General features: G+C 39.9%; 4 protein-coding genes across 7 annotated transcripts; 2 read left to right on the forward strand and 2 right to left on the reverse strand.

The window, feature by feature from the left end:
* Positions 1-2388: 2388 nt before the first annotated feature.
* mplkip (M-phase specific PLK1 interacting protein) lies at positions 2389-6461 on the reverse strand. The gene is made up of 2 exons (XM_056391608.1): positions 5989-6461; positions 2389-4757 (listed from the first exon to the last, which is right to left on the reverse strand). The coding sequence occupies exons 1-2, from the start codon at positions 6313-6315 to the stop codon at positions 4644-4646; spliced, it is 441 nt and encodes a 146-aa protein (XP_056247583.1). The 5' UTR covers positions 6316-6461; the 3' UTR covers positions 2389-4643.
* Positions 6462-15721: 9260 nt separating this feature from the next.
* inhbab (inhibin subunit beta Ab) lies at positions 15722-20433 on the reverse strand. Its single transcript, XM_056391535.1, has 2 exons — positions 19572-20433; positions 15722-17254 (listed from the first exon to the last, which is right to left on the reverse strand). Exons 1-2 carry the CDS (start codon positions 19987-19989, stop codon positions 16470-16472), a joined length of 1203 nt encoding a protein of 400 aa, XP_056247510.1. The 5' UTR covers positions 19990-20433; the 3' UTR covers positions 15722-16469.
* Positions 20434-25157: 4724 nt separating this feature from the next.
* amph (amphiphysin) lies at positions 25158-42227 on the forward strand. Of its 4 annotated transcripts, none has more exons than XM_056391486.1 (22): positions 25158-25313; positions 27034-27114; positions 27595-27649; positions 28245-28339; positions 28707-28802; positions 28883-28990; positions 29138-29223; positions 29480-29555; positions 29865-29947; positions 30069-30207; positions 34210-34329; positions 34435-34518; positions 34768-34794; positions 35062-35085; positions 35697-35924; positions 37583-37612; positions 38111-38152; positions 38618-39031; positions 39921-39965; positions 40492-40680; positions 40806-40907; positions 41038-42227. In XM_056391486.1, exons 1-22 carry the CDS (start codon positions 25245-25247, stop codon positions 41140-41142), a joined length of 2298 nt encoding a protein of 765 aa, XP_056247461.1. In that variant the 5' UTR covers positions 25158-25244; the 3' UTR covers positions 41143-42227. The 4 variants fall into 4 exon arrangements, with proteins under 4 accessions (XP_056247461.1, XP_056247462.1, XP_056247463.1 ...); XM_056391487.1 differs by having other exon boundaries at positions 35700-35924; XM_056391488.1 differs by having other exon boundaries at positions 34219-34329.
* Positions 42228-45119: 2892 nt separating this feature from the next.
* Positions 45120-48638, forward strand: LOC130178767 (gamma-crystallin M1-like). The gene is made up of 3 exons (XM_056391226.1): positions 45120-45262; positions 46301-46361; positions 48324-48638. The coding sequence occupies exons 1-3, from the start codon at positions 45120-45122 to the stop codon at positions 48636-48638; spliced, it is 519 nt and encodes a 172-aa protein (XP_056247201.1).
* Positions 48639-72089: the final 23451 nt, after the last annotated feature.

Consider the following 72089-nt stretch of genomic DNA (forward strand, 5'->3'; position numbering starts at 1 on the left):
TCATCATCATCATCACTATCATTATCACCATCATCACCATCATCATCATCATCATCATCATCATCATCATCATCACTATCATTATCACCATCATCACTATCATCACCATTATCACTATCATCATCATCACTATCATTATCACCATCATCACTATCATCATCATTATCACCATTATCATCATCATCTTCATGATCACCATGATTATCATCATCATCATCACCATCATTATCATCATCATCATCACTATCATCATCATTATCACCATCATCTTCATGATCACCATGATCACCATCATTATCATCATCATCATCAGTATCATCATCATTATCACCATCATTATCATCATCGCTATCATCATCATCATCATCACTATCATCATCATCATCTTCATCACTATCATCATCATCATTTTTAACACTATCATCATCATTATTACTATCATCACTATCATCATCATTATCACCATTATGATCATCATCTTCATGATCACCATCATTATCATCATCATCATTATCACCATCATCATCACTATCATCACTATTATCATCATCATCATCATCATTGTGACTGACTGACCCCCCACACCATCAGCCTGGACTGTTGACACTGTCTCTGAGAGAGTCAGAGAGTGACAGAGAGCGCAGGGAAAAAGACCACCATGCAATAGTGAAAGCTAGCGGATCAGTGAAAGTCACCAAAAACAGCAGAAAGCTCTGGGTACTGGAGCAGAACTCGTGTAAGGTTAAATATACAGCAGGTAGTTAGACACTGATGAAGAAAACAGCAACATTAACTGCGTTCAGACTGAGCACAAATAAACTACCAGAAACAGAAACTGACTGGAGATGAGACACCACAGTGACTGCTGCACGTCACTTACTACTGTTACTGAAAACACATTTTACTACAGTCAAAGTAAAATCACTGTTATAATGTTCTCAGATAAGTCAATTAAAATGTCTCCGAGTAAAACATGTTGTATGGTGATAATAACAATATATGATAAAACGATTAAACTATTGAAGAACATGTTTAATACATAGACACCATCTCTGATGAAGACAGCACTAGAAAACAACCAGTCAGGCTCGTTACAGCCTGTATACAACTGATAATTACTAAAATACGCTAAGTTTATAGTAAACACCTCATTTAAACCGTAATAAATCCTCTTTCATAAAGGTTATAATGTTTATTTTCATTAAAATGGTTTGAGACAGTTTCATTCATCTGTTTGATAGTTTTACCTGAGGAGCTGTATCACATTATACACAGGTGTTTCTGTTGTTCAACCTACCTTTAGATTCATATGTAGGGTGGACAAAATAATAGAACACCTGGACATCATGGTGGGTGTCCATAGACTATAGCAGTAGGTAAACACCTTCAGACTGTTATTACTGGTGTTTCCCAACATTTGAATAACTTTAGTAACAACAATTTTTCTATAAACTGATCATCACAGATGTTAAAGTACAAGTACCTCACGGTTTCTGTGTGGTATTACTGCAGTATGTTTGTCCTGCAGGGTGGAGTCAAAGTGACACCTGCTGGTGACATCAGATCACTGCACCATTGTTTTATTTTTGACACTGAAATCGTGGATGATTGAATTCTTTAATTAAACCAAGTTTCCTGCATTATTCATGCTTCTTTAATGTGCATTAATGTGATCAGTGTTTTGAACAGATGAATATCAGATGTGTTGTCTATAACCAACATGATGTTACTGTTCATGTTAAACACGAGGATCAACCTCATCACACCACAGACGCCGTGTCTCAGGTTTGTGTGTGAATATGTGTATGTGTTACCATTAATGGCAAATAACGATTCATTTTTAGATAATAATCTATATAAGATATAATTTCTATAATTTCTGATATAATGTTCACAGTGACAGTAGATTCCTGAGTCTGTGCTGCTTATGTTTATTGTTGTTATGTTAGAGCCAATCACCTGTCCTGGGTTTCCATGACAACCTCCAAAGACAAATGGTTTAAATTCACTTAAATAAGATTTTAAAGTACAACTGCAGACCTGAGACAGGGCATGCTGCGATGTCTGAGTTGTGATGGTGTTGATCCAACCTTGAAGCAAAGTGAAGTGAGGTGTTTCTTTGACTGAATGATAATAATAATAATAAAATAAAGATAATGAAAACAAATCTGTGACTTAAATATCAAAGAACTTTTTTCCTCATACATTTACCACTTTAATCCAAGAGAATGTCAGAGTTTTGTTTTCTTGGCCCTAAAATGTCCTGAAGCCCTTAAAACTTTTTAGTTTTACAAAGTAAAGGACAAATAAAAGATCTGACCTCTTTCTGTTCCTTTCAAATTAAAACACACAAGATTAAGGAACAAATGATGGACTCCAGCTTAAAACTAAAGTTTTATGTTTTTTTTTTATTGTAACAAACGTAAGTTTTTTTTTTTTTAAACAAACTGAATAAAACACATGAAGAAGAATCTGATTTAGGTTAAAAACAGTAAGAAAACATTTTGTTAAAAACATTCATCTGTGTATCATCATCAGTTCATCATGTAGAAACTCATCAAGGTGACTGATCCCTGAAATCACTGAAATCTGATCCTGAAACTGCTGGTGACTGAAGATGCTCACAGACCTCTGGTCTGTTTACTGCTGATGTTGTTTCCTGTCAGGACGTCTGTTTGGTTGTTTGTTTACTGCTGATGCTGTTGTTTGTCTGTTTTTTCCTGTGAACCATCTTGTTTCTTGTCAGGATGTCAACTTAGCTGAGATTGAATTGGTTTGTTTTCTGTCAAGATGCAGCCATTTCCTGTCATGTTGTGTCTGGTTGCAGTTGTTGTTGTTTCCTGTCATGTTGTGTCTGGTTGCAGTTGTTGTTGTTTCCTGTCATGTTGTGTCTGGTTGCAGTTGTTGTTGTTTCCTGTCATGTTGTGTCTGGTTGCAGCTGTTGTTTCCTGTCATGTTGTGTCTGGTTGCAGCTGTTGTTGTTTCCTGTCATGTTGTGTCGTTGTTGTTTCCTGTCATGTTGTGTCTGGTTGCAGCTGTTGTTGTTTCCTGTCATGTTGTGTCTGGTTGCAGTTGTTGTTGTTTCCTGTCATGTTGTGTCTGGTTGCAGCTGTTGTTTCCTGTCATGTTGTGTCTGGTTGCAGCTGTTGTTGTTCCTGTCATGTTGTGTCGTTGTTGTTTCCTGTCATGTTGTGTCTGGTTGCAGCTGTTGTTGTTTCCTGTCATGTTGTGTCTGGTTGCAGCTGTTGTTGTTTCCTGTCACGTTGTGTCTGGTTGCAGCTGTTGTCGTTTCCTGTCATGTTGTGTCGTTGTTGTTTCCTGTCATGTTGTGTCTGGTTGCAGCTGTTGTTTCCTGTCATGTTGTGTCTGGTTGCAGCTGTTGTTGTTTCCTGTCACGTTGTGTCTGGTTGCAGCTGTTGTTGTTTCCTGTCATGTTGTGTCTGGTTGCAGCTGTTGTTGTTTCCTGTCATGTTGTGTCTAGTTGCAGCTGTTGTTTCCTGTCATGTTGTGTCTGGTTGCAGTTGTTGTTGTTTACTGTCATGTTGTGTCTGGTTGCAGCTGTTGTTGTTTCCTGTCATGTTGTGTCTGGTTGCAGTTGTTGTTGTTTACTGTCATGTTGCGTGTCTTGCTGCAGCTGTTGTTGTTTCCTGTCATGTTGTGTCTGGTTGCAGCTGTTGTTGTTTCCTGTCATGTTGTGTCTGGTTGCAGTTGTTGTTGTTTACTGTCATGTTGTGTCTGGTTGCAGCTGTTGTTGTTTCCTGTCATGTTGTGTCTGGTTGCAGCTGTTGTTGTTTACTGTCATGTTGTGTCTGGTTGCAGCTGTTGTTGTTTCCTGTCATGTTGTGTCTGGTTGCAGTTGTTGTTGTTTACTGTCATGTTGTGTCTGGTTGCAGCTGTTGTTGTTTCCTGTCATGTTGTGTCTGGTTGCAGCTGTTGTTGTTTACTGTCATGTTGTGTCTGGTTGCAGCTGTTGTTGTTTCCTGTCATGTTGTGTCTGGTTGCAGCTGTTGTTGTTTCCTGTCATGTTGTGTCTGGTTGCAGCTGTTGTTGTTTCCTGTCATGTTGTGTCTGGTTGCAGCTGTTGTTGTTTCCTGTCATGTTGTGTCTGGTTGCAGCTGTTGTTGTTTCCTGTCATGTTTTGTCTGGTTGCAGCTGTTGTTTCCTCTGATGTTGTGTCTGGCTGCAGCTGTAGTTGTTTCCTGTCATGTTGTGTCTGGTTGCAGTTGTTGTTGTTTCCTGTCATGTTGTGTCTAGTTGCAGCTGTTGTTTCCTGTCATGTTGTGTCTGGTTGCAGTTGTTGTTGTTTCCTGTCATGTTGTGTCTGGTTGCAGCTGTTGTTGTTTCCTGTCATGTTGTGTCTGGTTGCAGCTGTTGTTGTTTCCTGTCATGTTGTGTCTGGTTGCAGCTGTTGTTGTTTCCTGTCATGTTGTGTCTGGTTGCAGCTGTAGTTGTTTCCTGTCATGTTGTGTCTGGTTGCAGCTGTAGTTGTTTCCTGTCATGTTGTGTCTGGTTGCAGCTGTTGTTGTTTCCTGTCATGTTGTGTCTGGCTGCAGCTGTAGTTGTTTCCTGTCATGTTGTGTCTGGTTGCAGCTGTTGTTGTTTCCTGTCATGTTGTGTCTGGTTGCAGTTGTTGTTGTTTACTGTCATGTTGCGTGTCTTGCTGCAGCTGCGTCTGCTGCTCTGATCGGCTGCAGAGCTGCCCAGGGATCCTGCAGCATCGATGGACTGAAGTATTTCTCCACTGAAGAGTCTGAGGACTGGAAACACACAAACACACAACATTTATCTAACGACTGAAGCTAAAACAAACAGATGATTTGATCAGACAAACAGTTTGACTCCACCGACATCAACAGTTCAGACGGTTTCTAGTGTTTTCATCAATTACAGGAAACATGAGAAGAGCCATGAAGAAAACTGAGGTTCACAACCTGCTCTGTCTGTTATGATGAAAAATACAATAAAATGAATATTTTATAAAGGGCAGAAACTGTATCTCATTCAATACAATCATCACTAATGACCACACTGTGTTTCAGTCTTTTCTGGCTGTTCTGTCACTGATGATGCTCAGGCTAGAAACACAGTATCCCCCAAACCTCTGATTCACCTTCAGTCATCCCCCATGGCCACCACCCCGCCCCACCCCCGAGGACACGTGGTCAACCCAGAAACCAAGCACCCTGAAGACTGTGACCCCCCCTCCCCCCACTGAAACTCTTTACATCTAACAACGAATGAATCACGAGTCACACTGTGTTACACTTCTACTACTACTATTACTGCTATTACTATTGTTACTACTACTTCTACTATCAATACTGCTGCTACTTCAAGTTTTATTAATAATGATGATACAGGAGCATGACTTCTTGTTTGGCTCTCAGTTGATCCACATCAACAGAAACTGATCTGGATCCATGTTTCGACCGGATCAGGTCCTGACTTAATAATCTTTCTCCTCTCAGTATAATTGTAACAACAATAATAACAATAAAACGTAACTTTACTTGTATAACAACTTTCATAAAAGAAATGCTGCACAAAGGGCTTTACAACAAAGAAATGACCTGCACCTAGTCCTTCACATGAAAAGACATCAAATTAATATAAAAACATGTCATCAATTATCTTACATTGATCTAAAATGAAAAAATATTAAAAAACATTCACATAAAACTATATAAAGTAATGAATAAAATACTAAATCATTAAATAAGAAGACATTTAAAAGAAGTGCTGAGCACTGCATAAATGTGGCGCAAAGTAAAGAATTTCTGAGCCAGTTAAAGGCTAAAGTGAAGAAATAAGTTTTGAGTTTTCTTTTAAAAATACTTAGTGAGCTGCGTCTCTGATATCTACATCTATAGACATTTATACCTGATATCTATAGAGTGTGTTGCACAGTTTTGGACCGGAACTGACAAAGGCTGCATTCCCAGTTTTCCTAGAGCTGTTGCTAGTGTAAATAAACACCTGAAACTTTACCTGGAACTTCTGAGCTGAACCGGGACTGAAGGACTGCGGCCGCCGGAAACCGTCCCCTCTGCGCCGCATCTGTCCTCCGAAGCCCCGGGACCCGCTGCCAAACCTGGCCGCAGAACCGTCCCAGCATCCTCGGTTAGAACCCGGAGAATAAATCGGGGAACCCGGAGAGTAAGTGGGGCAGCCCCGGGGAGAACCTCCGCGATAGCCGGACCCTCCATACGGGGAGCGAGCTCCGGGAAAACCCCAGCAGGAGACCGGGGAGGGAAACCTTCCCGCCGGACGCGGAGCTCCGGGACTCCGCTGGGGTCTGACCGGAGCACGGTACATCTGAGCGGCTAAAAAAATGAAGGGAGATCCGAAGTACCGAAAGAGATGTCGTGGACTAGAATAGCGCCAGAAGACCACAACAAACCCAGAAGAAGCCCGGAGTATTCTGTTTCTGGAAGATCACTACAACAACAACACACTGCGACTCAACCGGAACCGGAATTACACAGAGTTCTCCTCCCGGTCATACAGCTGCAGCGCCACCCAGCGGCCAACAGGATCACTGCAGCAGAGGAAGCCTGTCTTGTACGCACGCGCGCGCGCGTAAACACACACACACACACACACACACACACACAAAGTAAGATAGAGTGTTTCTAATCTGTGTTTGAGTTGTTGACATCGAGTGAAGAACAGACAGAGTTGTTTCATCTTAAATACAGACTCACATAATAATCAATAAATAAATCATTGTATATTAGCTCATTGATAAAAAAAATCTGGTAGGCAGAACTTCCCTCACGGATCGCCCTCATGTTCTCCATCATCTAAGCCAGGGGTGTCCAAACTTTTTGCAAAGAGGGCTTTGGTAAGGTGAAAATGTGTGGGGGCCAACCATTCAGCCTGACGTTCTTTGAACCATTAACATTTAATACAAATGAACTATTTTATGAAATTTTTTATTGCAAAGCGCATACTTCATTTTTTTTTCATTTTCAAGTTTTTGCCAAAATCACTCTGCCTTTCATATTTGAAGACCACATAAAATGAAGAAAAGGTCTGTCTAGAAAAAAAACTTTTGGGAAGATGAAACATATCTAGGTTCATTTGAAACATTACATATTATTCACTATTAAATGCTCACTTTAAACTTCTAAATTCAAAACAGTGGTCCGTGCATATTGAAACTGTGGTTTTGATCATCACAAAAAAATCAATTCACTGAGATTTTAGAATTTATCCACCTCAGAGGACTATACACATATCTTGCCTGCACTAATGTGAAGGGTGATACTGAGATCTGGACTGCAGTATGTAGGCCTAGTCCAGGTCTGGCTCAAAAACAGTGGTTTTGATGCGCAAGACGTCACGCAGGTGAGAGTCACTTAGTCTCGTCCTCACGCGGCTCTTGTTAATGTTCATAACCGAGAATGTCTTCTGGCACAAGTATGTCGAGCCAAACAAGCTCAGCATTTTCTTAGCAAATGTTCGAATCTCTTGGAACCTGCCTTCATCCAGCTGGCGGTAGAAGTTGACAAGAGGGAGCTGTTGGTGCCGACTGCTTCGTAATTCAGCGAAAAAATACTCCAATTTCCACTTGTCCTGGAAGCGGCGGCCCTCGCTGTCAACTTTTCTTTTTTAGTTACAGTCGCCATGTAAGAAATGGGCCGGGCTGAAAGTATCACACAAGGGTCACGGCGGCGAGAGTGCGGCCACAGGTCTACTGCCATCTTCTGGTGAAATGTAAAATAGCTTTTTTTGTACCTGTGTATTTTATACTGTGGTCAACAGAGCTGGCGGGCCGCATATTATTGATTTTATGACAGAGGCTGCGGGCCGGTGAAAATTTGAACACGGGCCGCAATTGGCCCCCAGCCGGACTTTGGACATGCCTGATCTAAACTTTGACTGGATTGTTTAATGACCTCATCATCATCTTCGTATTCTGTGGTTTAATGGCAGCGACTCTAGAATCAGCTGCATCATCAGCTGTTTATCTCCAGTCGACTCATGTTGACACAGAGGAGGAAACAAGACTTCATTTAGAATCAACAGGTCACACACACACACACACACACACACAGAGTGACTAATTAAAACTGATCAGTGTGTTCTTGTTCAGAACATCGACCTGAATCTGCTGCACATGTGCAGACAGTGTGTCAGTTTGTGTTTCTGTCCTGTGTCTTTTCATTGTGTTTTCCTGGTGTGTATACATTGTGTAGTTGCTCCTGTTTGTGTCTCATTGCTGTGGAGTTGTTTGTGTTTTCAAGTTGTTCCCTGTAATTAAAGGAGCGTTCTGCTTATTTCTCCCCCTCCTGATGAAGATGAGTCATCTGTCACTCTGTTCGGTGGGTGTCTGAACAAACTGACTCGCTTCTGTAGCCAAAACAAAGTGAGAAAAAAGATCCTGACCATCTGAACAAAAATACTGATCTGAGATCCAAGAGGAGAGAGCTCTGCAGCTAGTCACTGTTAATGTATAACTAGTCCCTCTGAATCTGCAACTAGTCCCTGTAAAGTCCCTCAACAACTAGTCCTCAGACCTTTACAACTAGTCTGCAGACCTCTACAACTAGTCCTCAGACTTCTACAACTAGTCCGCAGACCTTTACAACTAGTCCTCAGATCTCAACAACTAGTCCTCAGATCTCAACAACTAGTCCGCAGACCTCTACAACTAGTCCTCAGACTTCTACAACTAGTCCGCAGACCTTTACAACTAGTCCTCAGATCTCAACAACTAGTCCACATACCTTTACAACTAGTCCGTAGACCTTTACAACTAGTCCATAGACCTCAACAACTAGTCTGTAGATGTCAACAACTAGTCCTCAGACCTCAGCAACTAGTCAGTAGACAGTGTTGGGCCAGTTCACACTTAAAGAGAACTAGTTCACAGTTCAGTTCATACAGATGAAAATGAACTAGTTCACGTTCATTTGTTCCGTTTTTAAAAAATAAATAGGCTTGGATAGCTATTCTTTTTCAATAGAACCTCTTTCTACCCATCCATCACCAGCCACAAATCACTGTCACTCCCAAACTAAATGAATTACTGTATACCACTGATGAATCACAGGCATTAGTTACATTTAAAACAAACAAAAAAAATAATGTTTAGATTGAGAATATATTTTACCAGTTGAGCAATATGACATATTATGCTGAAATTGAGAAAATGAGGTGCAGTTAAGGCATACTGTATATGGAAATTTTATTCAGACAGTATGAACTTATGCAGGGGTTCAAAAACACAAATTTTAATAAATATATAAATAAAATTAATAATAATAATTCTGATCAATGGAAAAAACAGGCTCTGCATTGAACAAAAAACCTTGTGAATATTCTGTACTGCTGTTACTGTGACAACACCAGACAAAAATTGTAATGTATTGTAATGGAAACAAAGGTTGTGCATAGCCTGCTCAAAGTGCAATATTCAGCCAACATCTTTTAATGTCCACATAACTTAAAGTAAACAGTCAGTAAAAAACGAGTTAGTCATTGTCTTATAGTCAGATTTTTTTCATCTTCCTGACTTGATGTTTGTCCACAGAAAATTTACAGCTCTAAAAACTCAAAAACATACAGCATTTTGCTGTACTACACATAAATATTTTCCCTATATAAAAATAACATGAATATTTTCCTTTTATAAGCTAATTTCCCCTGTGTATTTCGGTAGTTTGAGCCTGAGGCCTTAGCCAAAGCTTAGTGCAATATTCAGGCAAATATTCCTCATCTTAAAAGAAAATAACTAAATGTAAACATTTGGTTAACAATGAGCATTCTCATTAAATTTGACTGTCTGACTTCCTGGTTTATGTGTCCAGAGAAAAAGTAAAGCTCTGAAACCTCAGAAACACAAAGCATTTAGCTTTAACAAACATAAATAGCTTTCACATTTTCATTTTAGAAGCTGGGTTCGCCTTTATAGAGGGGAGTTAGAGGTAGAGTCAGAAGCTTCACTGCAATATTCAGCAAACATATTTTAACAACATTTTAACAACTAAAAAAATAAACACAGTAAACAAACATAAAAGTTGACTCCTTCTCTGTTGTCCTTATGCAACATTGTTTACCACTATCATAGCACCACAAAAAGTCACAATGGATACTACTAGTCCAATCCACCAACAAAATAAGTTAAATATCCTTCATTCTTTTAGTTTTTTGTTGGCATTCAAGAGCAGTTGTTTCCTCGAAGTTGGCATCACCAAGCCTGTTTCTCCTGGGCCTAAGTATTTGACCACCAATGCTGAGAAGCCTCTCCACTGGGGCGCTTGAGGGGAGTGCGGTGTTGTATTTTATGAACAGCTTTTTGAGCTTGGGCAGCAGCATGTAGTCACCAAACCCTTCTGTGGTTGGCCAATTCAAATAAGTGTCCACTTCAGTTTTTGTGACGTTCTGTGGGTTTTGGTTAAACTTGAAGAAAGATGCTGCTGTGTCTTTGTTGCCAGTGTCACCACTGGACTGGCAATTGATTAGAGCTTTGTACTTAAGAGTTATCAAAGTTAACAGTTTGAAATTCTTGTTTCAACATCGCTCTGTACTGTAGCTGTTTCTCCTCATCTTCCACCCAGTCAAGCTTGACTGTTGGCAGCAGCATAGCTGCCAATATGTGTTCCTTCTTCTCAAGCAAGCCTTACAGTCTCATTCTCAGTGACTGCATGATGTTCATTATGAGGGGACAGCATGTAATCAGACCGTGTGTAGCAGTGGGCTTTGCGCACTCATCCAACAGGCCATTCAAATCAGTTTTCAGTTGCCCAGTGGTTGGAGCCAAATACCCAAGGAAGAGGTTCCTCTCTCCCTGAAGGATATTCAGTGCAAATGCTAAGGGCCTCATTACATCCACAAACTTGTGTATGAAGCTGATTTCCTGTTGAGAAAAATAACAAAAGCCAAACTCATCACGGACAGTGTGTGCATCACAAGGTCGACATACACAGGAATGGTAGCGTCAGCAGCCTCGTTGGTATCTGCCTTGGGAATTAATGTCGCTATGTGAGACAGTCGCTGCATAGCGAGATACACATCCAGTTCCATCGTGTATCATTTGGAAAAACAAAGCTTGTTTTTCAATTACATTTTCTGTGTCTTTGGCAATGAGATTTAAGGTGTGAGCCATGCACCTTCTGTGAGGGGGAAGACGGGGAACTTTCAATGCTGAGAAAGGCTCAGGTTCCATGTAATCATCTTTGTCCAAGCTCTCACTAGTCCTCAGACCTCAACAACTAGTCCGCAGACCTCTACAACTAGTCCGTAGACCTCAACAATTAGTCCTCAGACCTCTACAACTAGTCCGTAGACCTCAACCACTAGTCTGCAGACCTCTACAACTAGTCCCCAGACCTCAACAACTAGTCTGCAGACCTCTACAACTAGTCCTCAGACCTCAACAACTAGTCCGCAGACCTCTACAACTAGTCCGTAGACCTCAACAACTAGTCTGCAGACCTCTACAACTAGTCCTCAGACCTCTACAACTAGTCCGTAGACCTCAACCACTAGTCTGCAGACCTCTACAACTAGTCCTCAGACCTCAACAACTAGTCCGCAGACCTCTACAACTAGTCCGCAGACCTCAACAACTAGTCCGCAGACCTCTACAACTAGTCCGCAGAACTCTACAACTAATCCTCAGACCTCAACAACTAGTCCGCAGACCTCTACAACTAGTCCTCAGACCTCAACAACTAGTCCGCAGACCTCTAAAACTAGTCCGCAGACCTCAACAACCAGTCCGCAGACCTCAACAACTAGTCTGCAGACCTCAACAACTAGTCCTCAGATGTTTATAACTAGTCCTTAGACCTCAACAACTAGTCTGCAGACCTCAGCAACTAGTCCTCAGACCTCAACAGATAGTCTGCAGACCTCTAGAACTAGTCTGCAGACCTCAACAACTAGTCTGCAGACTTCAACAGCTAGTCCTCAGATGTTTATAACTAGTCCTTAGACCTCAACAACTAGTCCTTGGACCTTGACAACTAGTCCGTGTACCTCTACAACTAGTCTTAAACTAGCTCGGTTAGGATCAAGTGGTTTTTGGACTGTGTGTGAGGACCTGTTCTCTCAGGTTTACTTTGTCTTTACGCAGAGCAGGTTCGGCAGCAGGTAGGAAACCAGTGTGGACCACTATGTGGAACAGGAAACCAGGAACTAACAAAGAACAGGTAACAGAGGTAAAAAGTCAGTTGAGACTGTTATGGCAGGTAAATTTACTGCGGAGCTGATCAAGTGATGAATGTCAGTTGCATGGACAGGTGAGGTCAGGTGACTTTGCTGATTTGGGGGTGAAGCTATTACCTCACCTGATCAGTATAAATACACCTGATGTCCAGAGTGTTCACCTGAACATGAACATGATAAATGTATTTCATCATTTCACAGAATCACATTTGTTCTGTTTATTTAAAGAGTCAGTTATATGTTAATGTGATTTGTTTTTAAAGAAATTACCATGATGTTGATGAGGACCGGAGACAGAATTTCTTCTTCATCTTTAATGTTTCCTTCGATGAATCCTCAGGTGTTCTGGCAACTGAACTCTGGACTCATGAGCAGCACAATATCAGTGAAGCTGTGGGGGTGAATGTCTTTGAATAGCAGCAGTGAGTCTGTGCTTGGTGATGGAGTAGCAGTTTGTGGTGGAGGTGGTGTCGAGGTTATCAGGCCTTCCCTCAGCTCACAGCACTGACGTGTCCTGCAGCCTGCCCACACAAAAAATAAATCCTTCACTTTGACTCACATGACGATCCTCCACCTCTCAGCACGTTCCTCTGGACGTCTTCCCTCCTCGCAGTCCGTCTGCACGTTGACACCATCACAGCCTCCATTCAGCACTCGTTTCATCAAAAACACCTCACCTGTAAAAATAAACCAGTTCTCCAGAGTGATGTCACTGGAAATGATGGCATCTCACTGGTGCTGTGGATGAAGGGCTATTACACAAAAACACAGGAAAACATACCCCGAAGGGGTAGAACACCTCTAAAGTTGTGCCAGTTTATTGATATTATAATGATTATTATTGTTATTATTTTTATTATTATATGTCTTACAGCATGGTTCAAATTGCTGTGAGCTGGAATAAGATAGAAACGTCAATTTTGGCCCAGTAACTGGAAATGATGTGCATGTGTTCCCAAGAATTATGAGCCCAATTGGCCAGATGGTGGTGCTATAATTAAAAAAATTTCACACCACAAGGCTGATTGACTTGAAATCTGACATACAAGTCCAGGTCAATGTGCTCAACAAAAAAGCCTCTTGGACCTTCAAAGTCCATCATATTGAATTTCTTGATAAAATGCATTATGTGAAAAACTTAAGAATATAACCTTTTGGATTTGGATCTTAGCAAGAACAAATTTGTTATACTGCCTCCATTTTAATGTTACACAGTTGCTGCCATGAATGAAGTGTAGTCAGTTCAGGCAGAGCACTGATGTGGTGCTTGTATTGGCTGGTTGGCTCCAACTGAATATGCTTTACAACGACTGGCTCAGTAACAGCATCTTCATTCAGATGAACAGACATTATGACCTGATGTCAGTGAACACTGTTTATTCTGCTGATCCACCTCAGTTCTTCAAACTGCTTCACTGTCCACAGTGCTGTCAACACTCTGCACAGAGTGAAGGTTTACTGGGAGCACTGGGTTAAACCAGTGTAGTGTAAAGACATAAGACCAGTGCCTCAGTCTCTCCTCCAGTTAAACCAGCTCACTGTGAAAACATTGCCTCAGTGTCTGAATGTTTCCTGCTGCTGTGACGGTGAATGAACTCTGACTGTTTGTTCAGTCTCTTCCTGTCTGACTGATTATCAGTCGGTCACTGTCTCTTTGTCCTCTGAACACACTGATGTGGTTTAACTCAGACCTACAATGAACTCTGGGTGTTTGTGGAGACGATCTGTGGTCAGGTTCATCTCCGTTCACACAGACAGACAGGGTTAGGGTTAGAAGCTGACTGCTGGGGGAACTCCCATGATGCACTGAGCTCCTCCGTTCTCATTCATACACATTACTACATGTTACTAACTCGGCTTCTTCTCTCTGTAGCTCTGTTCTTTCTCTCCTCTCCTGTCACTCTCTGCAGGTCTTTCTGCCTCTGGACCTGTACATCTGGATCTGTACCTGCAGAACACCTCCTGCCCCATGATCCTGCTCAATTCCCACTGCTTCTATTATTATCATTAGTCTCATTTTTTATCATTATTAGTTTTCTGATTAGTCATATTACCTGTTATATCATAGCCTTTTTATTACATCCTAATGTGGAACCTGCTATGTTCTCTTTCCTCCTGTAGACCTCTGGCCTACCTGATGTACTACAGTACATCATGGAGACTGACAGCAGTGACAGGAGAGGACACTCAATGTGTTCGTGTGACAGGCTGTGAGGCTGAAGTCTGGTGGAAGTTTGAGGAAGTCGTGGTCTGTTTTGGTCTGGATTCAGGTCCTGATAAACCTCCAACTGACTGACGGGTATACTCTTCTTCCTGAGGAAGACCACATCTGAGAACAAAAGAGTATTTTTATGCTGTGTTGACATTTATTCTTCATATGATCATCTATTTGGCTCTGTGAGCTCATCACTATCCACAGAGATCATCATTGCTTTATGTTTTAGTGACCCCAGTTGCTACTGGAGTTTGTCCCAGCATGCACTGGGTGAGACGGAGAGTACACCTAGCAGGTTAGCAGCCAATCACAGGTGAAAATCACACACAGACCTCAGAATTTAAGGTTTCTAAACATGGACCATGTGACTGAAGTAAACAGCAGGTGTTTCTCTTCAGACTGCAGCTCTGAGATAATTTTGACTGAATGTGCTCCAGCACTCATCTTTGTGTTTCTTAAATCGACTTGTCAATTCAGCAATGAGTTTGTAGGTCAGCGAACAAACAGCGTCACCATGCCAGCCGGCTCTGGCTGTCCCGCTTCTCCTCGGTCTGCAAAGGTTTAACTTTACTAACATCACTAGGCACTGGGGCCAGCTCCAGCAGCCAATCACAAGGCAGAGCAGGACAGAGGAGGAAGTGGAGGAGCCTCTCAGTCTACCAACCATTGCTCCAGTTTTTACCTGCAAACAAAGGGCAGAGTGTTGGGTTTCTACATCACTCCCACTGCCTTTGTTGATGTGTGAAAGTAGAGCAGAGCTCAGACTGGATCCTGAGCTCACCTGAACAGGAGGCAGACAGTGCCAGTCTGTGCCAACAACTTGCCCCCATTTTGGGGAGGCCACTGAGGCGCACAGAAGCCAGCCCAGGGGCCAGCCCAGAGCTCACAGGTCTGGTTGGGTCTGGGTTTTCCTGCAAAGGGCACATTCCAGTGAAGAGCTGGAGGCAGATGCATGATGCTACATTTCACAGACATTAACTTGAACTAACTAACTTTAGTAGGTGGTACATCAACTTTCCAAAGACAGAAAAAGCAGAGCAGGTTCTGGAAGAGGGGGCAGTCACATCAGAGCAGTAGTCACCTGCCTAGATATAGCACTGAACGGTGCCGCCCACTCATTAGGACGCTGATGGATGATTGAATCTAGCCTGATGACAAATCAGTAATCTGCAACACAAGGATGAACCAGCACAGCCACGGTGTGGGTGGCTGATCATTAACATGATGGTGTTAATCACAGGTGTGGGACTGATCACTCTCTGTGGTAATAATGAGGCCCAGCTGTTCAGGAGTCTGTTGGTGGACTGAAGGAAACACAGACACTAAAAGTTAAACTGAATTTTTTTTAATAATGAAGCAAGACAAATAAATTATATAAAGCTGGCATCAACATCTCATATTGTCTTACAATGAAGCAACAAAAGACTGTTTTTGTTTCACCAGTTAAATAATTTAACATCAGCCATGTTGATTTCATAAAGTTCATTTTACTCACAGCTTCATCAGTGGTCAACTTACTCACTGCTCATTAACAACAGGTCATTTAATTCATTTGCTCAGTTGATATTTCAGTAAAATGGAATCTTCATCTACATGTCGACTGTCTTTGGCTTCTTCTCAATCTTCTGAGCTCCGACTTTGAAGCTGAGGAAAGACTTCCAGGAATGTTCTTAACTGTGCAAAATTAATCTAGTTTATTGATAATAATAATAATAATAATAATAATAATAATAATAATGATAACAACGTTTGGCTCAAGCAGCTGGTTGAACAAATTTCTTTCAAGTATCTCGACATGACAGATTTTGACACAAGTTGAATCCTCAGTAAACAGAACACATCAGAAATTATTCTATAACAGTATAAAACAATAGAAAACAATAGACAACACATATAAATGTAGACAGGTAGAGTTTGACATTATAGGATATGTTGCATAGTATTTATTCTCAGGTTGTTCCAATGTGGAAAAGAGTCTCTCCGAATAAGAAATACGATGCTTCACTAAACATAAATACTGTCTTTAGTGGGAAAGTGCAGATCTGCTGCTGACGTGCAGGGGGCAGGTTTACAGTGTTTACGAGCAGCCACACTCCTCCACGATCATGTTCTGGATGTCTTTCTTGATGATTTTCTGCTCCTCGTTGTAGTAAAGCATGGACATGGCGCGCAGCTTTGTCGGCACGCAGCACGACTTGATGTTTTGAAACGGGCCGTAGCCCCTCATGCGATAATGATTGATGACCGTTGAGTGGAAGGAGAGGGAGGAGCCGCTGAGGCTCGCCATGTGGTTCGGACAGTCGCCCTCACAGTAGTTGGCATGGTAACCTGATGGAGCGATAATCCAGTCGTTCCAGCCGATGTCTTTAAAGTTGACGTAAAACTGTCGTTTGCAGCAGATGTGTATTTTCCCGTCACACTCCAGACCTCTTTTGACTCGTCGCTGTGACGCCTCCTCTTGAGCTTGCAGCATGACCATGATGAATGGCCGATGAGAATGATCTCGACCCGCAGCTTGTTCGCCTTTGGCAGGCATCAGAACTGGCGAAGCTCCAGCCTCAGCACACAGTGGACAGGAGACCCGCAGGTTGAGTGACCTGCCGCCACTGTCCAGCAGGGTCTGAACGCTGCGAGGAATGGCGAGGGTGTGCCAGCCGCTGCGACGAGTGTCCACCATCTTCTCTGAAACACGCTCCTCCTCATCATTGTCATGATGAAGCTGCAGCAGCCGTATAGTCACTTTGCCCTTTGCTTGGTTTCCCTTTGACATCTTCAGAAAGATCCAGATGTTCGCCTGTTCCACGACAGAGGAGCCGCTGCCCTCCTTTGAAATGTCAAAGGTCACTGTGTTCTGAGAGTCACCTGCAGAAGAGGGCACAGTTAGCATGTTAGCAGGAATTATCCCTATGTGTTCAAACACATAACACATTTACATTAATGTTGGGAAAGACAAAGCAATGGTCTACTGGACTGTACTGGACTGCAGCAGTCTCTGCTAGTCTCACTGAGATAGTTTCCCTTTGACCTCTGACCTCAGTCTGATGGTTTAGACCTTTAAACATCTTGATATATCTACTGTTGGACAACAGGAAGCTCACAGTAAAAAGTTTTTACTAAATTTATTTCCTTTCAAAACTGATAAAGACTGTGTATGCTGATGGTCTCTGTTTTATCCAGCTGGTCTCTGATCCTTCTGGTCTCGGTTTGATCCTTCTGGTCTCGGTTTGATCCTGCTGGACTATCCCCCCTCTGTTTTTGTCTTCCTGTCATTTGAATGAATGAACAAACTGAATGTGGTGAACAATAAAAGCCTGAATGCAGCCGCTGCCTCTAAATTTACTCAATATGAGCAGAGACACTAAAAAAAGAAAAGGCCTGATTTCAGGGAATGTCGTTAACAAGGCCGCTAGTATATACCCACCAACCCCCAAACTAACCCCCACCATACATCCCCCCACCCTCCCAAAAACATGGTCCTGTTCTGTGTTTCCATCTTTGTCTCCTGCTGCAGAATAATTAGAGGCCCAGATTTGTCTGAATGAGATTATTCACGGCCTGAGACCGCTCGGTATGCGCCCCCCCACCCCCTTGTTACTGTCCTCTAATTTGGGTGAGCCTTTGAGGGGCCTTTTTATAAAGGTCTTTCTGAAGATACGACTATTTATAGCCCAAAGCCTTTATGTACATTTATGTAAGCAAACAAGTGACAGGATGATGTGATTGGTCATGAGTTGGTTCACACTGATCATGATGCAGACCTTACACTGGGGCACATGATCAATAACTTCACCTGTGTGTGTGTGTGTGTGTGTGTGTGTGTGTGTGTGTGAAGGTCTTCATCTACTCTCCTCACTCTGCTGAGTCACAAACACACAGGTGAAGTTGACCAATCAACATGCAGCGTGACACCTGTTGTTACATTGAGGAGCTGCTGCTCAGGTGTGTTCAGGTTCACAAATACGCTCCTAGCTGTAGTGTGACCAGATGTGCATAAAGAAAGGATGAATTAATTAAAGAATGAAGCTTAACTCTTATTCCAAAAACTGAACAACAAACTGATTTTTACTTTTTTACTGTGTGGACAAAAAATACGAGTAAAACAGATAGGAAGGTCACGCTCAGACTGAGGGAATCAATACAGTGTGTGTGTGTGTGTGTGTGTGTGTGTGTGTGTGTGTGTGTGTGTGTGTGTGTGTTTGTCTGTGTGTGTATGTCTGCAGACTGTGGAAATCTGTACACAGACTTCGAACTTAAAACAAACTTAAAATTTTTGTGAATGAGCTGATAACTGCAGCTCATGATCAGTAAACCTCAGTAGAGTCTGACACATGAGATACACCTGAGACAGGACATACGCCTGTGAGAATCTTTGTAAATAAATGACAATCAGATTAATTAACTTGACTTTGGTTAAAAAAGCAAAATGTGGTCATCAGCCAGTAGAGTCAGTAACTAAGTCCACAGTAGAACCAGTAGAACCAGTAGAACCGGTAGAGTCAGTAACTAAGTCCACAGTAGAACCAGTACAACCAGTAGAGTCAGTAACTAAGTCCACAGTAGAACCAGTAGAACCAGTAGAACCGGTAGAGTCAGTAACTAAGTCCACAGTAGAACCAGTAGAACCAGTAGAACCGGTAGAGTCAGTAACTAAGTCCACAGTAGAACCAGTACAACCAGTAGAGTCAGTAACTAAGTCCACAGTAGAACCAGTAGAACCGGTAGAGCCAGTAACTAAGTCCACAGTAGAACCAGTAGAACCAGTAGAACCGGTAGAGTCAGTAACTAAGTCCACAGTAGAACCAGTAGAACCGGTAGAGCCAGTAACTAAGTCCACAGTAGAACCAGTAGAAGTGGTAGAATCAGTAGAACCGGTAGAATCAGGAGAACCAGTAGAACCGGTAGACCCAGTAGAGTCAGTAGATCAACAGCTGAAATACAGCTGCTGGTCATGTATGTGAGCATCATTGACAGGTACCTATTATACCTTTCTTCAGGTATGTGGAGACGTTTGCGTAAATCTCTGAACAGGATGGCTCCAGCTTCAGACCTGTGTAACTGCACCTGTGTGACTTTACCTCTGCAACTATATCTGTGTACCTCACCTGTACCTGTACCTGTAATTTTGAACTAGTGGAAATGAAAAATAACCATGAAATTTCTGATCAGCTGTCAGACTCACCTGGCTCTGCAAAGGTGATGATTTCAGATGGTGGTTCGGGGGATGTTGGGGTCCTGGAGCCCCGGCCCTCCTCCTGGATCTCCACGCTGCCGTCTTCGGTCACGTGGCCGACATGCAGCTTCTTGATGGCATTGAGGAGCGCTGCTCGAGGGACTGGCTGTGTCAGGTTGGGCCGGGCACTCAGGTGCAGCATGTTGAGAATGTGACGCTTCACTGCCTCCACCATGTCGCTCTGTCCTCCTGGTAAAGTCGAGTTCCTCCTCATCTGAGACAGAGAACAGGACGGACAGACAGAGGATGACGCCCCCTCCTGGAGCTGAGGCACCTTGTCGACCTCGGGAGCTGGAGAGACCACACTAGAGGCGTTGATGAGAAGGCTGAGCGCCATGAAGAAGAAGACAGCTAACAGAGAGGACATGATGGACTCTGAATGACGGTAGAGTCAAAGCACTCGCAGGAGGACCTGATGGAGAAACAGGCACCAGGGCTCTTGATCCTTCAGATCAATTCCTCACAGACTCAGTAGAGTCCAACAGTAGAGTCAGTAGAGTCTCTGAGGACATACAATAGAAACAGAGTTCAGCAGCCAAATCTGAAGTTGGAAATCCTCAGTCTGTCAGCAGAGCTCACAAAGCAGGTTGGGACTCTGGTCCTCCCTCGGTCCTTGATCTGGTCCTGATATTTTCTGGGTGCTGTAGGTCTGAGGCTCTGGTCCTGTGGATTTCTGTCTGGTCTTGATGGTTCAGATTCTGATTAATTGACTGCTCCAGGTCTGAGGCTGTGGTTCTCTGGACCTGTAGTTCTCAGTCTGGTCCTGGTCCTGATGGTCCGGTGCTGTGACTGACTGTGCAGGGTCACTCTACTCTCCCTCTCTGCTCAGTTACTGTAATTATACCTCTCTGCCTGTTTAATCCCTCCCTCCATCCACAGAGGTATTTCCCTGTGAGTCACACACACACACACACACACACACACACACACACACACACACACACACACACACACACACTCACACACACACACACACACACACACACAGAGTGAGTAAAGTCTCTCAGAATATCTCAGGACTGTTTGTGGTGTTTCCTCCTGAACGAACGTCACGACAGAAGAGGAGGAGGAAGGAGAGAAGAGGAGGAAGAGTGTCCCTGATTCATTCATACCACACACACACACACATACGCACACACACACACACACACACACACTGATGACTCAGTGCAGCGTCATTATCACCTCACGTGGAGGAAAAACTCAGTTGGTGTGAAATTAATTTTTAGACTGAAAAAAGAGTTTGTTGTTATATTCAGAGCAGATGGAGCGTGCTCAGAACAGACACACACACACACACACACACACACACACACACACACACACACACACACACACACACACACACACACACACACACACTGTGACATCAGCATGCCCTCTGGTGGTCAGAAGCAGGTCTTACAGTCTGCTCACCTGAGACAGATTTACCAGTAAGCACTGGTTCATCTCTGAGTGTTTTATTAGGACACACAGGATGAATTTAAAATGGATTTTACTACAAAATCTACAGGAAAAGTTTTCATGTGTTACACTCTGGCTTATAGCACACACAAGGGACTGATTCAAAGATATTCCAAATAAAGATATAGTTTCTGATAGGGATGCTCTGAATTTTTTGCTGTCAATGCCAAGACTGATCATCTTTGTCATACATTGCAGATGTTGTATGTTATATCAGTGTCACACACTGTAAAAGTTCCACACGGCCGACATATTTTTTTGTTTTGGTGGCCTGTCGGTGCGAGGCGGGGCTACACTACACAGCACACAGTGCTTCTCTCAGCCGCAGACACCAGAGTGTTAACCACAGGTGATCGGTTTTAAGGTGATCAGTGACTAGAAGCGTTAATGCATATATCTACCCATCATGTATTTTTAATGAAAATCAGTCAATCATGAATGGTGGCCCTTTCAAGCATCCCTAGTTTCTAACAAATGGAAAAATCCTACTGATGAAGTTAGTGCTGAAGAAAGAGCGTTGGACAAACGTCACAGTCTGGTGTTTTATGCCTCCCCTTGTCTCTGTGTGTGTGGCTGTGGCAAATCCTCTCCCCCTCTCTCATGTACCTGTTTACCTGCCTGTTAGCCAGCACACCTGGAAGCTCATTGAGCCCATCAATATTGTATGGGCCTTTCGAAAGATTCGATTGGCTAATGAACTTGGCAGCACCAACCGGACCAATCAGTAATCAGTACGAGGCAGATGGTGCAGTCACACTGCTGACCTGGACGATGATGGACAGCTCCTTTCATCAGCATATAAATGATTTCACTATCTTTAAATCTATCCTCCTCTGGACTGACACAGTAAAAGGATTGTTTCATTGGCTTTGCTTCTCCTAGGTTGAAGCATTCTGTATCATTTGTGTAAAAGATAGACCATCTGACTTCAGCCAAAAGAGATTTTTGTGACCCCATGCAACAAGAATCATCATGAAAGATTCACAATACAAAACCAAAAAATTATGAGAGAACAACAATTTGATACATAGGATCTCCAACAAAACCCTGATTAGGATACTGTTTTCTTGTTTTAATCAAGGCTATCACTATCGAATGGTACCGGGACAAAGGCCATGTGTACTCTCTGGTCAGCCCAGTGACGTCTCTGTCCAAAATCAGCATAACAGCATCAACAGGCAAAGCAGAGCACACATCATTTTGAACATCATCCTCTAACAACTCCGACTGAAGCAAGAGATTAAAACAAACATTTCCATACACTTACACAGGTAAAAATATAACATGATACTTGCACCTTCCTATAACTACCAGCTAGAGACATGTTGTTTTGTCTTAGAAGCCAAGTAGGAACTTAAAGTAGGCTTTGACTGGACAGATGGCAATTCACTACTTGGCAGTAATAACTAAACTCAATTTAGATAAAATAAATTAAAAATAATGGTGCAGCTAAGCTCCATTTGTTCTGCAACTTGAGTACAGCACAGTCATTTTTCCACATGTGGCAGAAGTTAAAGACTTTTTCAGTCTCATGGACATCCATCATGATTTCCAATGGAAGGCCCCAGGTGGGACATTTTCTGTACCTCCAGTAAAGCCACAATCATCTGCCAGTGCAGCTGTCTTCACCCTATGTTCACATATACACTACAATTCATTCTGGCACTGAGTTTCAAGACAGGGAGTAATTCATAGGCTTCTGTATGACAGACTCAATTTACTACTGTCACCAAGGAAAAATTCTTTCAGTTGCTCAAAATTTAAAGCCAAATAAGGGAGCAACTCTTGAGACAGACACGGCCCATCCAGGTTAGCAGGTGACATTTATAGGGATGTCAAAAGTTACATTTCATACAAATTTACTTTCATAATAGTTTTAACATTTTCTTTGAACCTTTTATCACTAACACACATTTCATATTGATGATCAGAAATCACAACTCTTTATTAGTTCAGCATCAGAAACGACTGTGATTGAGCTTTAATAAAGTAGTCTACCCCTGCCACCACTAACCACCAATGACCAACGCACAAACAACCAGCTTAGTAAAGTATCAGTGTGCAAACAAGCCATAAGTGTAACCTTGTAAACTGAGCATCCCCTGTAACCACCTGGCCAAATCTATCTAATTCAACCCTGGTTTTAGGTGGCAGGTACTTATATGCCAGAAAACGCTAGTGTGGCAAAGTGACCAGCAAGTTGGCAAACCCTGCCAGGACCAGGGCCTTGCCTGCAACCAACCACTCCAAAAACTTTCATCCCAAACAATATTCATGATCAAACCAATCCCAAGGGAGGACTCAGCTCAAAGTGTCCTGAGTAAAGAACCACAAGTCTCAAATCAAGTCCACCTTGTCCTGATTCAAGTTCTGAGTCAAGATCAAAACCTAACCTTTGTTAAGCAGTATAACAGTTATAGTGAATATACTTTTAATATCAATATTACAGGCACAGGTACACATCATATTACTTTTAAGTAACAGTTAGAGGAAGTGAAAATCAAAATAAAGTGTTGTGTTGTGTTGTGCAGTAAAGTGTTTTTACTGTGTGGTAAAGTGGAAAAGTTTACATTTTTGAGCAGCTTCTTTTGACTGTGGTGCAGATGTGTTTTTGATTACAGATGTTGATCATCAATAACCGCTGGTGTGTTATCATGGTTGAGTCACAGTTTGTTCCCAGTGTTGGGAGAAAGAGACTGTTTTCAGGGAATCTGTATTTACTTGCACTTATATAGCTTTTCTAGTCTAACTGACGACTCAAAGCGCTTTACAATACTTGCCACATTCACTCATTCACTCACATTCATACGCACAGTCACACACTGATGGAACAGCCATCAGGGGCAATGTGGGGCTCAGTATCTCGCCCAAGGATACTGACATGTGGCCTGGAAGAGCCGGGGATTGAACCACTGACCTTCTAACTAGTGGACGATCCGCTCTGCTTCCTGACTCACAGCCTCCCCATTTAAATCTGAGAAGTTCTTATTTAAACTGGAGAAAAATATAAGAAATTAAAAGAAAAAAGTATGACCTTTTTATTGTCCTGTCCACACACACAGATGTAGTTTCTAAAACCTTTTGTCCACATGCAAACTCAGTTTTAGGTAATTGAACATTTTTCAGTGTTGTTTAGGGAAAACTGAGTCTTTGGTACATATTGTAACGTCATCTTTATTTGTCTCCTGGAACTGGTAGCACCTTTTTTCCAGCTTCAGATTGGCCAAACTAACTTTACGGTCAGGGTTATATTAGTACCTATTGGTTTGGCTCTCAGCAGCACATATTATGTGTTTTTTTTATGTGGCTGGGGAATTTTTTTTAAGAGTGGAGGAGGAAAAATTTTAACGAATGTAGGTGTGGACTAGGCCTAAATGTAATAATGTCCTGGTGTGGGGTGCTCACACAGTTCTCTCCTGCCTGTGCAGTCTGATTGGCCTCCTCAGGGGTTGACATCACTGCACACTCAAAAATGACATATGTTTTAATATTTGGGCTTTAGGAGGACATCAATGTCCAGTCCAGTCTGAAATTGCTTTTTGATTTTGGTGTTCTTTGAACAAACTTCCTGTTTTATTAAAAGGTGGTTGCAGCTCATGTTTTAGCTAAAATCAGCACCAAAACTAAAACATATACTTTAATTTATGAGGAAAATATCCCTCTAAATGCATTTCTGCTGTTTGATGAAGCTCTCATTAATCACTTCCTGTTGTTTATTCGACATTTGAGTGAAAAAGTGAACCCAAAAATAAATCGTGTATAATCTGCTCCAGCCTCCAGAGACAGAGATTACCTGCTGAGACACTAAAAATATCCAAAGCCAGACAAGATGTGACTTTATCTGGACAGTTACAGAAACTCTGACTCTACTTTTGTGACGTTTACACATCTACATTTATTCACCTACTGAAATGAACCTAAAATACCGCATTTAATTAAAACCAAAGAAAACAGGAGGTGGACTGAAACAGCAGACAGAAAGCTGACTGTTGCTTTAAGACCCGCCCCCTTCACACACACACACACACACACACACACACACACACACACACACACACACACACACACACACACACACACACACACCCCTCCCCCCTGTCAACCGCTCTCCCTCTCTCTCTCTGTTAATCCGCCTCTCGCTCTCACTCTGCAGTCATCATGGCGGAAATCAAAACGGGAATCTTCGCTAAAAACGTACAGAAACGGCTGAACAGGGCGCAGGAGAAGGTAGGAGCTGAAGAGGAGGAGGGTGAGGGATGAAGGCGGCGGGTGGAGGACAGATGGAGAAGGACAGGGATAGGTAGATGTGGAGCTGGTTGGAGGCTACAGGCCTGTGCAGCGTTTCTCTCTGATGTTAAGTTATTTTCTGATATTTGTTAATGTTGTTTTGATGATCAGATATTGATCCGTACTGAGGTGGTGGCGTCATGATGTGTCCGATAATATCAGCTCATAAAAAGAGTAAAATGATTGAAAACGGACGGAGAGCGCTTTGATTGGCTGAAGCTGATGGCGGATTAACACTGATCGGAACACCTCGTGATGACGTCACATGTGAAGTGAAAAATGTCACGCATGAGTCTTATGTTTTATATAAATGACAGTTAGGTGTTTTCCTGTTCCAAGGTCGGTGGTAGTGGTGGCAGAGGGGTGGGGGGTGGGGTGTCTGCGGCGTGGTGACGTCATTTCTACGTCGATCAACTACCTGCACATTATTTGTAGGATATGACTGCTGGGCTGCTAGTACCAAATTTAATGCTGATATATGCCAATCATAACCACAAAATTCAGACAGTATGCACTATCTATTTATCTATTTATCTATCTATCTATCTATCTATCTATCTATCTATCTATCTCTATCTATCTATCTATCTATCTATCTATCTATATATCTATCTATACTGTGGTTCTCTATATATATACCATCTATACATACAAGTGTAGCTACACACACACACACACACACGCACACACACACACACACACACATATATATATGTATATATGTATGTATATATATATATATATTTGTCACTGTATGTCCATATATTTACTAGTTAATATCAGCGAGTTGTGTTAGTTAGCTCAAATTAGCCTCATTTTAAAAAAATTATAACTCATTACATAAACAGTCTATGAACTGTCCATGGTGCTGAAATGATACTTGGTTCTGACAGTGAGGGTTCTGATGGTGAGAACTGTCCGTGGTGCTGAAACATCATCTCATTCTGACAGTGAGGGTTCTGATGGTGAGAACTGTCCGTGGTGCTGAAACATCATCTCATTCTGACACTGAGGGTTGTGATGGTGAGAACTGTCCGTGGTGCTGAAACATCATCTCATTCTGGCAGTGAGGGTTCTGATGGTGAGAACTGTCCATGATGCTGAAACATCATCTGGTTCTGACAGTGAGAACTGTCCATTGTGCTGAAACATCATCTGGTTCTGACAGTGAGACCTGTCCGTGGTGCTGAAAAGTGATCTGATTCTGACAGTGGGGGCTCAGGACAGTGAAAACTGGTGCTGCTGATTCTGAAACCTTATCGGGTTCTTACAGTGAGAACTGTCCATGGTGCTGAAACATTACACCTGTTCATGTGCTTCTACTAAATGAACCTATCATCTCCAAATGACACTTTGTTACTCTGAGTTTGTGATGGCCACTGTCTTTGAGCAGACCATCTGTGAACATCACACAGAGAGAAGTTTTGTTTCTGACTGTGACGTCTGTCACATTGTGTGTTAATAAAATCTGTTCCCTCAGCTGGAACATAAATACTTATGTGCTGCATTCAGCGACACATTCAGCATGTTGATCTGAGGTATCACTGGGTTTCATCAAGGAATACATCCCAGTTGGCCTGTTTGATAGTAAACTTATGGTTGAGTCACAGCTCAGAGTTTTAAATGTTATTAATGTCTCTCATTGTGTATTTTTTCTCAGGTGCTGCAGAAGCTGGGGAAAGCAGATGAGACCAAAGATGAGCAGTTTGAACAAGTGGTCATTAACTTCAGGAGACAGGAGGTAAGAGATGCACCTGACTCACCTGAGCACTAAAGTCATTACAGTTCATTCTTAGAGGAACATGAATGTCTGAACCACATTTCATCGAAATCATTCAAAAATTGAGATGTTTCAGTCTTGACCAAAGTGGTCACTTACTGATGGACATTAATGTCCAGAGTCCATTTTTGTGTACCTGAAAATAAGAATCAACAAGTTAGACATCGTCAACAGGGAGCAGTGGTTCTGTTATTATTAGAAATATTACAGGAGGAATGAAAGCGAGAATATTCAGCTCTTCTCCATCAGTGATGTTTCCTTTCACTTAATCTCTGTCTCACATGAACTCAACTGTAACAAGCTTCACCTGCAGAGAAAAACACCAGGAAAACAGGAAACTATCATGTTTCACCAAAGTAAAAGAACTAATGAAAACTGTCTGTGTGTGTTATTAACCAGTGCTCTCTCCCTCTCTTTTTCTCTCTCCCTCTGTTGTGTTAGTCTGAAGGCTCTCGGCTGCAGAGGGAGATGAAGGCCTACATGTCTGCTATTAAAGGTGAGGTGGTCTTTCTTGTTCAGTGTCATATAAAAACATCATAAAACATAAATATTTATATTAAACACATCATAAACACTGTGTAACTCTGTTGTAAAAATACGAGGATGTTTTGGAAAATACAGCCATGAATAGTTTTTTATTCATCAGTGAACTTCATCCAAGGACGAGTGACCCCCTTTAACTTTAAACCATTACCAGTTCTCCTCGTACACCTCCTCACAGTTCTTCAGGCTCTGGTCAGGTTGGTTGTTCCAGCATCTTGGAGAACCTGCCTCATCTGCTGCAGGACTCCTGGTCCTTCTGGTCTCTGCAGACGGTTCTTTATGATTCCGTGTGTTTGGACTTGTTATCTTGACGCAGAATGAATCTGGACCAATCAGATGCCTCCTGATGATGATGATGATGAAGAGTGTGAACATCCAAAGTTTCTCAAACTTTGACACAGTCCTGTGTATTGAGCATCCTTTATATATGATACTGTATATACTAAACACATATATCATACACCACATTGTAAAGTACATTTAGGACATGTTAATGTTTGCCTCCCTTCCTGACATCATCTATCAGCTGACTGTTTTTGGTCATGCAGGGATGCAGCAGGCCTCCATCAACCTGACCCAGTCTCTGCATGAAGTCTACGAACCAGACTGGCACGGAAAAGACGACGTCATGATCATCGGAAAGGTTAGATGCCGTGATTTGCTGTCGATTATTATTGGCTGATTTTCATAAAAAATATGTGATCAGTAGATCGGCATTAATGTTTCTGGTCACCGGTCACCTTAAAATTGACCACCTGTGGGTAATACTCTGGTGTCTGCAGCTGAAAGAAGCACTGTGTGCTACGGGACACCATGTCTCCAGGTGTGAGACACAGGTGTCCATGTAATTATTGAAGCCACTGCCCAGTGGGCTTATCACTTGCAGGGGTGTGGTCAGGTACAGTAAAGGTGAGCAGGGACCTTAGACTGCTGACCCCTGGTGTCTTAGGTAGGACAGAATAATTTTAGCATTGATGTGTTGCTGGGATGTCATGAGTTGTTTTCTGCAGGACTGTGATGCATTGTGGGAAGACTTCCATAACAAACTGGTGGACTCGACGCTGCTGAACCTGGACGCTTACCTGCAACAGTTCCCGGACCTTAAGGTAACAAACACTTTGTGTTTTTACAAAACAAACATGAAACTTTGAAGCACAGTGTGAAAAGTGGAACTGCGACATTTCAGACTCGTGTGGCCAAGAGGAGTCGGAAACTCATTGACTACGACAGCGCTCGTCACAATGTTGAAAGTCTGCAGGCGTCTGGGATGAAGAACGACCGCAAGATTATGAAGGTGAGTCCACTGGTCTGTGATCATGATGGAAGCTTCAGAAGTCAGAGGTAGCAAGTGGAGCACCTGTTCAAGTGACACATAACAATACAGCCATATATGTTACCTGCCCAGGTGTAGTATAAAGTTAAAGGTGTTTTCTTTCTGCAGGCAGAAGATGAACTGAAAAAGGCTCAGAGAGTGTTTGATGAGCTCAACGTGGGTCTCCAGGATGAACTACCGACTCTCTGGGACAGGTGAGTCTAAGCTGTCTCCTCCTCTGAGCAGTAGCACAATGATTGGCCCACTGCATATACACACCTGCAGAGGCTTCAGGTACTGACTAACTTTTCAAAGACAAACCTTCCAATTCTGCTTAAGTCTGGACTACTGACACTAACTCTGTGGTAAAGTGTGTGAAGGCCCACAGGGAAAGAGTTTATTAAACAACATTTTAATAATCTGGAGACAAATAATGACTCCAGCGCAAATATTTTTCTTTGTGCTCTGCAGCCGGGTCGGCTTCTATATCAGCACCTACAAGAGTGTAACGAGTCTGGAGGCAAAGTTTCACAGAGAGATCTCCCTGGTGAGGAAACCAATGAAAAGTTTTTAAAGATGCTTTCAATGTTCCATAATGCAGAGGAACAGTCAGACAGGCAGATGGTGTTCAGTCTGAAATACCGCAGACATCAGCTCTGTGACCAACAAGGTGAGGGCACTTTGTGACGTCACATCTTACCTGGGCAGAGGTGTTTCTGTGGATGGTAAAGTGTTAACACTTGCATTTTATACAAAGGTGAACTGAGTGATGTTGTTGGATAGGTTTTTTTTAGAGAAGGATAAAACAAATTTCTGTTTGCTGAAAAATAACCTTGAATTGAATCTACCTGTCCAGGTGTGCAGACAGTTGTATGAAGTGATGACCAAACTGGCTGAGCAGCACTCTGACAAAATGTTTACCATCCAAGGAGCTCCGAGGTTAGTATAAGTTTTCACCCTTGGAATAACTTTACTTCAAATCTAGAGAGTTTTGATTTCATTATAACATCTGACACTGGGCAGCCAATCAGTAGACTTCTGGTTTCTGTTCCTCCCTCAGTGATTCAGGACCACTACGACTCGCGAGAACCCCATCACCACCAGAAGATGAGAGTCCACCAGAGAGTCCAGACGCCAGCTCCAATCATATGCTCCGTCCTGTCTCACCTGGACCACCACGGCCCAAATCCCCCACACAGGTAGACCTAACACTAATTTTATCCAGATCCACATCACAGGTAGATCCTAACATGTAGATTTAGGGCTCTATTTTGATGACGCAAAGCGCATGGTCTGAAACGTGTGTTAGCAAGTGCAAATGCATTCAGGGTTTCCATTTCTTTTTTGCTATTTAAAAAACAGTATAAAAGCAGTCCCTGCTCCAGGCTCATGCTCCAAAAGGGTTGAACTTAATCTCTTAATTATTCATGGGAGTGTTTTGGGTGTAACCTCCAATAAACCAATCACAGTGCATCTCCCATTCCCCTTAAAAGCCAGGCGTGCTGCACCTTGATGGATTGCTATTATAATGGTTCAGTGTTTCACATAGTTAGATTCTATTTGTGGTCAGTTGATCACATATTGTGACTGACCAGTGAGCAGCTCTGAGTGAATCAGTGCTCTGCTCACAGCTCTACAGTGAAGTCACGGCACAAATCACAACATTAGAAATATTTTATATGATGACAAGTGTGAATAAATCTTCAGTTCCTTATGAAACTATGGTGATAAAATTTAGGTGATGAATGAGGCCAACTGTGGAGTATTTACCAGGTAGTAAGAAAGAAGCTTCACTGCAGAGTCGTGTGCAAGACACATCCGTGACACATGACAACCTTCTGAGGCTGTGTTGTAATGTTCACCCTGACTTATCTGAACATGTTAAGCGCATATTTAGCTCACTTTGATGTGTATGTGTAACAGACAGAATGTATGACTTTTGTGCGCCCGTGTTTGTTGGCACATGCTACTCTTTTGAAAATGCTCCGTAAAATAACAGTGAAACACTGCAACACTGACTTCAGACCAGTTTTCCGTTGGTCACTCACTTTCCACTGTCTCAAGATAACAATGCGTCAACAATGTTCCTGACCACACCGCGGCGCACAGATGAGTGCATGTATTTGCTATTTAAACAATGTGGATGCTGGATGAAAAAATGAAAACTGCGTTGGTCTGTAACTGAAACTTTGTGCCGCTTTGCACCAGGTGTAAGATAGAGCCCTAAATCTTACCTTGATCCAAATCCACATCACAGCTTAGTGTTAGATATTATTGATCTGGCCAAAATGAAATATGGGTTAGCATGGGTTAATATGTAGTTTTTGTAAATATATAAGAGTGATTGATAGATGATATAATAGTGATTAGTAGATAATATAATAGTGATTGATAGATGATATAATAGTGATTAGTAGATAATATAATACTGATTGATAGATGATGTAATAGTGATTAGTAGATAATATAATAGTGATTGATAGATGATATAATAGTGATTAGTAGATAATATAATAGTGATTGATAGATGATATAATAGTGATTAGTAGATAATATAATAGTGATTGATAGATGATGTAATAGTGATTAGTAGATAATATAATAGTGATTGATAGATGATATAATAGTGATAGATAACAGTAAATTTAACAGCAGACACTGTTTAGCCTATGTATATAAATATATTCAGTCTAGAGTTTACTAACCAGAACTGAGTGTTTTCAACTGTTCAAACTTCACAGTAACTTTCTGTGACTGTTTTTCTTTGCTGCACACTTTTGTCTGTTAATTGGTGAGTGAACATGTAACATCAGTTTTTTGTCATGTCTGTTACTGTGTGCGTTTATTGAATCTGTAACACCAGTGTTGTTATATACAGTGGATACCTGTCAGTGGAATACAGTCTTGTTTCTACTGTCTGTTCAGGTCATGAGATCTGACTTTAAGTGTTAGATATAGATCGTTTTTACATGTTTGTTGAACGTATTTGGACAAATATGTATATGTATGAATGTGAAGTCACACAGTGTGTTTCTTCAACACTGGTTCCCAGTCTTCTCTGTAACACATGACAGAGTCGTGATGTTTACATGAAGGAGCTGTGACAGAGCCAGGTCCAGTAGACATGAAACACTGATGAACAGTGTTGCTGTGTAGATGGGGACCCAGTGGAGGACTGACCTCTCAGATGTTTCAGGTCCTAAAGGGTTATACTGTACTCTATGTTGGGAACCAGTGTTTTACAATATATCATACACTACCAGAGGAGTAGAATAGAAACAGTAGAAAACGTAAATACAACAGTGTAGTTCATGTTGTAGTTCTTTGTGTGTTTGAGGTTTCAGTTGTCGCATCATTAGAATAAACTGTGATGCTTCATCAGAAGCATTTTCAGTCTTTTGTCTCACTGACCTGTAACATGTCTCCATCCTGTTCATCTGTTCATATGTTCATGTATCTCCATTTTACTCATGTATTCATGGTAAGTAACCATGTCACATTCAATTGGTGGTAGTGAACCTCTGTCATCTTATATTAGAGTCTCCTCTCTGCCATGTATTTCATGATAACTCGCTTAGTGTTCAGGTCAGTCTGTACAGTCTTTGTTGGTATTCTTAGACATTTTTTTCCTTTGTGACATGGTGTATTACCATGCTAGAAGTGGCCACAATTTACCATTAGAAGATGGTAAATTGTGACCATAAAATAAATCCAGATCCATCAGAACAGGTCTTCAACTGTCCAGTGTTGGTGAGCCTGTGTCTTCTGCTGTTGTAGATTGGACGTCTTGTTCACTCTGAAGCTTTTCTGCTCAGCACAGTTGTAAAGATGTAAAGGTTACCTGAGTGACTGTAGCCTTTCTCTCCCTTCTCCTCTGACCTCACTCATCAATACAGACCTGCTGCTCGCTGGATATAAAACCTCTAGATACCGAGTTGATACACACTCAGACCAACAGTCATGAAGCTCAAAGTCTCTGAGTCACATGTTTCCTCATTTACTGAAGCTCCTTACCTGGATCTGCTGCTGACACATGATTGGCTGATTGTATACCTGCATGAATAAGCAGGTGTACAGGTGTTCCTAATAAAGTGCTCACTGAGTGGATATTTATAATTTTAAAATAAATTAAAAAAATCTATAAAACTTATTTTACATAGTTTTGATCATTCCATTTTCAACAAGTGTCAATTATATTCATATGATCCATTTCACAGAAAAACATCCAGCAATTATAACTACAATAAGTCTGATAGGTCAAAGTTCAGCCATAGATTTAATGATGTTCCTGACAGTTTAAGTAAACTTGAATTATTCTGTTGTTTTGCTCTTCTAAATCTGTCATTTATATCATGTTTGTTTACAGACAAAAAAAAAACTGACTGTTGACTTATTTTGTAGATTAAGTGCTCTTCTCACTGACAAAACACACTTCCTGTAACTACAACTTATCAACAACTTCCTGTTGTCATCTCACTGATTTACTCTCTTTCAGTAAGTGTGATATTTATACATGATGTGAGCCTCCAGATAGTACCTGCTCTTTCAGCCAATCAAATGCTAGCATGCATAATTGGTCATCTGGAGATGTACCCTCTGGGAGGGCTTCACTCCAAACAGTGAACGTGTTCACTCAAATATTGGTAGGGACATGTCCTATCCTACATTCAGCTGCAAATATATAGATGCTGTAATATTTCCACCACTGTCTATACTCATCCCATAGATAGTAAGATTGATTTAAATCAAAATCTGCTGACTGCTGAGGAACATCAATAATCATTATGATATACATACATAACGTTCATGAGTTGCTTATGGTGTTGAGAAAACTGAAAACACAATCTGTAGCTGGAATCAGTTCACTTTTAAAATACTGGCTAAGTTTTGAATTCAGCAGCTGTGACGCCATGTTTTGTTAACAACTGTAATGATGAAGCATTTTCAATTCGTGATTCGCACCTCCTAACTGGAAACTGAGTTTCTGTGGTCATGAAGGGCATCATTTAAAGAAAAAGTTAAAATGATAATACAGAACAGGAAAAATCTATTTGAGAACCAGTGGCTCCTCCCACTGTATCATTGTGTTTGCATTATCTGCATGCGGCTCCATTCATTCTTTCACATGTTGAACATGAATCAGAGAAAGTGAAGAGGTGATGCTGGTTGAGTTGTTCATGGCCTGTTGTGTCCTCTGGCAGTTTAAAAAGGGACCACCGGTTCCTCCACCACCAAAGGTTACACCTACCAAGGAGGTGGCAGAGGACCAGATTATCGACCTATTTGGAGGAGAATTTTTACCAGCACCTTCACCATCGCAGGTGTGTGGGGTCCACACACATTCTCTGTGCTTGTTAACTTTTCCTTATATGCACGGTGTGTTGTAAAATTCTGTTTACCCGTCTTTGTTTTGTTGTTATACACAGCCCAATGAACGACCTGGAGAATCTCTTCTTGACCTGGACTTTGATGCTTTTCAGCCAGATGAAAGTGTCTCGCCAATACCACAGGTTCTTTTCATTAACTGACACTGTTTCAGCTGCAGCACGTTGAACCAAGTTACACCTCAACACCAACACAATGGTCTGAAAGCACAGTCTGAAAGCTCATTTTTATGAGAAGGGCCTGTTGACTGACTGAGGCTGATAACTACAAATAACTTTGATGTTAATCTGTTTATATTGATATGTTACTGATGGAAACTGTGTAAAATGTGTGATGATCTGCCACATTAACAACATGTAGTGTGCTCCTTTCAGACAACTATACCTTGGGACATGTGGTCGGTAAGTAAAGTCTTGTGTCTTATGTAAAGCTGTTTAGACTATAATTTACACTGCTAATGGACAATCACAAATGTGGACTTGATCCTTGAAATTTACTCTCAGATTATTATTGAGGGTAAAACATCACTCATTTTGAGATTAGCGGATGAATGAAGCGAATTTGGGCAAGTAATTATACAAATTAATACTTAATGATTAAACACAGACCAGTTTAGTTCTCTCTACAGATCTGAACCATTTCTTTACTTGTTTTTTCATTTTTTAAAGGGAAACGCACAAACAGCTCAGCCTGTAAGTATTCAGTTACACAACACCACTGTTTTGTTTGTCATCATCACTGAAACCTGAGAAATCACTGATCAATTTAGATTAACTGTCTCCTCAATGATAATGTTTACTGTAGTACATCAGTGTATTCACAAACTCATGCACTTCATTTGACCTTGGACCTTGTTTAGCTGCTGTTTCCACAAAGATGAAATGATCAACTAATGTCTCTTCCTGTTGGCATTTATTTTTTATTCAAATCTTTACATTTGCACTATTAATTTCAAAATATATTTGAAGGACTGATGCAAAAAATCCACCTAGTTTACCATCCATGTGAAGAGACCTGTACTGTAGCTTTGGTGGCCCTGTTTGTATTTCTAAGTCTAAAATTACCCAAAATTCACAGAAAATTGATCTTTCTGAAGTCAGTCAGAAACTGTGTATATATCTTTTAGATGGAAGCCATGATCAGTGTGTGTTTGTGCAACCATTCTCCAGATACATCACTCACCTACAGTGTCTAGATGGAAAACAGCTACTCTGTATTTCCATGTACTGGCCTTCCAGTCAGAATCTTTGGGTTTAGAGCAGGGGGGTCAAACTTTAACGATTCGTTCCCTGCCATTTCCAAGCAGGCTGCAGATGCCGGCTTCATGGCTGACTGGTCCGCAGACTTTGGTTCAGTGCCAGCAAATGGAGATGCCTCTTCAAGAGCCGAGGCCCCTGGTGCCCCTGCTGTAGTGCTGGAGGGGGCACAGGGTGGGGCTCAGGGCTGGCCCCAAGCAGATGGCTTGCAGCCGGGTGGAGACACAGCTACACCTCCTCAGGAAAGCGAGGCAGCCACAGCAGCTGAAGATGAGGTTAGCAAGTGGGACTCTCAAACTAACCCCAACCTTCATCCCACTGCAGTTGGAGATGAGGAAAATGCAACAGGGCAGGCAGATTCAAGGGGGGGCATAGTAGGACAGGAAGACCGCAGGACATCCACTCCAGGACTTATGTTCACCAATGAGTATGGTGAACAAATTGAGGACAGCACAGAGGACAGAGGAGAAAAGTGGTCCAGGTCTCCAGATGGTTCTGGGTCTGAATATGAGACTGCTGAGGAGTGGGGTGATGGAGGTCTAGGGGGAGGCTGGGCGAGTGCTGATGATGAACTTTCATATGAAGATCATCCAGTAAGTGGCTCAGAGGGGTGGGCAGGTGGAGCTGATGGTGTAGCAGCAGACTTGTCTGAAAAAGTCGAACCAGAGTCGAAAGTTTCACCAGAGAGAAACACAGTTTATAGAAATCTTTATGAAACACAGCGGGGAGGTGCGTTTGATTCAGATCCTTCAGTTGAAATACAGGGTGGAGGTGCGTTTGATTCAGATCCCTTTGCTGAAACACAGGGTGGAGGTGCGTTTGATTCAGATCCCTTTGCTGAAACACAGGGGGGAGGTGCATTTGATTCTGATCCCTTTGCTGAAACACAGGGTGGAGGTGCGTTTGATTCTGATCCCTTTGCTGAAACACAGGGTGGAGGTGCGTTTGATTCTGATCCCTTTGCTGAAACACAGGGAGGAGGTGGGTTTGATTCAGATCCCTTTGCTGAAACACAGGGAGGAGGTGCGTTTGATTCTGATCCTTCAGCTGAAATACAGGGTGGAGGTGCGTTTGATTCTGATCCTTCAGCTGAAATACAGGGTGGAGGTGTGTTTGATTCAGATCCCTTTGCTGAAACACAGGGAGGAGGTGCGTTTGATTCTGATCCCCTCGCTGAAACACAGGGGGGAGGTGTGTTTGATTTAGATCCCTTTGCTGAAACACGTGGAGGAGGTGCGTCTGATTCAGTTCCCTCAGCTGAAACACAGGAAGTAGGTGTGTTTGATTCAGATCCCTTTGCGGAAACAAAGTCTGGAAACAAGGTGGGTGGATTTCAATTTGATCCATTTGCTGAGACCTCAGGAGAATGTGGGGTTACTGGGGATGGGAGTGAGTGGGATGCAGACCCTTTTGCCAACAGTTTCCCAGCAGCCTCTTCAGGGACTGAGGGTCCTGCCTTCAGCACCACGTCCTGGCAGGAAGTTAGTGACAGCAGTGGCTTCGTGTCCTCTGTCACACAACAAAACTCTGCGTCCATCTCTGGAACAGCAGCAGATGTAAACGTTCCCCGAATTCACAGAGAACCAGAAAATTCAGACATGTCCGAAGATGAGGCCGCAAACCGGAGATTTGGAAAGTTGTACCAAGAGCTAGATACAGAACAGGAAGAGGTACTTGACTTCCTCCCTTCTCGAGTTTGGTAGATTAGCACAGAGTAGATTAGAAATCAATCAAATCCCTTTCCTGCTTTCTACCCTCCCACAGATTCACAAAGTAAAAGTAGTCATCCTAAAACCTGGATCCCAGCCTGAGCTCCTCCCGCCTCTCTGCTTGCTTCATCTGCTTGTTAATTCCATAATTTTGTTCTTCTTTATAACTCATTTAGTCATCTTAAATGTCTCTGATACTAACCTGTGTCTCTGAATTCATTCAGGTGACCAGTGGATTTAATGGATTTTCACAGGTAATTTTTCAGTAAAGTAAATTTAAATTTGAAGTCATTGTCCAGAAGAAGCATTAAAATGTAGTTGATAGAGATGAATTCAGCTGTTCTGATGACAGTGTTTCAGATCTAATTCAGTACACGGAGACTTAAAGTGTCACCGATAATTTTACCTACTTATATTATCTGTTCATTGTTTGCTGTTTCAGTGTCCCTTCTGCTAATTTCCCTTCTCTTAATGTCTCCTCTCTTGTTGTCCTATCCCCTATTGTTGAATGTCTCATCCATTTATTTCCAGTCTCCTAATGTATTGTCTGTTTATTTCCTGTCTATTAATGTCTCGTCTGTTTGCGTCCTGTCTATTAATTTCTTATTAATGTCTCATCTCTTAATGTCTCAAATCTTAATGTTCTGTAAATACTCTTCCCTCTCTTCTGTGAATGATAAATCATTTTTTTATTTGTGCATCTTTATCTTAAGTTGTAACTCTTCTCCATTTTTCACACATGCATTCTGAAGGATGCTTCTGCCCCATCATTTTTTGCTGATTTTGATAAGATGGTGAGTTATAATTTTAAGTTTATTTTGAGCAATATTTTATTGACGATAACACATATGGAATGGTGTATTAATGTTTTTGATTTATTGTTCTGTTGAGCAGATCAGTTTATTGAGGACCCTTTGTAAACATTTTCATTAAATGTTTTTCTTCTTTCTGTTTGATCAGTAGTTTTTTGTAATATCTCAGGGTTAGGGCTAACCCTGAGATATGCTGAGGACTTTTATTCTGATTGTAACTGTAAAATATTTAAAACTTTACTTTAAACTTAAACTTACCATAAACATCCATGAAGTCTGACATGAAGAAAATGAGCAGACATGAAGGATGGATTACTTCATTAATGGACCATTTAGACAGGTGTAAGCTCTTGTTATGAATTCTGAGCCATTTACTCAATTTCGTGCAAAATATCAGCAGCCGCATTTCAACTGTTTGAGGGTTGATACCGTCTTCCCTTGCAAAAGAACAAAGCTAATGCTGAATCAACTGGGACTCCTGGAGCCTCAGAGACACAAGCTGCTGCCTCGACAGAACCTGCTGAGGAGCAAGACAAACCTGCAGCCCCCCCTGCTGGAGACGAACCTGCAGCCCCCCCTGCTGGAGACGAACCTGCAGCCCCCCCTGCTGCAGACGAACCTGCAGCCCCCCCTGCTGCAGTTGAACCTGCAGCCTCCCCTGCTGGAGACGAACCTGCAGCCCCCCCTGCTGCAGACGAACCTGCAACCCCCCCTGCTGGAGACGAACCTGCAGCTTCCCCTGCTGAAGACAAACCTGCAGCTTCCCCTCCTGGAGGAGAGGTGGATGAACATCCTGCTCCACCTGCTGGTGAGGAAGTCACAGCAGAAAGTCCTGGCAGCCTGAAGGAGGAGAACCCTGCTGTGAGTGGACACATTGATCCCAGTAGCTCAGTAACGACACTCCTGCTTTCTATGATCACCTGATCATCATCAACAGCATTGTCACCATCATCATCATCATCACTATTCTCTTCATCATCATCATCACCATTGTTGTCATCATCGTCATAATCTTTACATTATCATCATTATTGCCATTATCATGGTCATCACTATTAATATCATCACCACTATCATCATCTTTGTCATCCCCATCATTGTCGTCATCATCATCACCATGTTATCTACATAATTAGTACAATGTAAATCATAGAATATTTATGTGTTGAATCTTTACTTTCAGTTCATTATTTTTATGGTATAATGTGATTAAGGTCACAAACATGTTCCACACAAGGACGCAACCATACACTTTGAGGTACGCCACATGCATGAAATGGATTGTAGCATTACGGAGTGTGTCACAATGCAGCAGAGGTGTGAGCTGTGGTCTGAGCGTTGCAGCTGGGGTCACTATGGCATGAAACAACAGAAAGCTGGCCCCTTTTCTTCAGCTGTAGCTGAACTTTGTCAACTCTTTATTCAGCCAAAATTCTTCCTCCATGGGAGATTCTAAGATCACAAATCACATCTGCTTAGTTTCTTTTGTCTTTATTCAGTGCAATGTACACAGCAGTTCTCACACATTCCTCCATGGATGTTTCTTTGCATACTACTGCGGTCATGGAAATGCTCTGATTGGCTTAAATTATAGACCTACATCGCCTCCTTGAGGACTAAAATAGATCACCTCCAGTGTTTAAGAGCACAGTTTGAGTTCATGTGTTCATGGCAGCTGGGCCATTTGTATTAGTGTACTGTATTTGTATAGAGCATGTTTGTGGCCTAAATGTGATTTTTCTCTCCAAAGTCAACGGTTGGATCTCCCAGCTCTGAGAAACCAGAACTTGGTGAGGTATGTTGACGGTTTTAATATTTTATTAGTATTTCTGTCAACAATGATTAAAGAATTGAATAATAAAAATGCTGCAAGTAATTGCAAGTAACATTTTGACAATGCACAAAGTAGTCAAACAATAATAATGAATTTGTTATATTGTTGTTATTTTACATTGTTTCTGTCAACCAACAGTACATGTGCCTTGTTTTTGGTTTCATTTGCAATTTTCACAATGTACAAATCTGTGCTCTGTGAGGTTTATAAAGGAATTCCATAATACTTTGAGTTATTTAGGTTTGAGGAAAGTCAATATCTCTAGAGAATAACTGCTACACAGATGAAAGCAGGACTTCTGAATGTTTAGAGAATTTAGATTGAAGAACTAGGATGACTCTGCCACATCAACCAGGATATAATCAAAATGAGTTTAGGAATGATTTAAGATTTATTAATCCTTTAGATTTATTTCAGTCTTGTGTGCGTTTGTGCGAGACAGTAAGAGGTTTGTTAATAACAGGTCCATGCCACTTATCCCCTGCAGGAAAAGATGCCGATCCCCTCCGTGGTGATTGAACCCGCCTCTAGTAATGAAGGTGACGATGACCGCGATACTGACATCATCTCCCCCACTGCCATAAGTGACAATGGTGTTACTGCACAAAACCAGACCATTAAACACATGAGTCCATCTGGTGGCATCTCAGGACTCCCTGATGACTTTCTCTATAAGGTGGGACTTCCTCCACATTTTAACTGCTAACTTTTACATCAGCACTCGTATATGTTTTTTATATAAATGATTAACCTGCTCAGTCTTTGTTAGCATAGGTGGTCATGGTGTTTTTCTTCCTGCAGGTGGAGACAATGCATGACTTTGAAGCTGCAAATTCAGATGAACTTGAACTTAAGAGAGGTGATGTGGTGTTGGTGGTTCCAACTGCTTCAGTAGAGGATCAGGTGAGCAGAGCAGATTACATGTTGAAGTCCAGTAATTAAAGTCCAGCAGCCTTTTGAAAGGAAGGAAGGAACAAAACCGTAATAGTACTTAAGGCTGATAGTGGTGTTTTTGTGGCTGTTGTTGTTGCAGGATGCTGGCTGGCTCACAGGGATCAAAGAAAGTGACTGGTTAACACTTGGAGCTGGTGCTCGAAAAGGACTGTTCCCGGAAAACTTTACCCAGCGTTTGGAGTAAGAGGTCTCTTTAGATGGCAGATAAAATCAGAAGAAATTTGAAACACTGGTGTCCAAGCAGTCCAGTCAGCATGTAGCCATCCCCGTCCTGAGAAAAACCTGTGGTCTCCTGCAGCTGTCTGCTGGACAACACAAGGCTTTCTCTGGTCTGCACTCTCCTGAAAGGGAAACTCATGGTAATAAATACTAGTACTATTCCCAGCAGAAGTGAAAATTAAAAAGCATGATGTGATAGTATGGTCTACCTTTCCTGGAACTAAGATCTTTTTTTTTTTTTTAAAGAAAAAATATGATGTATGGTTTATTGGGAATGTTGAAATATCTACATGTTCACACCTACAAAAGCAGGATGTGTTTCTGGAGTTAACTAAATGAAAAATAAGAAAAACTGCACCTTTTTTGCACCGTGTGTTGTACTGATTTTGTTGCTCTGCTGTGGAGTATACGAGAATCTGTAGTGCTGTGATCTATTTAAATGTTTTTGAGTGTAACATGAATTTCTTGAGTTTGTAGTTTTTTTCAGACACATCATTGCTGTTACCTTTGAATCACTGTTAGTGTATTTCTGTGTTTTGGTTGAGTGTGTGGTGATCTTTTTTTGGCATATGTGGCAATTAATGAATTTATTGAAAAGTGTTGCTGTGTTTCTGCCAAAAGAATATTGACATGTATTATTTGAGTACTGGCCAACATCAGTGCCCATCCAGCATGAAAATCTCTGAACATTTATTGAATTAAGTATTTTAAAATACAATAAAAACAAAATCTCCATACTATTAAAATATTGTATAATTCAAGTCTTATAAAAATTATATTTGCAAGAAAGTGAACCAACCAGACGACAGCTTAATCTTATCAGCCATCTATATATAAGTGTACGATCACAGGGAAGGTATTAACAAATCCAATATGCAATCTATGTTGTCGGATTATTTTAGGTCTCCATATTCCAACAGTTCTGTAGATCAATGAAGTTGGTGTCACCTCCTTTGATAGTGAAGTTAACCCCCAATTTAGACATTTTGTGATGTACAAACCATAACCATTAATGTCATGATCAATAAATGAGCGTTAATACTGTATAAAGCATTGTTGGGCTATTTGTTGTTCAGACACATTCACTATGACTGATTTTTTAACAAAGTATCATAGCTTAACACTTGGAGTCCTAAATGACTTAGGCTCCTGCTAAATTTCCTCTTTGTACCTGTTTCAACGATGCTAAAAGATACAACCAAAGAACTGAGAGAGCTGCTGAGATGGACATGGACATGTTTCATGACTTAACTTCCTTTGTCTGCAGGGACTGTTCTCTCTGAGTGAAGTGGTAAAGAGGTTGGAGTTAGTAAAAGAAGGAAGCAACACCAGCTAACTCCGCACAGAGCTGTGGCTCGGGTTAGGGCGTTTAAGACTATTTTGGTTAGAATAAGGGATGAAAACCACCTCAAATCAATCCTTTAGGATTCTTTTGGGAATAACTTTTTTTCTGAAGGTGATAGAGACTTGCAACCAAGTTCTGCATATAAGTTTTTGGTTATGCCCGTTCCAACTGTACCAACCCCGAGTCTCTACGACCTTGCGTTTAAAAGTTAGTCAAGTAACATCCCCATATGGGAAATGTGAAAAATGACTGTGTTGAGGGTGAAAACGACCCCCCAGAAAGTGGTTAGGAGCATGTTTCAGACCATTTGGAATCGTTTGATATAGGTTTGTAGTGATGTTTTTTTCAAAGTGAAACTTGTAACCATAAGGGTTAGGGTTAGGTGAAGAATGTTATGAAGCTTATTTGTCCGGGTTGGATTCAGGTGCATTGGCCTGGGGGTGTACCGGACGTTGTGGACCCCCTCACCGATCCTGTGTAGGTTGTGGAAGGTAGGTGAATGATATTTTGTTGTGTTATTGTGTGCTTGTAGATGTCCTGATGAAGGCTGTATATGGAAAAAATGAGAAGACATAATGTTTAAATCATATAGAAATTGCACAAATCAACATGTAAAAAACAAGACAAAAGATCATATGGATTTTAAGTTATAATGTAAATAACAGGTGGGTAAAAGGAAAATTTTAACAAACAAGAAAATGAGAAAGAAAAATCCAAAGTCTGGCTTATGGGTGAAAGAAAGTGTTTTATTTTTTGATCAGGTATTGTTTAATTGGTCCAGTCCTCTCTGCTCTCTTTTCTCTCCTCCATTGTAGTTTCCAGTTGGGATGCTGGCTTACTGGACATGATGAGTGAGTGGGGTATCCATTATACCCCACCCAACACCGAAAAGTTGTTCTTTTTGATTATTGTTATGTGTGTAATATATGTGTACTTTATGTTATGTTTAATAAAGTTGTTCATGGTGTCCAGTGTCCTGTAATGGAGAGGTGATTAATTTGTGGGTGTAGACGGAGTGAGGTGGCAGGTGGGTTCCCCCACTGGTGCAATCTGAAAGCAATTGAGTAAATTAGCAGTTGGTTATGTGTGTAGTTGTGTACACCAGAGGGAGAACATCCTTCTGGCCGTGTCTGTGGACCAATGGATTTGGTCGTCAGTGGTGAAGAAGTGTTCCTGTGGAAGAGCATCTAAATACAGTAAGTTATTTTCAATATGTGTATTGATGATCTCCAGGTTTTTCTGTTGCTCTGTGGGTAAGAAGTGAAAGAAGTTAATGATTGGGACCCTGGGACCAGTGTTGGGAAGGCGTGTCTGGCCCTCCTGTACAGACAACGGAGCTGTTTAATTGATGTTTTGTGGGGGTCCTGGTCTCTGTTATTTATTCCCACCGAGAGAATCAACAATCTGGTGAGTGGATCTGGGGGTGTTTTTTCCATGACTTGCATGAAATGGTAGTAGTTTGCTCCCGGGTAGCTGTCGACCTGTATGCTGGGGTTATTGTAAGGGGGAATTGTTTGAATGTTTGAGTCACCACGGATTAGGATGGTTTTGGTGCTCTGAAATTGAGAGATGTGACTCCTGCAGTGAGGATGGCAGTTCATATATAGAGAGTGAGTTAAATGGCCTTTATTATCAAATTTAATTTTACAATGAAAAATGAAAGTGTGTATAATTCCTGCTGTTGGTTAGGACGTGGGTAAGGACCCCGACTCCCATAGGAGAGGGTTAGGGTTAGGCAGAGGGTTAGCCCGTCCCCTCCACTGAGGGTCGGGAAATGCACGGGCCCTCCCCCTGGCATCCACCCCTCCCCGGTCCCAAGAAGACCAACTCCGGTCTTGGGGTCGACGGTCCCAGTTTCGCCCACGGAAGCGACCCCTTCTTCCACGGCGAACCACTTGCCACCCATCATCCTCCTCGGCATATGCCATTAGGAATGATGGGGGGGTGTCTTTTTAAATTTTCTATAAATGTAAATAAAATAATATAATTTTTATAAAAAAACATAAAAAACAAAAAACAAACTAAAAAAACTCCCTTAAAAATTAAACTATATTTTTATATTTTTATATTTTTTATATTAATAAACGAAAAATGTGCCCTCTCGCGACGTTTCGGCACTGTATGTGCCTTCTTCAGGCAGGGCAATGTAAATAAAAAGCAGTGGCTACCACGCACTAAAAAGCAGCTGTCTCCAGCAAAGCCTCAGCTCAGAATGAGCCCTCAATGTGTTTTCGCCCTTTTTATACTCGCTGGTCGTCTTTTTAAATTTTGTCGTCTAAATTTTAGTTTTTAGAAATAAATCAAATTAACCCCTTAAATTCAAATAGTTTTTTAATGTAATCCCCATATAATGAATTTGGCTCTATGTTTTAACCCTTTCAATGAATTTAAATGAATTAAATAATAGCAAATAATCATATATATGTTTTAAACAGTATTTATATAATTTAAACAGTTTTTAATATTAATTTTAGGTTTTAGACAGGGGTTTTTTTAATTTTTAGATTAAACCAAATGGTTAGGGTTAGGATTAGGCAAGTTAGGGCTAAAAAGGTTAGGCAGAGGGTTAGCCCGTCCCCTCCATTGAGGGTCGGGAAATGCACGGGCCTTCCCCCTGGTACCCATCCCTCCCCGGTCCCAAGAAGACCAACTCCGGTCTTGGGGTCGATGGTCCCAGTTTCGCCCACGGAAGCGACCCCTCCTTCTACGGCGAACCACTTGCCACCCATCATCCTCCTCGGCATATGCCATTAGGAATGATGGGGGGGTGTCTTTTTAAATTTTCTATAAATGTAAATAAAATAATATGAATTTTTATAAAAAAACAAAAAACAAAAAACAAACTAAAAAAACTCCCTTAAAAATTAAACTATATTTTTATATTTTTTATATTAATAAACTAAAAATGTGCCCTCTCGCGACGTTTCGGCACTGTATGTGCCTTCTTCAGGCAGGGCAATGTAAATAAAAAGCAGTGGCTACCACGCACTAAAAAGCAGCTGTCTCCAGCAAAGCCTCAGCTCAGAATGAGCTCTCCATGTGTTTTCACCCTTTTTATAGTCGCTCAATCGTCTTTTTTATTTTTGTCGTCTAAATTTATATCTTTTGAATAAAACCAAATTAACCCCTTAAATCCTGATAGTTTTTTAATGTAATCCCCATATAATGTTTTTTTTTTACTCTAAATTTTAACCCTTTAAATGAATTTTAATGAATTAAATAATAACAAATAATCATGTATATATTTTAAACAGTATTTATATATTTTTAAACAGTTTTTATAATTAAATTTAGGTTTTAAACAGGGTTTTTTTTAATTTTTAGATAAAACCAAATGGTTAGGGTTAAGATTTAGGCAAGTTAGGGTTAAAAACTTAGTTAATTTAGGAATCCAATTAAAATGGTTAGGTTTAGGTGTTAATTAGGTTTAGGCATCCAATTACAATGGTTAGGGTTAGGGTTGGGTTAGGTTTAGTCGTCAATTTAGAAATTTAGTTAGGTTTAGGCATTGTTTAGGTTTAGGCATTCAGTTAAAATGGTTAGGGTTAGGATTAGAAATAGAGGTTAGGGTTAGGCATTGAGACTCTGGGTTAGGGTTAGGAATAAACCTTTAGGTTAGGGCAGTATATCTTCAATTTTTTCTTTTCTAAAATGTAACCCAATATTCAGGGTTAGGATTAGGGTTAGGGTTAGAAGAATTATCACGATGACTCTCCCCATAATACCACTGGGCATCGGGTTAGGGTTAGGGTGGGTGAACTGAACCCATCTCCCGTAGGAGACAGGAGGAGCACGGTCCTTCCACCCCTGGAACCCCCTACCTCCCTGGCCCCAAGCTGGTTGGTGGATGCGTTGGCGTCTCCGCCCATAACGCACCACCGTCCAATCATCCATGTTATATTTTTGTATTTTTTGTTTTGTTTTGTTTTTTGTATTTTTTGTATTTTTTTGGGTTAGGATTAGGGTTAGGACGTGGGTAAGGACCCCGACTCCCATAGGAGTACGGAGGTGCACGGTCCTTCCCCCAGTTCACCCCATCACCCTGATCCCAGGTACGCTGACGGCGGCCCTCTCGCCTTTTGCCGTAGCGTACCACGGTCCACCCATTTTGCCAGCCACTCATCTTTGAGTGGTCTGTGCTGCTTTTAATTCTTTTTTTAATGCTTTGTTATATATTAATTATAAATTAAAAGAATATGAATTTTTTAACTTATTTTAATAATCCAATTTGTTTTTGAGCAAATGAAAATATATTGAAAAAAAATATTTATTTAAATAATCAAATCAAAATGTGTGCCTATGAGGCAACGTTTCGACCTTTTTAAAGGTCTTCTTCAGGCCTAGGCACACTAAAAAAAAACACAAAACAAGCGGCTTCTTTTGCTGTCAAGCTGTGTGTCTGTTGCTGGTCAGAGCAAGAATGAGAAGCAGCTCTCTCTGCCCTTCTATTTATACCCTCCCACTTTTTTTTCTTTTTTTTCTTTTTTCTCTCTTAAGTTTCACTTTCCAGAATCCGTACGTAGGCTTTAACCCTTTATATGTCCATCAGTATTTTAAAGTTTTTGCAACTTAAAAAACAATTTTCTCTTATATATCCCTTTTGATCCGATAATGTAAATGAATAATCCCTGTTTTTAGCCTAATATTAATTAATTAATCAAATTAAAATGTTTTTAAACTTTTTATCCCTTTTTAGTCCTTACCCAACAATATGATATTCTGAATTAAATGTATGTTTTTTCTATCATTCCCAATTGCAAGTTTTTAGCCTAATATTAATTTATTCCAAATGCTTTAGGGTTAGGTTGGGGTTAGGGTTGGGGTTGGGGTTGGAGTTCTGGGTTTTGAGTTCAATTACGGTGCACTGGCCTACTGATCTGACAGAGTGGATGGTGGAGTGGAAAGTTAGCAGCCTACGCCCCAGAGGCTACTCCAAACGCTTCCTCCGATATATTAAAAACTCCACATTGGCTTCCCTCGCTCCACTCTCCACTCTCTTCCTCTGCCCACAGGTCCAGCGATCATTGTTCTCTAGAACAGTTATGATGAGGTGCATGGGGGGATGGGACTGAAAATGTTGAACCAGAGGAGTGTGGAGTCGACCTTCCCCAATGTTATACAGGTGCTGTGATAAACGGGTGTGAGTGGAATGTTTTGTTTCGCCGATGTAATGTTTATTGCAGAGTGTGCATGTGATGATATAGACTAAGTTGGTTGTGGTGATGGAAAATGAGCAAAGTGTGGGGGATGATGTGTTACTATATGGATTATGGATGAATTTTCTATTTTTGTAATGGTGACTATGTGAAAGGGGGGGTGTGGGTCTATGGTCGGAAAATTGAGATCTGACGAGGATGGACTGAAGGCTCTTGTGTTTTCTATGGGCTGAGATGATTTTGTGGTTATGAAAGGCCGGATGTTGAGACTGTAATATGGAGAAGTTGTGTTTGATAATGCGGTGTAGGTCGGTGATTTGATGAGAAAAAGTGGATACAAAGGGTATCAGGTGTGGTGATGAAGGAGAGTTGTGGTGTGTTGGTGGGGTGTGTCTATGGGGTGAGCTTGGGCCGTTACTGTCCTTGGGATTGGGGTTAGGGTAGGGAAGAGGATGCAAATGAAAATGACAGTGATGATGATGATGACGATGACAGTGATGATGATGATGATGATGATAGTGTGTCTGCATGTCAACAGCTTCACTCGTGTCCACATATTTTTGACCATGTAGTATGTTAGGTACAAATAACGAGTGATTTCCTGTGGTCCTGAGTTCTACCTAAACTCACTATCAGTGAACACTGACTAATGATTGTATATTGATTACTGATGTGTTCCAGTACCGTGGCTCATACAGAATGAGGATCTATGAGAGGGAGAACTTTGGAGGCCAGATGTCCGAGCTGATGGACGACTGTGACAATGTCATGGATCGTTACCGCATGTCCAACTGCATGTCTTGCCACGTGATGGACGGACACTGGCTGATGTATGAGCAGCCCCACTACAGAGGCAGGATGATGTACATGAGGCCTGGAGAGTACAGGAGCTTCATGAACATGGGCATGGGCAACATGAAGTTCATGAGCATGAAGTGCATCATGGACTCTCACTATTAGAGTCACCATGGAAACACTGAAAAATATAAATAAAGTTTCATATAAGTGAATAAGGATTTCTGTCTGATCTATTGATTAAGATACTGAACTGTGTGACTTCGTTGTTTTGGCTGTCAAACATCAAACTTGATTTGATTGTCTCTTAACTGTTGAAAACAGTTAAGATTTAGATTACAGGCTACAAATTTCAGAGTAGATTATTGGTGTGACTAAAAAACTTCCTGGGTATTTAGAAACAGCCAGAGTTGGGACATAACCTCCTGTCTATCTTGTGTAACTCAATGTTATTCATCATTTGATATTTATTTCTTGCTTCTTTCTGTGAAAATGAAGTGTATTCAGCTATAGTACAGTAGTTTCCGTGAAAAAGTGTAAACCTTAATGATTTTAACAAAGTTAACATTTACTTTGTGAGCACAGTGAAAGACAACACACCTCCAATGAAATTAAACTACAACCACAGAAAATATCTTTCATGACTTAATGTACAATGAGTTTTACATGGCTTTTTATGCCTTACTATGCTATAACTCTTCATTTAAGATAAACACAAGAAGCTTGTGCTACAGAAAATGGACCAGACTCAGTGAATAGCTCCCTAAGCTTAACATGTCCTATGATAACTATTAATTTAGCTATACAGACTAATGAGCAGTGATAACTAACATGTCTTTGGGGTCATCAGGTGGGAACCTCCTTTCACCAGTGTTTCGTCTAGTTGGTCCCACGACACCTCCAGGAGGCTAGACAGTGATCACTGGCGTCCCAGAGTCACTCCCCTAATGCCAGCCATCACTGCTCCTCACACCACGACTATTTTCTTTATCTTGCCTATGCTACCACAAACAACACCATCATCAACTCTGACAAAACACACTAGCAGATTAAGCAGATTCAGCAAACAAACTCCCCTAAACAGTTGGAGAAAGTGGCAGCCATTTTGAATGAGGGAGGTAGAGTCAAGGAGAGATGCCTTTTGAGCTAAACTCTCCCCCGCCGGGTTAGGCTGTGCTCTACCCCCCCTACTCCCCCACTCTCCAAGACATCAAACAAACAAACAATCAAACTCACCTAAACAGCCAAAGACACACTACAAACCAATTCAATACAAGCAAACAATACAGGCCACCTCACCTGGACTAACCGCATGGTCTCAAAGAGGCTCACACAGGCCACACCCCCACTTAAAAACACTTCCTCTTCCTGGATTTCTTCCTTGCTTCTCCTAAGAGTCTGTCTATCCTAAGTGCTCCACCTGCTGGGCCCCCAGCTACCATTACTTCTTCTCATCCAAATCCACTGACTGGATCTTGCTGCCTCATCTGACATGTCCTTTACAATTTTCCTCACACTCTGTCCACTTGCTCCTAACTCCCTCACCAAAGAGACAACAGACCTTGCTACAAATCCTCTACATCCTACTTCCACTGGACAAATCCTAACTTTCCATCCTCGCTGCTCTGCTTCTGCCCCTAACTCTGCATACCTGAGCTTTTTCCTTTCATATGCTTCTTCAACTAAGGCCTCCCACGGAACAGTCAGCTCTATGAAATATACTTTCATTCTACTCCTAGACCACAAAACTATATCAGGCCTTAGCTTTGTAATGGCTATTTCCTGGGGAACAACAAGCTTTCCTCCTAAATCTACCTGCATTTCCCAATCACAAGCACCTTCTAAGCTGCCTTGCCTTCTTGTTGTCTTACCAATTTTCTCTCCTTCGTCGTTTTTATGACTTTTTATGCCTTACTGTACTATGAAGTTTTCATTACTTTTTATGCCTTACTATACTATGACGTTTTTATGACTTTTTATGCCATATTATACTGTGACTTTTCATGCCTTACTATATTATGACTTTTTTGTGACTTTTTATGCCTTAATATACTATGATGTATTTTTGACATTTTATGCCATACTATACTATGTCGTTTTTTGTCATTTTCCTGCCATACTACACTAAGATCTTTTTTGGCATTTTCATGCCTAATCATAGTATTTCGTCTCATGCCTGACCATACTATGACGATTTTATGACCTTTTATGCCTTAATATACTATGATGTATTTTTGACATTTAATGCCGTAATATATTATGACGTTTTTTGACATTTTTGTGCCTCATTATATTATTTCGGATCATGCCTGACCATACTATAACATTTTTATGAACTTTCATGCCTTAATATACTATGGTGTATTTTTGACATTTTATGCCATACCTATGTTGTTTTTTGTCATTTTTCTGCCATACTATGCTAAGATCGAGGACTGTGGCCTCTACGTATGGGGCGCCTGCTTAGACCACTATGCCACACGACACCCCGTTTTTTTTGTCATTTTTCTGCCATACTACACTAAGATCTTTTTTGGCATTTTCATGCCTAATCATAGTATTTCGTCTCATGCCTGACCATACTATGACGATTTTATGACCTTTTATGCCTTAATATACTATGATGTATTTTTGACATTTAATGCCGTAATATATTATGACGTTTTTTGACATTTTTGTGCCTCATTATATTATTTCGGATCATGCCTGACCATACTATAACATTTTTATGAACTTTCATGCCTTAATATACTATGGTGTATTTTTGACATTTTATGCCATACCTATGTCGTTTTTTGTCATTTTTCTGCCATACTATGCTAAGATCGAGGACTGTGGCCTCTACGTATGGGGCGCCTGCTTAGACCACTATGCCACACGACACCCCGTTTTTTTTGACATTTTTCTGCAATACTAGACTAAGATCTCTTTTGGCATTTTTATGGCTAATTATAGTATTTCGTCTCATGCCAGACCATAGTATAATGTTTTTATGAACTTTGAAGCCTTAATATACTATGATGTATTTTCGACATTTTCTGCCATACTATACTAAGATCTATTTTGGCATTTTTATGCCTAATCATAGTATTTCGTCTCATGCCTGACCATACTATAACATTTTTATGAACTTTCATGCCTTAATATACCATGATGTATTTTTGACATTTTATGCCATACTATACTATGTCGTTTTTTGTCATTTTTCTGCCATACTATACTAAGATCTATTTTGGCATTTTTATGGCTAATTATATTATTCCGTCTCATGCCAGACCATACTGCGATGATCTCATGACCTTTTATGCCTTAATATACTATGGTGTATTTTTGACATTTTCTGCCATGCTATACTATGCCGTTTTTTGACATTTCATGCCATAATATATTATGACGTTTTTTGACATTTTTATGCCTCATTATATTATTTCGGATCATGCCTGACCATACTATAACATTTTTATGAACTTTCATGCCTTAATATACCATGATGTATTTTGACATTTTCTGCAATACTATACTAAGATCTATTTTGGCATTTTTATGGCTAATTATAGTATTTCGTCTCATGCCAGACCATTGTATAATGTTTTTATGAACTTTGAAGCCTTAATATACTATGATGTATTTTCGACATTTTCTGCCATACTATACTAAGATCTATTTTGGCATTTTTATGGCTAATTATATTATTTTGTCTCATGCCTGACCATACTATGACGATTTTATGACCTTTTATGCATTAATATACTATGATGTATTTTTGACATTTAATGCCGTAATATATTATGAAGTTTTTTGACATTTTTATGCCTCATTATATTATTTCGGATCATGCCTGACCATACTATAACATTTTTATGAACTTTCATGCCTTAATATACTATGATGTTTTTTGACATTTTTCTGCCATACTACACTAAGATCTTTTTTGGCATTTTTATGCCTAATCATAGTATTTCGTCTCATGCCTGACCATACTATGACGATTTTATGACCTTTTATGCCTTAATATACTATGATGTATTTTTGACATTTAATGCCGTGATATATTATGACGTTTTTGGACATTTTTGTACCTCATTATATTATTTCGGATCATGCCTGACCATACTATAACATTTTTATGAACTTTCATGCCTTAATGTACTATGACGTTTTTTGACATTTTTCTGCCATACTACACTAAGATTTTTTTTGGCATTTTTATGGCTAATTTTAGTATTTCGTCTCATGCCTGACCATAATATGACAATTTTATGACCTTTTATGCCTTAATATACTGTGATGTATTTTTGACATTTAATGCCATAATATATTATGAAATTTTTTGACATTTCATGCCATAGTATATTATGACGCTTTCTGACATTTTTATGCCTCATTATATTATTTCGGATCATGCCTGACCATACTATAACATTTTTATGAACTTTCATGCCTTAATATACCATGATGTATTTTTGACATTTTATGCCATACTATGACGTTTTTTGTCATTTTTCTGCCATACTACCCTAAGATCTTTTTTGGCATTTTTATCGCTAATTATAGTATTTCGTCTCATGCCAGATCATAGTATAACTTTTTTATGAACTTTGAAGCCTTAATATACTATGATGTATTTTTGACATTTTCTTTTTTAAGTATATTTTTCTGGGCTTTTATGCCTTTGTTAGGCTGTCCGATGCGGGATTCGAACCGGGGCCAACTGCAGCGAGGACTGTAGCCTCTACACATGGGGCGCCTGCTTAGACCACTTTACCACACGACACCCCGTTTTTTTGACATTTTTCTGCGATACTACAATAAGATGTTTTTTGGCATTTTTATGGCTAATTATATTATTTCGTCTCATGCCAGACCATAGTATAATGTTTTTATGAACTTTGAAGCCTTAATATACTATGATGTATTTTTGGCATTTTCTATTTTAAGTATATTTTTGGGGCTTTTATGCCTTTATTAGGCTGTCCGATGCGGGATTCAAACCAGGGCCAACTGCAGCAAGGACGGTAGCCTCTGCACATGGGACACCTGCTTAGACCACTACGCCACACGACACCCCATTTTTTTGACATTTTTCTGCCATACTACACTAAGATCTTTTTTGACATTTTTATGGCTAATTATAGTATTTCGTCTCATGCCTGACCATAACATGATGATTTTATAACCTTTTATGCCTTAACGGTGTGGCACCTCAGCATATGAGAGATGACCCATGGCGGCCCTTCGGAAGGGAGCGACTCAGAAGGCTGGGGCTGACATATGTTACTCAGCGTGACGAGCAGAGTCCGTAGACACCAAACTTGTGGACTTTGGACAAACTTTTCCGTTGTGACATTCACACTAGTCTTAATGGTGTGGCACCTCAGCATATGAGAGATGACCCTTCGGAAGGGAGCGACTCAGAATGCTGGGGCTGACATATGGTACTCAGCGTGACGAGCCGAGTCCGTAGATACCCAATTTGTGGACTTTTGACAAAATTTTTCGTCCCAGCAAGCGGGCCTCTGACACGTTTAACGAGGCATCCCTTCCGAAGGGAGCGACTTAGAAGCCTGGGGCTGACATATGTCATTCAGCGTGACATGCTGATTCCGTAGATACCAAATATGTGGACTTTTGGGAAAATTTTTTGGAAATTATTAAAACACAGAATTTAACCGTGTCTCCGGGCAGCATATGAGAGACCGCCCATGGCGGCCCTTCAGAAGAGAGCGACTCAGAAGGCTGGGGCTGACATATGTTACTCAGCGTGACGAGCCGAGTCCGTAGACACCAAACTTGTGGACTTTGGATAAACTTTTCCGTTGTGACATTCACACTAGTCTTAATGGTGTGGCACCTCAGCATATGAGAGATGACCCATGGCGGCCATTCGGAAGGGAGCGACTCAGAAGGCTGGGGCTGACATATGTTACTCAGCGTGACGAGCCGAGTCCGTAGACACCAAACTTGTGGACTTTGGACAAACTTTTCCGTTGTGACATTCACACTAGTCTTAATGGTGTGGCACCTCAGCATATGAGAGATGACCCTTCGGAAGGGAGCGACTCAGAAGGCTGGGGCTGACATATGTTACTCAGCGTGACGAGCCGAGTCCGTAGATACCCAATTTGTGGACTTTTGACAAAATTTTTCGTCCCAGCAAGCGGGCCTCTGAGACGTTTAACGAGGCATCCCTTCCGAAGGGAGCGACTTAGAAGCCTGGGGCTGACATATGTTACTCAGCGTGACGTGACGATTCCGTAGATACCAAATATGTGGACTTTTGAGAACATTTTTTGGAAATTATTAAAACACAGAATTTAACCGTGTCTCCCGGCAGCGTATGAGAGACCGCCCATGGCGGCCCTTCGGAACGGAGCGACTCAGAAGGCTGGGGCTGACATATGTTACTCAGCGTGACGAGCCGAGTCCGTAGACACCAAACTTGTGGACTTTGGACAAACTTTTCTGTTGTGACATTCACACTAGTCTTAATGGTGTGGCACCTCAGCATATGAGAGATGACCCTTCGGAAGGGAGCGACTCAGAAGGCTGGGGCTGACATATGTTACTCAGCGTGACGAGCCGAGTCCGTAGATACCCAATTTGTGGACTTTTGACAAAATTTTTCGTCCCAGCAAGCGGGCCTCGGAGACGTTTAACGAGGCATCCCTTCCGAAGGGAGCGACGTAGAAGCCTGGGGCTGACATATGTTACTCAGCGTGACGTGACGATTCCGTAGATACCAAATTTGTGGGCTTTTGAGAAAATTTTTTGGAAATGATTAAAACACAGAATTTAACCGTGTCTCCCGGCAGCGTATGAGAGACCGCCCATGGCGGCCCTTCGGAAGGGAGCGACTCAGAAGGCTGGGGCTGACATATGTTACTCAGCGTGACGAGCCGAGTCCGTAGACACCAAACTTGTGGACTTTGGACAAACTTTTCCGTTGTGACATTCACACTAGTCTTAATGGTGTGGCACCTCAGCATATGAGAGATGACCCATGGCGGCCGTTCGGAAGGGAGCGACTCAGAAGGCTGGGGCTGACATATGTTACTCAGCGTGACGAGCCGAGTCCGTAGATACCCAATTTGTGGACTTTGGACAAAATTTTTCGTCCCAGCAAGCGGGCCTCGGACACGTTTAACGAGGCATCCGTTCCGAAGGGAGCGACTTAGAAGCCTGGGGCTGACATATGTTACTCAGCGTGACGTGACGATTCCGTAGATACCAAATATGTGGGCTTTTGAGAAAATTTTTTGGAAATTATTAAAACACAGAATTTAACCGTGTCTCCCGGCAGCATATGAGAGACCGCCCATGGCGGCCCTTCGGAAGGGAGCGACTCAGAAGGCTGGGGCTGACATATGTTACTCAGCGTGACGAGCCGAGTCCGTAGACACCAAACTTGTGGACTTTGGACAAACTTTTCCGTTGTGACATTCACACTAGTCTTAATGGTGTGGCACCTCAGCATATGAGAGATGACCCTTCGGAAGGGAGCGACTCAGAAGGCTGGGGCTGACATATGTTACTCAGCGTGACGAGCCGAGTCCGTAGATACCAATTTGTGGACTTTTGACAAAATTTTTCGTCCCAGCAAGCGGGCCTCGGAGACGTTTAACGAGGCATCCCTTCGAAGGGAGCGACGTAGAAGCCTGGGGCTGACATATGTTACTCAGCGTGACGTGACGATTCCGTAGATACCAAATTTGTGGGCTTTTGAGAAAATTTTTTGGAAATGATTAAAACACAGAATTTAACCGTGTCTCCCGGCAGCGTATGAGAGACCGCCATGGCGACCCTTCGGAAGGGAGCGACTCAGAAGGCTGGGGCTGACATATGTTACTCAGCGTGACGAGCCGAGTCCGTAGACACCAAACTTGTGGACTTTGGACAAACTTTTCCGTTGTGACATTCACACTAGTCTTAATGGTGTGGCACCTCAGCATATGAGAGATGACCCATGGCGGCCGTTCGGAAGGGAGCGACTCAGAAGGCTGGGGCTGACATATGTTACTCAGCGTGACGAGCCGAGTCCGTAGATACCCAATTTGTGGACTTTGGACAAAATTTTTCGTCCCAGCAAGCGGGCCTCGGACACGTTTAACGAGGCATCCGTTCCGAAGGGAGCGACTTAGAAGCCTGGGGCTGACATATGTTACTCAGCGTGACGTGACGATTCCGTAGATACCAAATATGTGGGCTTTTGAGAAAATTTTTTGGAAATTATTAAAACACAGAATTTAACCGTGTCTCCCGGCAGCATATGAGAGACCGCCCATGGCGGCCCTTCGGAAGGGAGCGACTCAGAAGGCTGGGGCTGACATATGTTACTCAGCGTGACGAGCCGAGTCCGTAGACACAAAACTTGTGGACTTTGGACAAACTTTTCCGTTGTGACATTCACACTAGTCTTAATGGTGTGGCACCTCAGCATATGAGAGATGACCCTTCCGAAGGGAGCGACTTAGAAGCCTGGGGCTGACATATGTCATTCAGCGTGACATGCTGATTCCGTAGATACCAAATATGTGGACTTTTGGGAAAATTTTTTGGAAATTATTAAAACACAGAATTTAACCGTGTCTCCGGGCAGCATATGAGAGACCGCCCATGGCGGCCCTTCAGAAGAGAGCGACTCAGAAGGCTGGGGCTGACAGATGTTACTCAGCGTGACGTGATGATTCCGTAGATACCAAATATGTGGACTTTTGAGAAAATTTTTTGGAAATTATTAAAACACAGAATTTAACCGTGTCTCCCGGCAGCGTATGAGAGACCGCCCATGGCGGCCCTTCGGGACGGAGCGACTCAGAAGGCTGGGGCTGACATATGTTACTCAGCGTGACGAGCCGAGTCCGTAGACACAAAACTTGTGGACTTTGGAAAAACTTTTCCGTTGTGACATTCACACTAGTCTTAATGGTGTGGCACCTCAGCATATGAGAGATGACCCATGGCGGCCCTTCGGAAGGGAGCGACTCAGAAGGCTGGGGCTGACATATGTTACTCAGCGTGACGAGCCGAGTCCGTAGACACCAAACTTGTGGACTTTGGACAAACTTTTCCGTTGTGACATTCACACTAGTCTTAATGGTGTGGCACCTCAGCATATGAGAGATGACCCTTCGGAAGGGAGCGACTCAGAAAGCTGGGGCTGACATATGTTACTCAGCGTGACGAGCCGAGTCCGTAGATACCCAATTTGTGGACTTTTGACAAAATTTTTCGTCCCAGCAAGCGGGCCTCGGAGACGTTTAACGAGGCATCCCTTCCGAAGGGAGCGACTTAGAAGCCTGGGGCTGACATATGTTACTCAGCGTGACGTGATGATTCCGTAGATACCAAATATGTGGACTTTTGAGAAAATTTTTTGGAAATTATTAAAACACAGAATTTAACCGTGTCTCCCGGCAGCGTATGAGAGACCGCCCATGGCGGCCCTTCGGGACGGAGCGACTCAGAAGGCTGGGGCTGACATATCGTCACCTTCCTAAAATAATGGCCTAAGTCATGTTTTGACAAAAATGTTTTTTTTGCCTAAATCACCCCCTCATGATGCTGGCCACCTCTGGTAAAATCGCCTGAATCCTCAGTTGAGGGGAACATGCAATTCTACCCCCGGTTGTATAATGGCCTATGTCAAAAGTGTGACTCTTTTGTTGAGTTTTTTGTGTTTCCTGAAAAACCTGAAAAAATGACTTAGGCCATTATTTTAAGAGGGTGTCGATATGTTACTCAGCGTGACGAGCCGAGTCCGTAGACACCAAACTTGTGGACTTTGGATAAACTTTTCCGTTGTGACATTCACAATAGTCTTAATGGTGTGGCACCTCAGCATATGAGAGATGACCCTACGGAAAGGAGCGACTCAGAAGGCTGGGGCTGACATATGTTACTCAGCGTGACGAGCCGAGTCCGTAGATACCCAATTTGTGGACTTTTGACAAAATTTTTCGTCCCAGCAAGCGGGCCTCGGAGACGTTTAACGAGGCATCCCTTCCGAAGGGAGCGACTTAGAAGCCTGGGGCTGACAGATGTTACTCAGCGTGACGTGACGATTCCGTAGATACCAAATATGTGGACTTTTGAGAAAATTTTTTGGAAATTATTAAAACACAGAATTTAACCGTGTCTCCCGGCAGCGTATGAGAGACCGCCCATGGCGGCCCTTCGGAAGGGAGCGACTCAGAAGGCTGGGGCTGAAATATGTTACTCAGCGTGACGAGCCGAGTCCGTAGACACCAAACTTGTGGACTTTGGACAAACTTTTCCGTTGTGACATTCACACTAGTCTTAATGGTGTGGCACCTCAGCATATGAGAGATGACCCATGGCGACCCTTCGGAAGGGAGCGACTCAGAAGGCTGGGGCTGACATATGTTGCTCAGCGTGACGAGCCGAGTCCGTAGACACCAAACTTGTGGACTTTGGACAAACTTTTCCGTTGTGACATTCACACTAGTCTTAAGGTGTGGGACCTCAGCATATGAGAGATGACCCATGGCGGCCCTTCGGAAGGGAGCGACTCAGAAGGCTGGGGCTGACATATGTTACTCAGCGTGACGAGCCGAGTCCGTAGACACCAAACTTGTGGACTTTTGACAAAATTTTTCGTCCCAGCAAGCGGGCCTCTGAGACGTTTAACGAGGCATCCCTTCCGAAGGGAGCGACTTAGAAGCCTGGGGCTGACATATGTTACTCAGCGTGACGTGACAATTCCGTAGATACCAAATTTGTGGGCTTTTGAGAAAATTTTTTGGAAATTATTAAAACACAGAATTTAACCGTGTCTCCCGGCAGCGTATGAGAGACCGCCCATGGCGGCCCTTCGGAAGGGAGCGACTCAGAAGGCTGGGGCTGACATATGTTACTCAGCGTGACGAGCCGAGTCCGTAGACACCAAACTTGTGGACTTTGAACAAACCTTTCCGTTGTGACATTCACACTAGTCTTAATGGTGTGGCACCTCAGCATATGAGAGATGACCCTTCGGAAGGTAGCGACTCAGAAGGCTGGGGCTGACATATGTTACTCAGCGTGACGAGCCGAGTCCGTAGACACCAAACTTGTGGACTTTTGACAAAATTTTTCGTCCCAGCAAGCGGGCCTCTGAGACGTTTAACGAGGCATCCCTTCCGAAGGGAGCGACTTAGAAGCCTGGGGCTGACATATGTTACTCAGCGTGACGTGACAATTCCGTAGATACCAAATTTGTGGGCTTTTGAGAAAATTTTTTGGAAATTATTAAAACACAGAATTTAACCGTGTCTCCCGGCAGCGTATGAGAGACCGCCCATGGCGGCCCTTCGGAAGGGAGCGACTCAGAAGGCTGGGGCTGACATATGTTGCTCAGTGTGACGAGCCGAGTCCGTAGACACCAAACTTGTGGACTTTGGACAAACTTTACCGTTGTGACATTCACACTAGTCTTAATGGTGTGGCACCTCAGCATATGAGAGATGACCCATGGCGGCCCTTCGGAAGGGAGCGACTCAGAAGGCTGGGGCTGACATATGTTACTCAGCGTGACGAGCCGAGTCCGTAGACACCAAACTTGTGGACTTTGGACAAACTTTTCCGTTGTGACATTCACACTAGTCTTAATGGTGTGGCACCTCAGCATATGAGAGATGACCCTTCGGAAGGGAGCGACTCAGAACGCTGGGGCTGACATATGTTACTCAGCGTGACGAGCCGAGTCCGTAGACACCAAACTTGTGGACTTTGGACAAACTTTTCCGTTGTGACATTCACACTAGTCTTAATGGTGTGGCACCTCAGCATATGACAGATGACCCTTCGGAAGGGAGCGACTCAGAAGGCTGGGGCTGACATATGTTACTCAGCGTGACAAGCCGAGTCCGTAGACACCAAACTTGTGGACTTTGGACAAACTTTTCCATTGTGACATTCACACTAGTCTTAATATACTATCTCGTTTTTATGACTTTTTACGCCTTGCTGTACTATGACTTTTTATGCCTTACTATACTATGTCGTTTTTATGACTTTTTATGCCTTATTATACTGTGACTTTTCATGCCTTACTATATTATGACTTTTTTGTGACTTTTCATGCCTTAATATACTATGTCGTTTTTATGACTTTTTATGCCTTGCTGTACTATGACTTTTTATGCCTTACTATACTATGACGTTTTTATGACTTTTGATGCCTTACTATACTATGACTTTTCATGCCTTACTATAATCTGACTTTTTTGTGACTTTTTATGCCTTAATGTACTATCTTTTTTATGACTTTTTATGCCTTGCTTTAATATGACTTTTCATGCCTTACTATATTATGACTTTTTTGTGACTTTTTATGCCTTGCTGTACTATGACTTTTTATGCCTGACTACACTTTTTCGTTTTTATGACTTTATATGCCCTACTATATTATGACTATTTTGTGACTTTTTATGCCTTATTATATTGTGACTTTTCATGCCTTACTATATTATGACTTTTTTGTGACTTTTTATGCCTGAATACACTTTTTCGTTTTCATGACTTTTTACGCCTTACTATACTATGACTTTTCATGCCTTACTATACTATGACTTTTTTGTGACTTTTTATGCCTTATTATACTATGTCGTTTTTATGACTTTTTATGCCTTACTGTACTATGAAGTTTTTATGACTTTTTATGCCTTATTATACTGTGACTTTTCATGCCTGACCATACTGTAACATTTTTATGAACTTTCATGCATTAATATACTATGATGTATTTTTGACATTTTCTGCCATACTACACTAAGATCTTTTTTGGCATTTTTATGGCTAATCATAATATTTCGTCTCATGCCTGACCATACTATAACATTTTTATGAACTTTCATGCCTTAATATACCATGATGTATTTTTGACATTTTATGCCATACCTATGTCGTTTTTTGTCATTTTTCTGCCATACTATACTAAGATCTTTTTTGGCATTTTTAGTGCTAATTATAGTATTTCGTCTCATGCCAGACCATAGTATAATGTTTTTATGAACTTTGAAGCCTTAATTTACTGTGATGTATTTTTGACATTTTCTTTTTTACGTATATTTTTGAGGTTTTTATGCCTTTATTAGGCTGTCCGATGCGTGATTCGAACCGGGGCCAACTGCAGCGAGGACTGTAGCCTCTACACATGGGGCGCCTGCTTAGACCACTACGCCACACGACACCCCCTTTTTTTGACATTTTTCTGCCATACTACACTAAGATCTTTTTTGGCATTTTTATGGCTAATTATAGTATTTCGTCTCATGCCTGACCATAATATGACATTTTTATGATCTTTCATGCCTTAATATACCATGATGTATTTTTGACATTTTAAGCCATACCTATGTCGTTTTTTGTGATTTTTCTGCCATACTATACTAAGATCTATTTTGGCATTTTTATGGCCAATTATATTATTTTGTCTCATGCCTGACCATACTATGACGATTTTATGACCTTTTATGCCTTAATATACTATGGTGTATTTTTGACATTTTCTGCCATACTATACTATGTCGTTTTTTGACATTTCATGCCATAATATATTATGATGTTTTTTGACATTTTTATGCCATACTACACTCTGATCTTTTTTGGCATTTTTATGGCTAATTATAGTATTTCGTCTCATGCCTGACCATAATATGACATTTTTATGATCTTTCATGCCTTAATATACCATGATGTATTTTTGACATTTTAAGCCATACCTATGTCGTTTTTTGTGATTTTTCTGCCATACTATACTAAGATCTTTTTTGGCATTTTTATGGCTAATTATAGTATTTCGTCTCATGCCTGACCATACTATGACGATTTTATGACCTTTTATGCCTTAATATACTATGATGTATTTTTGACATTTAATGCCGTAATATATTATGACGTTTTTTGACATTTTTATGCGTCATTATATTATTTCGTCTCATGCCTGACCATACTATAACATTTTATGAACTTTCATGCCTCAATATACCATGATGTATTTTTGACATTTTCTGCCATACTATACTATGTCGTTTTTTGTCATTTTTCTGCCATACTATACTAAGATCTATTTTGGCATTTTTATGGCTAATTATATTATTTCATCTCATGCCAGACCATACTGCGATGATCTTATGACCTTTTATGCCTTAATATACTATGGTGTATTTTTGACATTTCATGCCATAATATATTATGACGTTTTTTGACATTTTATGCCTCATTATATTATTTCGGATCATGCCTGACCATACTATAACATTTTTATGAACTTTCATGCCTTAATATACCATGATGTATTTTTGACATTTAATGCCGTAATATATTATGACGTTTTTTGACATTTTTGTGCCTCATTATATTATTTCGGATCATGCCTGACCATACTATAACATTTTTATGAACTTTCATGCCTTAATATACTATGGTGTATTTTTGACATTTTCTGCAATACTATACTAATATCTATTTTGGCATTTTTATGGCTAATTATATTATTTCGTCTCATGCCAGACCATAGTATAATGTTTTTATGAAATTTGAAGCCTTAATATACTATGATGTATTTTCGACATTTTTCTGCCATACTATACTAAGATCTATTTTGGCATTTTTATGGCCAATTATATTATTTTGTCTCATGCCTGACCATACTATGACGATTTTATGACCTTTTATGCCTTAATATACTATGGTGTATTTTTGACATTTTCTGCCATACTATACTATGTCGTTTTTTGACATTTCATGCCATAATATATTATGATGTTTTTTGACATTTTTATGCCATACTACCCTAAGATCTTTTTTGGCATTTTTATGGCTAATTATAGTATTTCGTCTCATGCCTGACCATACTATGACGATTTTATGACCTTTTATGCCTTAATATACTATGATGTATTTTTGACATTTAATGCCGTAATATATTATGACGTTTTTTGACATTTTTATGCGTCATTATATTATTTCGTCTCATGCCTGACCATACTATAACATTTTATGAACTTTCATGCCTCAATATACCATGATGTATTTTTGACATTTTCTGCCATACTATACTATGTCGTTTTTTGTCATTTTTCTGCCATACTATACTAAGATCTATTTTGGCATTTTTATGGCTAATTATATTATTTCATCTCATGCCAGACCATACTGCGATGATCTTATGACCTTTTATGCCTTAATATACTATGGTGTATTTTTGACATTTCATGCCATAATATATTATGAAGTTTTTTGACATTTTTATGCCTCATTATATTATTTCGGATCATGCCTGACCATACTATAACATTTTTATGAACTTTCATGCCTTAATATACCATGATGTATTTTTGACATTTAATGCCGTAATATATTATGACGTTTTTTGACATTTTTGTGCCTCATTATATTATTTCGGATCATGCCTGACCATACTATAACATTTTTATGAACTTTCATGCCTTAATATACTATGGTGTATTTTTGACATTTTCTGCAATACTATACTAATATCTATTTTGGCATTTTTATGGCTAATTATATTATTTCGTCTCATGCCAGACCATAGTATAATGTTTTTATGAAATTTGAAGCCTTAATATACTATGATGTATTTTCGACATTTTTCTGCCATACTATACTAAGATCTATTTTGGCATTTTTATGGCTAATTATATTATTTCGTCTCATGCCAGACCATACTGCGATGATCTTATGACCTTTTATGCCTTAATATACTTTGATGTATTTTTGACATTTTCTGCCATACTATACTATGACGTTTTTTTACATTTTTCTGCCTCATTATATTATTTCGGATCATGCCTGACCATACTATAACATTTTTATGAACTTTCATGCCTTAATATACCATGATGTATTTTTGACATTTTATGCCATACCTATGTCGTTTTTTGTCATTTTTCTGCCATACTATACTAAGATCTATTTTGGCATTTTTATGTCTAATTATATTATTTCGTCTCATTCCAGACCATACTGCGATGATCTCATGACCTTTTATGCCTTAATATACTATGGTGTATTTTTGACATTTTCTGCCATACTATACTATGTCGTTTTTTGACATTTCATGCCATAATATATTATGACGTTTTTTGACATTTTTATGCCTCATAATATTATTTCGGATCGTGCCTGACCATACTATAACGTTTTTATGAACTTTCATGCCTTAATATACCATGATGTATTTTTGACATTTAATGCCGTAATATATTATGACGTTTTTTGACATTTTTGTGCCTCATTATATTATTTCGGATCATGCCTGACCATACTATAACATTTTTATGAACTTTCATGCCTTAATGTACTATGGTGTATTTTTGACATTTTCTGCCATACTATACTAAGATCTATTTTGGCATTTTTATGGCTAATTATATTATTTCATCTCATGCCTGACCATACTATGACGATTTTATGACCTTTTATGCATTAATATACTATGATGTATTTTTGACATTTAATGCCGTAATATATTATGACGTTTTTTGACATTTTTATGCCTCATTATATTATTTCGGATCATGCCTGACCATACTATAACATTTTTATGAACTTTAATGGCTTAATATACCATGATGTATTTTTGACATTTAATGCCGTAATATATTATGACGTTTTTTGACATTTTTGTGCCTCATTATATTATTTCGGATCATGCCTGACCATACTATAACATTTTTATGAACTTTCATGCCTTAATATACTATGGTGTATTTTTGACATTTTCTGCAATACTATACTAAGATCTATTTTGGCATTTTTATGGCTAATTATATTATTTCATCTCATGCCTGACCATACTATGAGGATTTTATGACCTTTTATGCATTAATATACCATGATGTATTTTTGACATTTTATGCCATACTATACTATGTCGTTTTTTGTCATTTTTCTGCCATACTATACTAAGATCTATTTTGCCATTTTGATGGCTAATTATATTATTTCATCTCATGCCTGACCATACTATGACGATTTTATGACCTTTTATGCCTTAATATACCATGATGTATTGTTGACATTTTATGCCATACTATACTAAGATCTATTTTGGCATTTTTATGGCTAATTATATTATTCCGTCTCATGCCAGACCATACTTTGATGATCTTATGACCTTTTATGCCTTAATATACTATGGTGTATTTTTGACATTTCATGCCATAATATATTATGACGTTTTTTGACATTTTTATGCCTCATTATATTATTTCGGATCATGCCTGACCATACTATAACATTTTTATGAACTTTCATGCCTTAATATACCATGATGTATTTTTGACATTTTATGCCATACTATACTATGTCGTTTTTTGTCATTTTTCTGCCATACTATACTAAGATCTATTTTGGCATTTTTATGGCTAATTATATTATTTCATCTCATGCCTGACCATACTATGACGATTTTATGACCTTTTATGCCTTAATATACTATGATGTATTTTTGACATTTAATGCCGTAATATATTATGACGTTTTTTGACATTTTTGTGCCTCATTATATTATTTCGGATCATGCCTGACCATACTATAACATTTTTATGAACTTTCATGCCTTAATATACTATGGTGTATTTTTGACATTTTCTGCAATACTATACTAAGATCTATTTTGGCATTTTTATGGCTAATTATATTATTTCATCTCATGCCTGACCATACTATGAGGATTTTATGACCTTTTATGCATTAATATACCATGATGTATTTTTGACATTTTATGCCATACTATACTATGTCGTTTTTTGTCATTTTTCTGCCATACTATACTAAGATCTATTTTGGCATTTTTATGGCTAATTATATTATTTCATCTCATGCCTGACCATACTATGACGATTTTATGACCTTTTATGCCTTAATATACCATGATGTATTTTTAACATTTTATGCCATACTATACTAAGATCTATTTTGGCATTTTTATGGCTAATTATATTATTCCGTCTCATGCCAGACCATACTTCGATGATCTCATGACCTTTTATGCCTTAATATACTATGGTGTATTTTTGACATTTCATGCCATAATATATTATGACGTTTTTTGACATTTTTAGGCCTCATTATATTATTTCGGATCATGCCTGACCATACTATAACATTTTTATGAACTTTCATGCCTTAATATACCATGATGTATTTTTGACATTTTATGCCATACTATACTATGTCGTTTTTTGTCATTTTTCTGCCATACTATACTAAGATCTATTTTGGCATTTTTATGGCTAATTATATTATTTCATCTCATGCCTGACCATACTATGACGATTTTATGACCTTTTATGCCTTAATATACTATGATGTATTTTTGACATTTAATGCCGTAATATATTATGAAGGTTTTTGACATTTTATGCGTCATTATATTATTTCGGATCATGCCTGACCATACTATAACATTTTTATGAACTTTCATGCCTTAATATACTATGATGTTTTTTGACATTTTCTGCCATACTACACTAAGATCTTTTTTGGCATTTTTATGCCTAATCATAGTATTTCGTCTCATGCCTGACCATACTATGACGATTTTATGAACTTTCATGCCTTAATATACCATGATGTATTTTTGACATTTTATGCCATACTATACTATGTCGTTTTTTGTCATTTTTCTGCCATACTATACTAAGATCTATTTTGGCATTTTTATGGCTAATTATAGTATTTCGTCTCATGCCAGACCATTGTATAATGTTTTTATGAACTTTCATGCCTTAATATACCATGATGTATTTTTGACATTTTATGCCATACTATACTATGTCGTTTTTTGTCATTTTTCTGCCATACTATACTAAGATCTATTTTGGCATTTTTATGGCTAATTATAGTATTTCGTCTCATGCCAGACCATTGTATAATGTTTTTATGAACTTTCATGCCTTAATATACCATGATGTATTTTTGACATTTCATGCCATAATATATTATGACGTTTTTTGACATTTTTGTGCCTCATTATATTATTTCGGATCATGCCTGACCATACTATAACATTTTTATGAACTTTCATGCCTTAATATACTATGGTGTATTTTTGACATTTTCTGCAATACTATACTAATATCTATTTTGGCATTTTTATGGCTAATTATATTATTTCGTCTCATGCCAGACCATAGTATAATGTTTTTATGAAATTTGAAGCCTTAATATACTATGATGTATTTTCGACATTTTTCTGCCATACTATACTATGTCGTTTTTTGACATTTCATGCCATAATATATTATGACGTTTTTTGACATTTTTATGCCATACTACCCTAAGATCTTTTTTGGCATTTTTATGGCTAATTATAGTATTTCCTCTCATGCCAGACCATTGTATAATGTTTTTATGAACTTTGAAGCCTTAATATACTATGATGTATTTTCGACATTTTTCTGCCATACTATACTAAGATCTATTTTGGCATTTTTATGGCTAATTATATTATTTCGTCTCATGCCAGACCATACTGCGATGATCTTATGACCTTTTATGCCTTAATATACCATGATGTATTTTTGACATTTTCTGCCATACTATACTAAGATCTATTTTGGCATTTTTATGGCTAATTATATTATTTCATCTCATGCCAGACCATACTGCGATGATCTTATGACCTTTAATGCCTTAATATACTATGGTGTATTTTTGACATTTCATGCCATAATATATTATGACGTTTTTTGACATTTTTATGCCATACTACCCTAAGATCTTTTTTGGCATTTCTATGGCTAATTATATTATTTTGTCTCATGCCTGACCATACTATGACGATTTTATGACCTTTTATGCATTATTATACTATGATGTATTTTTGACATTTAATGCCGTAATATATTATGAAGTTTTTGACATTTTTATGCCTCATTATATTATTTCGGATCATGCCTGACCATACTATAACATTTTTATGAACTTTCATGCCTTAATATACCATGATGTATTTTTGACATTTCATGCCATAATATATTATGACGTTTTTTGACATTTTTGTGCCTCATTATATTATTTCGGATCATGCCTGACCATACTATAACATTTTTATGAACTTTCATGCCTTAATATACTATGGTGTATTTTTGACATTTTCTGCAATACTATACTAATATCTATTTTGGCATTTTTATGGCTAATTATATTATTTCGTCTCATGCCAGACCATAGTATAATGTTTTTATGAAATTTGAAGCCTTAATATACTATGATGTATTTTCGACATTTTTCTGCCATACTATACTAAGATCTATTTTGGCATTTTCATGGCTAATTATATTATTTCGTCTCATGCCAGACCATACTGCGATGATCTTATGACCTTTTATGCCTTAATATACTTTGATGTATTTTTGACATTTTCTGCCATACTATACTATGACGTTTTTTTACATTTTTCTGCCTCATTATATTATTTCGGATCATGCCTGACCATACTATAACAGTTTTATGAACTTTCATGCCTTAATATACCATGATGTATTTTTGACATTTTATGCCATACCTATGTTGTTTTTTGTCATTTTTCTGCCATACTATACTAAGATCTATTTTGGCATTTTTATGGCTAATTATATTATTTCGTCTCATTCCAGACCATACTGCGATGATCTCATGACCTTTTATGCCTTAATATACTATGGTGTATTTTTGACATTTTCTGCCATACTATACTATGTCGTTTTTTGACATTTCATGCCATAATATATTATGATGTTTTTTGACATTTTTATGCCTCATAATATTATTTCGGATCGTGCCTGACCATACTATAACGTTTTTATGAACTTTCATGCCTTAATATACCATGATGTATTTTTGACATTTAATGCCGTAATATATTATGACGTTTTTTGACATTTTTGTGCCTCATTATATTATTTCGGATCATGCCTGACCATACTATAACATTTTTATGAACTTTCATGCCTTAATGTACTATGGTGTATTTTTGACATTTTCTGCAATACTATACTAAGATCTATTTTGGCATTTTTATGGCTAATTATATTATTTCATCTCATGCCTGACCATACTATGACGATTTTATGACCTTTTATGCATTAATATACTATGATGTATTTTTGACATTTAATGCCGTAATATATTATGAAGTTTTTTGACATTTTTATGCCTCATTATATTATTTCGGATCATGCCTGACCATACTATAACATTTTTATGAACTTTCATGCCTTAATATACCATGATGTATTTTTGACATTTTATGCCATACTATACTATGTCGTTTTTTGTCATTTTTCTGCCATACTATACTAAGATCTATTTTGGCATTTTTATGGCTTATTATAGTATTTCGTCTCATGCCAGACCATTGTATAATGTTTTTATGAACTTTGAAGCCTTAATATACTATGATGTATTTTCGACATTTTTCTGCCATACTATACTAAGATCTATTTTGGCATTTTTATGGCTAATTATATTATTTCATCTCATGCCTGACCATACTATGACGATTTTATGACCTTTTATGCATTAATATACCATGATGTATTTTTGACATTTTATGCCATACTATACTATGTCGTTTTTTGTCATTTTTCTGCCATACTATACTAAGATCTATTTTGGCATTTTTATGGCTAATTATATTATTTCGTCTCATGCCAGACCATACTTCGATGATCTCATGACCTTTTATGCCTTAATATACTATGATGTTTTTTGGCATTTTTATGACTTTTTATGCCTTAATATACTATGATGTATTTTTGACATTTTATGCCTCATTATATTATTTCGGATCATGCCTGACCATACTATAACATTTTTATGAACTTTCATGCCTTAATATACCATGATGTTTTTTGGCATTTTTATGACTTTTTATGCCTTACTATACTATGTCGTTTTTTGACATTTTTGTGCCTCATTATATTATTTCGGATCATGCCTGACCATACTATAACATTTTTATGAACTTTCATGCCTTAATATACTATGGTGTATTTTTGACATTTTCTGCAATACTATACTAAGATCTATTTTGGCATTTTTATGGCTAATTATATTATTTCATCTCATGCCTGACCATACTATGACGATTTTATGACCTTTTATGCCTTAATATACCATGATGTATTTTTGACATTTTATGCCATACTATACTATGTCGTTTTTTGTCATTTTTCTGCCATACTATACTAAGATCTATTTTGGCATTTTTATGGCTAATTATATTATTTCATCTCATGCCTGACCATACTATGACGATTTTATGACCTTTTATGCCTTAATATACTATGATGTATTTTTGACATTTAATGCCGTAATATATTATGAAGTTTTTTGACATTTTATGCGTCATTATATTATTTCGGATCATGCCTGACCATACTATGACGTTTTTTGACATTTCATGCCATAATATATTATGAAGTTTTTTGACATTTTATGCCATACCTATGTCGTTTTTATGACTTTTTTGTGACTTTTTATGCCTTACTATACTATGTCGTTTTTTGACATTTCATGCCATAATATATTATGACGTTTTTTGACATTTTATGCCTCATAATATTATTTCGGATCGTGCCTGACCATACTATAACGTTTTTATGAACTTTCATGCCTTAATATACCATGATGTTTTTTGGCATTTTTATGACTTTTTATGCCTTACTATACTATGTCGTTTTTTGTCATTTTTATGCCATACTACCCTAAGATCTTTTTTGGCATTTTTATGGCTAATTATATTATTTTGTGTCATGCCTGACCATACTATGACGATTTTATGACCTTTTATGCATTAATATACCATGATGTATTTTTGACATTTTATGCCATACTATACTATGTCGTAATTTGTAATTTTTTTGCCATACTATACTAAGATCTATTTTGGCATTTTTATGGCTAATTATATTATTTCATCTCATGCCAGACCATACTGCGATGATCTTATGACCTTTTATGCCTTAATATACTTTGATGTATTTTTGACATTTTCTGCCATACTATACTATGACGTTTTTTTACATTTTTCTGCCTCATTATATTATTTCGGATCATACCTGACCATACTATAACATTTTTATGAACTTTCATGCCTTAATATACCATGATGTATTTTTGACATTTTATGCCATACCTATGTCGTTTTTTGTCATTTTTCTGCCATACTATACTAAGATCTATTTTGGCATTTTTATGGCTAATTATATTATTTCATCTCATGCCTGACCATACTATGACGATTTTATGAACTTTCATGCCTTAATATACCATGATGTATTTTTGACATTTTATGACATACTATACTATGTCGTTTTTTGTCATTTTTCTGCCATACTATACTAAGATCTATTTTGGCATTTTTATGGCTAATTATATTATTTCATCTCATGCCTGACCATACTATGACGATTTTATGACCTTTTATGCCTTAATATACTATGATGTATTTTTGACATTTAATGCCGTAATATATTATGAAGGTTTTTGACATTTTTATGCGTCATTATATTATTTCGGATCATGCCTGACCATACTATAACATTTTTATGAACTTTCATGCCTTAATATACTATGATGTTTTTTGACATTTTTCTGCCATAC

This window comes from Seriola aureovittata, chromosome 12, assembly GCF_021018895.1.
Source record: "Seriola aureovittata isolate HTS-2021-v1 ecotype China chromosome 12, ASM2101889v1, whole genome shotgun sequence".
Classification (NCBI taxonomy): Eukaryota; Metazoa; Chordata; class Actinopteri; order Carangiformes; family Carangidae; genus Seriola; species Seriola aureovittata.

What these genes read in the sequence shown, in the direction of transcription:
- mplkip (XM_056391608.1), bottom strand. Translation starts at nt 6,315, where the DNA reads ATGTACCGTGCTCCGGTCAGACCCCAGCGGAGTCCCGGAGCTCCGCGT. An exon ending in GTTCAGCTCAGAAGTTCCAG is followed by an intron (nt 4,758 to 5,988) that starts GTAAAGTTTCAG and finishes GTGTGTTTCCAG; the next exon opens with TCCTCAGACTCTTCAGTGGA.
- inhbab (XM_056391535.1), bottom strand. Translation starts at nt 19,989, where the DNA reads ATGTCCTCTCTGTTAGCTGTCTTCTTCTTCATGGCGCTCAGCCTTCTC. An exon ending in CATCACCTTTGCAGAGCCAG is followed by an intron (nt 17,255 to 19,571) that starts GTGAGTCTGACA and finishes CCTCTTCTGCAG; the next exon opens with GTGACTCTCAGAACACAGTG.
- amph (XM_056391486.1), top strand. Translation starts at nt 25,245, where the DNA reads ATGGCGGAAATCAAAACGGGAATCTTCGCTAAAAACGTACAGAAACGG. An exon ending in AACAGTTCCCGGACCTTAAG is followed by an intron (nt 28,803 to 28,882) that starts GTAACAAACACT and finishes GCGACATTTCAG; the next exon opens with ACTCGTGTGGCCAAGAGGAG. An exon ending in GTGTCTCGCCAATACCACAG is followed by an intron (nt 34,519 to 34,767) that starts GTTCTTTTCATT and finishes TGCTCCTTTCAG; the next exon opens with ACAACTATACCTTGGGACAT.
- LOC130178767 (XM_056391226.1), top strand. Translation starts at nt 45,120, where the DNA reads ATGCACGGGCCTTCCCCCTGGTACCCATCCCTCCCCGGTCCCAAGAAG. An exon ending in GCCACCCATCATCCTCCTCG is followed by an intron (nt 45,263 to 46,300) that starts GCATATGCCATT and finishes CATCTCCCGTAG; the next exon opens with GAGACAGGAGGAGCACGGTC. An exon ending in ACCTCCCTGGCCCCAAGCTG is followed by an intron (nt 46,362 to 48,323) that starts GTTGGTGGATGC and finishes CAGTGAACACTG; the next exon opens with ACTAATGATTGTATATTGAT.